General features: G+C 43.7%; 2 protein-coding genes across 4 annotated transcripts; both read right to left on the reverse strand.

The window, feature by feature from the left end:
- Positions 1 to 28,827: 28,827 nt before the first annotated feature.
- On the reverse strand, positions 28,828 to 39,716 carry LOC127306163 (chaperone protein dnaJ 39). Of its 2 annotated transcripts, none has more exons than XM_051336775.2 (10): positions 39,265 to 39,716; positions 38,734 to 38,915; positions 38,539 to 38,650; positions 38,354 to 38,458; positions 37,922 to 37,972; positions 33,442 to 33,519; positions 32,671 to 32,753; positions 32,154 to 32,276; positions 29,249 to 29,285; positions 28,828 to 29,165 (listed from the first exon to the last, which is right to left on the reverse strand). In XM_051336775.2, the coding sequence occupies exons 2-10, from the start codon at positions 38,751 to 38,753 to the stop codon at positions 29,016 to 29,018; spliced, it is 759 nt and encodes a 252-aa protein (XP_051192735.1). In that variant the 5' UTR covers positions 38,754 to 38,915; positions 39,265 to 39,716; the 3' UTR covers positions 28,828 to 29,015. The 2 variants fall into 2 exon arrangements, with proteins under 2 accessions (XP_051192735.1, XP_051192736.1); XM_051336776.2 differs by having other exon boundaries at positions 29,254 to 29,285; positions 39,265 to 39,714.
- A 688-nt stretch (positions 39,717 to 40,404) lies between these two features.
- Positions 40,405 to 52,442, reverse strand: LOC127306164 (uncharacterized). 2 transcript variants are annotated; one of them, XM_051336777.2, is made up of 31 exons: positions 52,123 to 52,442; positions 50,482 to 50,701; positions 50,014 to 50,107; positions 49,811 to 49,922; positions 49,674 to 49,716; positions 49,489 to 49,594; positions 49,325 to 49,402; positions 49,135 to 49,221; positions 48,908 to 49,039; positions 48,736 to 48,813; positions 48,263 to 48,351; positions 48,117 to 48,167; positions 47,863 to 48,045; positions 47,693 to 47,741; positions 46,945 to 47,040; positions 46,742 to 46,837; positions 45,803 to 45,888; positions 45,649 to 45,693; positions 45,395 to 45,577; positions 45,230 to 45,281; positions 45,050 to 45,145; positions 44,844 to 44,954; positions 44,635 to 44,772; positions 44,398 to 44,520; positions 44,213 to 44,314; positions 42,890 to 43,011; positions 42,665 to 42,814; positions 42,432 to 42,581; positions 41,438 to 42,318; positions 41,209 to 41,345; positions 40,405 to 41,118 (listed from the first exon to the last, which is right to left on the reverse strand). In XM_051336777.2, exons 1-29 carry the CDS (start codon positions 52,283 to 52,285, stop codon positions 41,697 to 41,699), a joined length of 3,657 nt encoding a protein of 1,218 aa, XP_051192737.1. In that variant the 5' UTR covers positions 52,286 to 52,442; the 3' UTR covers positions 40,405 to 41,118; positions 41,209 to 41,345; positions 41,438 to 41,696. The 2 variants fall into 2 exon arrangements, with proteins under 2 accessions (XP_051192737.1, XP_051192738.1); XM_051336778.2 differs by lacking the exon at positions 49,325 to 49,402.
- Positions 52,443 to 72,089: the final 19,647 nt, after the last annotated feature.

Here is a 72,089-nt window from a genome sequence, read left to right on the forward strand (position 1 = left end):
TACTATGTCAAGTTGATTATCAATCTATCATATATGTGTTGTTTATGATCTTGCATGCTCTCCGTTTCTAGTAGAGGCTCTAGCCAAGTTGATACTTGTGACTCCAAGAGGGAGTATTTATGCTCGATAGTGGGTTCATGCCTCCATTGAATGCAGGACAAAGTGAGAAAGTTCTAAGGTTGTGGATGTGCTGTTGCCACTAGGGATAAAACATCAATGCTTTGTCTAAGGATATTTGTGTTGATTACATTACACACCATACTTAATGCAATTGTCTGTTGTTTGTAACTTAATACTGGAAGGGGTGCGGATGCTAACCCGAAGGTGGACTTTTTAGGCATAGATGCATGCTGGATAGCGGTCTATGTTATTTGTCGTAATGCCCTAAGTAAATCTCATATTAGTCATCATGATATGTATGTGCATTGTTATGCCCTCTCTATTTGTCAATTGCCCAACTGTAATTTGTTCACCCAACATGCTATTTCTTATTGGAGAGACACCACTAGTGAACTGTGGACCCCGGTTCATTCTTTTACATCTGAATACAATCTACTGCAATCATTGTTCTCTGCTGTTCTTTGCAAACAAACATCATTTTCCACACCATATGTTTAACCCTTTGTTTACAGCAAGCCGGTGAGATTGACAACCTCACTGTTAAGTTGGGGCAAAGTATTTTGATTGTGTTGTGCAGGTTCCACGTTGGCACCGGAATCCCTGGTGTTGCGCCGCACTACACTCCTCCAGCAACAACCTTCACGTGGCCTTCATCTCCTACTGGTTCGATAACCTTGGTTTCTTTCTGAGGGAAAACTTACTGCTATGCGCATCACACCTTCCTCTTGGGGTTCCCAACGGACATGTGCTTCACGCGCCATCAATGATGAGGATGATTGCGTTGTCGTAGAGGTATTAACTCCTTTCCCCTCTTATTTTGCAAACTGTTTGGATCATGTGTTCAATAGATCCCAATGCTCAGGTGCTGGAGAATACTACTCCGCTTGCTGCTAGCCGCGGCAAAGTTAAGAAGACAACAACTCGGAAGCGCGATGGTACAGCCACTGGTTCCATAGCGGCTCCACCGGCTAAACGCCCAAAAGCCAGCGGCAGTAAGCCTCCTCGCCAAGACAAGAATATCTCCCCCAAGGAATCACCTATGTCCTCCGGGTAAGCTTACTTGTGACTTCATCACTTTTGTCTCTGTACTAAACGCTTTTGGTTGTACCGACACATTTTCCTATTTTCTTTTTCAGTTTGGCTTTAAACATCAGCCGTTCTGCCTCCGGGAGGACCCGAGAAAGTGCCCCTGAAACTCCCCCCGTGACAACCGTTATCCCGCCGCCACCTGTGCGGCCGACAGCAGACGTACCTCCTAGTTCCTCTAGACCTGCTTCACCTCCTCCGGATCAATTTCCACTTCCGAGTGTGGAATCCCGGTTCCGTCATTCCGACCTGTTATTCCGGGAGACTCTCCAGAAAGAACAAGTGATCCCTCTGCGGAGCCCAAGACCACTAAGGGTCCCGCCGCTGGACCTGATAAGCTAACCTCCTCGAAGCCAATGACTCCTCCAGCTGATACTGGCAAGGGCCCAACATCTTCCCCGACATCTTCAAAAGCAACTGCGACTGATGCGCCCAAGCCGAAGAGTAAGAAGTTTACCGCACGCCCCAAAGTCGATACTGAGCCAGGCTCGGGGAGCAGTGACCAGCAGCTGACATTGCACGCCAGTCGTGCCACCGTCATTACTGTTCGCCAGATGGCACCATGTTTCGGCAATGTGCTAGCTCAGACCCGCAGTGGATACAGCTTGGGCTCCTTGGAGCATTATGCACAAGATTGGAATAACGCTGACATGAGCGACGTGACCTCCGGCTTAAATGAAGCCCGGGAGCCAATCATAGCTCCCACTGGCCCAATTTCGTTCCCATTAGGGTAAGGTGTTGACCCGCAAAAAATGAAGTCCAACACAAACCTAACCTATTCGACCCTAGGTTCTAACCGCACCTCTCCTTTTCATGAATGCCGTTGTCGCGCCGCCGCAGTAGCTCGCAAGTCTTGGTTGTTGCCGCCATACCCCTGTGAGCTCTTCTACGCGCAGTGAACTACTACAGGCCGATATGCGTGTGCGCTCTGCAACTGGCCACGAGGACATACGCGATCTACGCCGCCGCAGCCGAAGCTCCGTCACCCGCTTTTCCCGTCTGCTACATCGCTCCTGAGAACCGAGCTACGCTCCCTGCCGCGCTGTGCTGGCAACCATCCCACGCGCCCACGGGTGGAGCCAGCGTGGGTCGAGCCAGGTCGGCCGACCCGGCTCAATAATTGGCAAAAAAAATTACCTACACCCAATCGCTCGCATCCGTGCCCAGTCTCTCGCGTCACGAGTCGCGCGTCTCCCTGAGTCCGCGCCTAGATGGCCAGACCAGAGCCCGCGTCGCCCAGGCCACTGCCCAAGCCGCCGCCCAGGCGCAACGAGGCCGAGCGGCAGCAGATCCCGGCGCGGCAATGACCCGCGCGCCACCTCCCCGTCTCGCCGGTCGCCCCGGCGTCTGCTCGACTCGCTGTGGCTCCATCCCCCCGCATGCCACGCTCTGCTCCGCCTCCATCTCCAATTCCCCATGGACGCCGAAGAGGAATCACGCAAAAGGGCACGCATAGAGGTTGATTTTCCCCTTTATAGTGAGTTTTGATGTCTATGTGTCTACTAATTAGCAGTATGCTCACATTTTATTTTCGTTTTCAATGTTGTAGGCAAATATTCCTGAAATATTTGATCTAGAAAATGTTGTTGGGGATCCTGGACTTCGTAGACCAATTGAGGAATTTGGTACCCCTGAAATCAGCGATAAAATGAGATGGGCATATTTATCGAGAGGCCGCAATCGTTTAATTGGTCATAATTTTCCCAAAGGTCCCTGGCGATGGTACTCCTCGGCAATGCCCTCCGATTGGGGCTTAGGGTTGATGGAATCCTGTAGGCTGACACGAGACATCGGTGAACAGACAAGTGGGGAGAGAAATTTACCCAGGTTCGGGGCCCTCGATGAGGTAAAACCCTTACGTCATACCTGTCTAATCTTGACTATGAGAATATTGGTTTACAATGGGGTGCCGAAGGTTATGGCTGTGATCTCGTTGAGAGGCTAAGTGCTACGGTGACCTAGCTCTAGACTTTTGGTGGCTAAAGTTGCTGTGATTGATTCTATCCCTCGGCAGCCCCTCTCCTGGCCTTTATATAGGAGGCCAGGTCTCAAGAGATCTGTCCGGGTACGACTAGGTTTACAAAAGACCTAGCTATAAACTTTCCTTGTCCAGCTTCCCTCTTGCCTTGTTCTTCAAGGGATCTTCTCCTGCACCGTCCTAGTGGCCCACCTTACCGCCGGGTATCTTCATGGGCCTCCAGTTGGGCCGCACGGGATAAGGCAATATCAGTTACCCGAAGGGTAATGCCCACGTCAGTAGTCCCCGAGTGTCTAGCCAAAGATATTTCGGGTAGAGACTAAAGCATGCCTCCACCTAATGATCTTCTCCTTGATTGTTCTTGTCCATCTTGTAACAGCATCATCTTCTTTTATCGGGTGCGCGTCCAGCGCTCCCGATGGGAGTAGCCCCCCGAGTCTAGGTACGGATACTTGCAATCCGTGCGTAGACTAAAGTTGTACCACTCGATGTCTTCTTCTGCCGAAGCTTTCTGCAAGTCTTCATGGGCCATCCGATACATTTGTGCCGGGGCTCCTATTCTTCAGTAAGGTTTCAACACGCAAGGGATAATGAGTAACGTGTCCAGCTTTGCTGGTTAACTACCGATGGCAAAACAACGTTACCCTACACAGAATCAAGTCCCCGGGCATGATCCTGGAGTCCAAAAAAAATTTATCGGGTGCGCGCTCAGCGCTCCCGATGGGAGTAGCCCCCGAGTCTGGGCACGGGTGCTTGCGGCCGGGTGCAGACTCGAGCTGAGCTTTCTATCCTTCTCTCCAAATATTTATTCACAGGGGTAACTTCGAGGTCACATTTTATCGGGTGCGCACTTAGTGCTCCCGATGCTTTTTGCATTTCTTCGGATGCTCCCGGAGAGCTTCATGGCGTCACTAATGACGTCACCACTGATGTGGTCTGACTGAAAAGACTTGACCTGATGGGCCCACCCTAGTTCCGCGCGGGCAGTTTTTAGGAAACGACCGGTGCGCGCGTGCTGACCGAGGCGTCTCCTCAATTTCCGCACGTCGTGGGAATAATGGGCCGCCGGTTATTTTCTCTTCTTGGCTGACACGTGTACGACCGATCTGATCCTTCTCCCACGATGTCTATGGTGTTATGGCCACGATTTCCCATAAATCCTATGGCATAAATAGGGAGCCTTCCCATTGTTTTTACTTTTACTATTCCACACTGCTCATCTTCTCGCTCAACCTTTTGTTTCACCCCTGTTCTTCTCTCAAGAGCTCCAGACGCCATGGGCAAGAAGAAGAGCGCCAGTGCCTCAGACGCGGCCAAAGTCAGCCGTGACTGGAGCGCCTCCGCCATTTCCAACCACGATGTGAACAAGCTGCGAGCTCTCGGCCTCATTTCCTCATCTGACGATGACATTCGTCTCCCAGGTCCAGTTTCTCGCCCAAAGCCCCCGAAGGGCTTTACTGTTATGTTTGTCGCCTTTCTGTTTCAAGGGCTCTCTCTTCCTACCCACGAGTTTCTTCGCTCCCTTCTTTTCTTCTATGGGATCCAGCTTTGGTAGCTGACCCCAAATTCCATTCTCCATCTTTCTATCTTTATCACCGTCTGTGAAGCCTTCCTCATCATTGATCTCCACTGGGGTCTTTGGAGGAAAATCTTCTATGTCAAGCGTCATAATGACAGCAATGCCCCCCCCCATCGTCGGTGGCGTTGGCTTTGTTGTCAGGAAAGAGGTTGATTACTTTGACTACCCGATGAAGGAGTCCGTCCAGGGCTGGCGCAACAAATGGTTCTATCTGCGAGATACCTCGGTGTCTGGGCGGCGCTCCAATCTCCCTCCGTTCGAGGATGTCCTGGTAGCTCAGCCGAAGAAGTCCTGGCGAAACGCCCTTTCTCCTGAAGAGAGGGTGAGAGCCGACAAGCTGTTTGACCAGGTCGTAGATTTGAAGAACATGGGAGGCCTAACGATGTGTGGCACCGAGGTAGTCTCAGTGTTCTTACAACGTCGGGTGCAACCGTTGATGTCTCGACCTCACCAGTTGTGGATGTATATTGGTAAAGATGACAAGTCGAGGGTCAGCTCTGCCGACCTATCGGCTGATGAACTTCGCGATGAGGTGCGTCGTTGATACGTCTCCAACGTATCGATAATTTCTTATGTTCCATGCTTGTTTTATGACAATACCTACATGTTTTGTTCACACTTTATGATGATTTTATGCATTTTCCAGAACTAACCTATTGACGAGATGCCGAAGTGCCAGTTCCTGTTTTCTGCTATTTTTGGTTTCAGAAATCCTAGTAAGGAAATATTCTCGGAATTGGATGAAATCAACGCCCAGAATCTTAAAATCCCACGAAGCTTCCAGAACACTCGAGAGCCACCAGAGGGGAGCCCTAGGGGCCCCACACGCCAGCCTGGCGCGGCTAGAGGGGGGGCGCGCCCCCCTATGGTGTCACCGCCTCGTCAGCCCTCCGACTCCGCCTCTTCGCCTATTTAAAGGTCCCTGACCTAAATCTTCGATACGAAAAAGCCACGGTACAAGAAAACTTCCAGAGCCGCCGCCATCGCGAAGCCAAGATCTGGGGGACAGAACTCTCTGTTCCGGCACGCCGCCGGGACGGGGAATTGCCCCCGGAAGGCATCTCCATCGACACCACCTCCATCTTCATCACCGTTGCTGCTCTCCATGATGAGGAGGGAGTAGTTCTCCCTCGAGGCTAAGGGCTGTACCGGTAGCTATATGGTTAATCTCTCTCCTATGTACTTCAATACAATGATCTCATGAGCTGCCTTACATGATTGAGATTCATATGAGTTTTGTATCACTATTCATCTATGTGCTACTCTAGTGATGTTATTAAAGTACTCTATTCCTCCTCCATGATGTAATGGTGACAGTGTGTGCATCATGTAGTACTTGGCGTAGTTTATGATTATGATCTCTTGTAGATTATGAAGTTAACTATTACTATGATGGTATTGATGTGATCTATTCCTCCTTTCATAGTATGAAGGTGACAGTGTGCATGCTATGTTAGTACTTGGTATAGTTGTGTTAATCTATCATGCACTCTAAGGTTATTTAAATATGAATATCGAATATTGTGGAGCTTGTTAACTCCGGCATTGAGGGTTCTTGTAGCCCTACACAATTAGTGGTGTTCATCATCCAACAAGAGAGTGTAGAGTATAGCATTTATCTATTTATTTTATTATGTGATCAATGTTGAGAGTGTCCACTAGTGAAAGTATAATCCCTAGGCCTTGTTCCCAAATACTGCAATCATCGCTTGTTTACTGTTCTACTGCATCTGTACTTCCTGCAATATTACCACCATCAACCACACGCCAGTTGTAGCAGCAAGCTATTTTCTGGTGCCGTTACTACTGCTCATATTCATTCATACCACCTGTATTTCACTATCTCTTCGCCGAACTAGTGCACCTATACATCTGACAAGTTTATTAGGTGTGTTGGGGACACAAGAGACTTCTTGCTTTGTGGTTGCAGGGTTGCATGAGAGGGATATCTTTGACCTCTTCCTCCCTGAGTTCGATAAACCTTGGGTGATCCACTTAAGGGAAAACTTGCTGCTGTTCTACAAACCTCTGCTCTTGGAGTCCCAACACTGTCTACAGGAAAAGAAGCGTGAGTAGACATCAAGCTATTTTCTGGCGCCGTTGCCGGGGAACGAAGGAAAGCTACACCATTTCCTCCCTCGTCAACCACGCGCCAGTCCTGGACAGCATCAAGTATTTTCTGGCGCCGTTGCCGGGGAGGAAAGGTAAAAGGTACTCACACTCCGGATCTCGGCTACTAAGCTATTTTCCGGCACCGTTGTAAGTGCTCAAAGCTATTTCCTTTAGATCCTGCAATTGCATCTTTTTGTTTCTTGTTTATCACTAGTTTGGCATAATGGAAAGTAACATGGAGCTTTTTAATCTATTTCCTGAGTTAAGACATAAATGGTGTGTTGCAAAAATTGAAAAACCTATGGAACCTTATTTGCATGCTAATGGCAATGTTATTAGTATGAATACTTTGAACACCCTTGTTGCTAATGATATGGAAAATTCTAAGCTTGGGGAAGCCGGTTTTGAGGAGCATGATATTTTTAGTCCCCCAATCATTGAGGAGAAAATTTACTTTCATGATACTTTACCTCCTATTTATGATGATTATAATGATAGTGGTCTTTTGGTGCCGCCTGTTATGGAGGATAAATTTGATTATGATTACAATATGCCTCCTATATTTGATGATGAGAATAATAATGATAGCTACTTTGTTGAATTCGCTCCCACTATTACTAATAAAATTGATTATGCTTATGTGGGTAGTAATTATTTTATGCATGAGACTCATGATAGGAATGTTTCATTTGATAGTTATATTGTTGAGTTTGCTCATGATGCTACTGAAAGTTATTATGAGAAAGGAAAATATGGTTGTAGAAATTTTCATGTTACTAAAACGCCTCTCTATATGCTTAAAATCCTGAAGTTGAGCCTGTCTAGTTTTCCTATGCTTGTTGCATTATGCTTCATGAACTTGTTTATTTACAAGATTCCTTTTCATAGGAAGCATGTTAGACTTAAATGTGTTTTGAATTTGCTTCTTGATGCTCTCTTTTGCTTCAACTCTTATTTCTTGGAAGTGCATCTGTTATCACCAGAATTTGACCGAGTTAGAGGATGGCCATGATCAAGGTGGGCTTAAAGATATGTACGTGGAAGAAATGCGTGAATCGGCCTTGTGTACCCAGTTTGGGCTAGTTTGCCCTTATATCTGTAATTTATTAGATCGTATTTTAAGTTAGAAGTTAGAGTTTTACCCGTGCACGGTTAGGTGCACGCCTGAATTAGAAAGTCCGCTGGACTATAAATATGTATCTAGGGTTTATGGAATAAACAACAACTCACATTCAACCCAAAACAAACCAATCTCGGCGCATCGCCAACTCCTTCGTCTCGAGGGTTTCTATCCGGTAAGCGACATGCTGCCTAGATCGCATCTTGCGATCTAGGCAGCACGAGCTCCACGTTGTTCATGCGTTGCTCGTACTGAAGCGCTTTTGATGGCGAGCAACGTAGTTATCATAGATGTGTTAGGGTTAGCATTGTTCTTCGTATAACATGCTTACGTAGTGCAACCCTTGCATGTCTAGCCGCCCTCACACCTGTCTCAGGTGTGGGGGCGGCACCCCGCTTGATCATTATTTAGTAGATCTGATCCATTACGATTGCTCCTTGTTCTACAAGGATTAGTTTAATATCTGCAATAGTTAGGCCTTACAAAGGGGGGGAGGATCCAGCGGCACGTAGGGTGGCGTTCGCAAGTCCTAAACAGGATGTTCCGAGGATCAACTTCATGTTGGTTTTTAGGCCTTGTTTAGGATCGGCTTATGGTCACCGTGCGTGGCCGCGAGGCCCAACCTGGAGTAGGATGATCCGATTATGCGGTGAAAACCCTAAATCATCGTAGATCTCATTAGCTATATCTTGATCAAGCAGGACCACCATATATTCGTGCACCCCGTACGAATCATGGGTGGATCGGCTCCTTGAGCCGATTCACAGGATAACCTGAGAGCCGATCGAGGCTCGTATTTAATGTTTACGTGTATGCCATGCAGGAAACTAAGCGAGGCATCTCCATCACCTTCCTGACCAGGTATAGGTCAGGTGGCACGCCCTTGCACTTCGCATCGGACGTGTGACCAGAAGAGCATTGCGGGCCGTCGCTCGGAGGGGTCTCAGCCAGCCGCAGCTCTAGGCTCTTCCCGGCTCTACCTGTGTTGACCGTCGCTGCCCGCCGCTGGGTTTTGGCAGTCAACACATTCTGGCACGCCCGGTGGGACATCGAGCAAAGGAAAGCCGATAACGAGACATCGGCCGGTACGAACACGATGCTCGTCCTCCCGACGGAGCCTAGTGCTCCAGGATTACACGAGGGATATTACGAAACCTTCATGGAGCGCTTCGATCCAGCGAGTCGGCCAAGATTATCCTCACTACACGGTCTGCTTGGTTTCAACGGTGATCTAACGAACGGCAGCCACGTCGGCTACACGAATCCCAACGGAGCCGAGGTACGAGTATAGCGCATTGGCATAATACAAAGCCGATATCTGCAGTCACCTGTCAGATTCGGCTCGGGGGAGGCATATGGTTAGCAGACAGACACATGGGTAAGAAAATGTCAGGAGCCGATGGAAAATCGGCCAGTAAAAAAAAAAAAAATTTGTAGCAAGTACAGAAAGATCCAGTCCAGTGAAACATCATCTGTCTCTGAAGGCCCTACTGAAGAAACACCCCGAGGGCGAGAACGGCGTCGGTACGGACGCGATCCGCCTCAGCGATCTCAGCCTTGTCATCCTCGTCCTTACCCGTCACTAGCTGATTGCTCAGGGTACGGATTTCAGCCAGATCGGTCTTCAGATCGGCTGTGAGGCCTTTTGCTTCGTCTTGAGAACGGGCAACAAGGGCTTCCTTGTCCTGGATGAGCTGTTTGGTCACCCTTACCCTCTCTTCAAGATCCTCCAGCTCCTTGCGCAGGGTCTCGAGTTCGGCGCGAGTGGCAGAAGTATCCGTCTTGGCGTCCAGAGCAGCCTTCTTCTCATTGAGCCGTCGACACTTTTCGGCAATATCGGCTCTCAGCGGAAGTTGGGAGTGGCGAAGAGTAATCCTTTGGCGAGCCGATTGCACCCTTGACTTAAAGACCGGCAGGGTAACAGCGGGCCAGAGCTTCACCTGCAGGGTCATAGGAAGATGAAGCTGGATATCCTCGAGAATGCCTTTGGCTTCCTCGGAAGCTTCAATCAGAGTCTCAGTTGGGGCAGAAAGCAAGTCTTTGAGACGCTGGAGTGGACCACGGACCATACTAGGGATCGGCTCCCCACTTGCCTTGGAAGAAGTTGGTTCGATGGATTCTGGGTCGAACGTAAGCAAGCTCGAGAGATCACAACCCTGGTAGGGCAAACAAAGTGAGTTTAGCAGGCAATGGTGGAATTGATGGAGCCAAGGAGGAGAGACATACCTCTCCCAAGGAAGGGGGAACAGCCGATGCAGTGACGATCGGCTTTTCTGTGGACTGAGATGGGTCAACCATTTGGGCAGCCGCCACCGCCGAGGTGGCCAGGTCCAGAGTGGCGGGCGGCATCTGTATCTCCTCAACGTCTCCGCTAGAAGTTTCTTCGGCCTGCAAGAGGAAGTGATTAGCCGATCCATACGTAACGACAGGAAAGCATGAAGTATGATCAAGAAGATGATTACATTTGAAACCTCCTGGCTTGATGAAGAGGCTCGTGGGTTCTTGCGAGCCCTTTTGACGCAGCGGCGCTTTGTGCGTGACCCCGATCTGCTCGGAGCTTGGGGGGCAGGAGGTTCAGTGATCGACCTTTTCTTGAAAGCCGGCGCTGGTGAAGCCGTCTGGCTTTGGGTGGTGGACCTCTCGGAATTACCCGAGCTTGAGTCCCCTTGACTGGTTTCCTCGGCCCCGCTGGAGGTTCCTTCAGTGGAGGGCTGTAGGAAAGAACACGAGCGTATTTTAAACAAATGGTTGAAAGCGGACAAGTGTCTGCAGGGTCTGAACCAACTTACATGCGAGCTTTCTTGAGCCGGAGCTTTACGCTTCAGGGTTTTTCTGGCAGCCACCTTCCTCACCGCCGTCCTCCCCTGAGTCGAGGCTCGGGGGGCAACCGGCCCCGAAGATGCTTTACTCTTGGGAGCCGATTTCGGTGAAATCGGCTGACCCTGCATTATGACTTTCTTCAGGGGTGGCGAGCTCTGGCAGAAGAGAACCACTGGTGCAGGAGGGAGGAATACGAAAGGGGAACCGTCAGCTTGTGTGGGAGCCGGACCATCTTGTTGCTGCCAGGAGAAAGAGTTAGGTCACAGACAATCACCATAAGGCGGATACAGGAAATGCTTAAGTAATGATACCTGGTCTGCAGGGATGTCATACTCGGCGTCAAGCTCTCTCAGCAGCGGTCCTAGAGCCCTCCTGAAGACGTGGGTCTTCCACATAGACCACCAAGTTTCAAAACCATCGGTAGTGAAGGAGAAGCAGAGGTCGCGAGGAATTGGGATGGCCAAAGCATCAAAGAAGGTATAACACCTTTGGGCAGTAAGGATGTCAGGCAGGTCAGCTCTACTCACTGTCAGATGGTGTAAGAAGAAGTGTGGAGGCACCTGTCCGAGACCAAGCTGTCGGGCTGCCACTACCGGTTGGTAGCACTCATAACCGGGCTTTGTGATCCGGTTCGAGGTACTCATGCCAACAGGGAGGAAGCAAGGACGAATCATGATGGAGTACAAATGCTGTGTGCTGGCGTCATCGGCAAGGTCATCCAATCGGAAAGAGACTGGGTTTTCAAAGTTTGCCGATTCAGTATAAGGATTGAACAGGGGGTTGTCCAAACCTTGGAAGAAAATTTTAAACCACCCTGCTGCTTCCTTGGGGATCAGCCTGCTGCCCGGGAGACCATATAGGGCTTGGCCGTAGCTGGTGCATCGAATTTCCTTTCCATTCACATCCGGAAAGGTGCAGGTGGTCAGTGATGGGAAGTCTGGAATTTGGTTTTGGAAGTATAGTTGGGCCCACAACTGAATGAACCACTAGGGGCCGCCAGTTTTGACTGTCTTTCGAGAGAACAGTTTGACAGACATCAGTTGAAGGGATCGATAAATCTCTCCAAGAAATAGTTTGCCTAGGCCGAGTTGGGTGCCTTTAGCAAGTTCATAGGCCAGGGAAAGGTAATTCTTGGTGGGAGCGAGTGATGGGCCGCAGAATATGAAGTGCTCCAGCCAGAAATTCAGAAAGGCTGTGTGCTCCCTCTCTGTCACGGGGCCTTTGTTTTTCATGTAACGATTGAGGTAGGCACCCCAGCTGGTACACTCTTTTTTAGAGGAGAGAGTGAAAGGGACTTTTGGCAGTTTGAATGCAGAAGGGCTGGGGGATGCAATGTCTAGCCCTGTGATCATGGCCACATCTAGCAGGGTTGGTGTCATAGGGCCATGACCAAACATAAAGCAGTTCAGTGCATCGCACTGAAGTAGCCGATGGTTTTCAGGATGTTCTCATTCTTCTCAAGAGGAGATAATGATAATGACAGGGCATCGGCTATCCCTATGGTTTCCCAAGTGGCATAGTGGGATTGTGATACTCTATTGTACCATGCCACCCAACCTTCAGGAGGATTAGGCCAGGCTCGTAGGCAGTCGGCCCAGGAAGTTAGATCTAGGTTTTGGCTCACAAAGGGGATTCTGTTAGCTTCGCACGAAATTAACAGGGCAGGACTCTCAGAAGAACGAGGACCGAGGCACATCGAATTTGCGAGAGAAGGGTGTGGCAGAAGGATATCTGAAGCCTAAATTAGTAGCGGAGCGAAACATTAATTCAGGTGTTTGCCATTAATCTCATGTCGAGTCGAACGACGAGAGGAGGTTGAGGATTACCTTCAGTCCGGAAGCCGTGGTATCGGTGTTGGATGTTTCCGCCATGGGATGCATTGAAGGAGCTGGGGGCGGCGTGGTCGAGATCTGTGTAGGTGGTTGTGGGTTGGAATTGCTCAGGCGGCGATTTGGGGATCTGAGTTTGCCTTTTCAGATGAAGGTCGCAGGTTACCGTTTGGAAGGGCGGCTAGGTCGACGTTCCTCGTGTTTTTATAATGGAGACCGATGCGGTGCCATCGGCTCTTTTGGGAGACTGTGTGACTTTGACCATCGGCAAAACAATTGATTGGAGAATACTTCTTCGTTAACAGAGGAGGGTTTGTTACAATGAAGAGCCGATTGCTCAAAGGGGAACAGAAGAAGAGCCGATTGCTCGCATCTTACTGATGCTATGTCACTAGTCCTCGCTGCCCTCGTCGTCAGCATCGTAGCTGTCACCGGCGCTGCTTCCGGAGAATTCCTCGTCACCGCTGCTCTAGCCCTCGACTGGAGCTTCTTCCTCTGCGTCGTCATCATCATCCTCACTATCTGCCCAGAGTCGGAGGCGCTTCGCCGGCGGGTGTCCAGTGGAGGAGGAGGAGTCATCCTCCTCCTTTTCTTCCTCCGTATCTTCATCTTCCTCTTCCTTATCATAGGAAGTATGATTCCTCCAGGAGGAGAGGTCATCCTCGTTTTTGCTCTCCAGTTCCCCTTCAACGAGGAGGTGGAGATCGCCCTCCTCATCGGTTAGGGGCATGTCGCCGTCCGACATAAGATCGAAGTCCCACTCGAGCTCCGACATTGGCTCGCTTGGGGAAGAAGATTGGAGAGAAAGGTCGATGGTCAGATCAGAGGATGAAGAGGGCTAATCGATCGGCACGATTGAATAATTGGAAGCTTGGCAGAAATTTAACGCCATTACAGTTTCCAAGGAAGTGATGCAGAGCTATCGGGTTTTCCAGAGGAGCTGAGAAGACAGGGCATAATGATGACGGATGCTGCAACAACTCTGCTCTGCCATGACATGACCCGACAAAGGAAAGCATAATGATTTTGGAAATTTTATTTCCAAAACCAGGGGGGCATGTGTTATCACCAGAATTTGACCGAGTTAGAGGATGGCCATGATCAAGGTGGGCTTAAAGATATGTACGTGGAAGAAATGCGTGAATCGGCCTTGTGTACCCAGTTTGGGCTAGTTTGCCCTTATATCTGTAATTTATTAGATCGTATTTTAAGTTAGAAGTTAGAGTTTTACCCGTGCACGGTTAGGTGCACGCCTGAATTAGAAAGTCCGCTGGACTATAAATATGTATCTAGGGTTTATGGAATAAACAACAACTCACGTTCAACCCAAAACAAACCAATCTCGGCGCATCGCCAACTCCTTCGTCTCGAGGGTTTCTATCCGGTAAGCGACATGCTGCCTAGATCGCATCTTGCGATCTAGGCAGCACGAGCTCCACGTTGTTCATGCGTTGCTCGTACTGAAGCGCTTTTGATGGCGAGCAACGTAGTTATCATAGATGTGTTAGGGTTAGCATTGTTCTTCGTATAACATGCTTACGTAGTGCAACCCTTGCATGTCTAGCCGCCCTCACACCTGTCTCAGGTGTGGGGGCGGCACCCCGCTTGATCATTATTTAGTAGATCTGATCCGTTACGATTGCTCCTTGTTCTACAAGGATTAGTTTAATATCTGCAATAGTTAGGCCTTACAAAGGGGGGGAGGATCCAGCGGCACGTAGGGTGGCGTTCGCAAGTCCTAAACAGGATGTTCCGAGGATCAACTTCATGTTGGTTTTTAGGCCTTGTTTAGGATCGGCTTATGGTCACCGTGCGTGGCCGCGAGGCCCAACCTGGAGTAGGATGATCCGATTATGCGGTGAAAACCCTAAATCGTCGTAGATCTCATTAGCTATATCTTGATCAAGCAGGACCACCATATATTCGTGCACCCCATACGAATCATGGGTGGATCGGCTCCTTGAGCCGATTCACAGGATAACCTGAGAGCCGATCGAGGCTCGTATTTAATGTTTACGTGTATGCCATGCAGGAAACTAAGCGAGGCATCTCCATCACCTTCCTGACCAGGTATAGGTCAGGTGGCACGCCCTTGCACTTCGCATCGGACGTGTGACCAGAAGAGCATTGCGGGCCGTCGCTCGGAGGGGTCTCAGCCAGCCGCAGCTCTAGGCTCTTCCCGGCTCTACCTGTGTTGACCGTCGCTGCCCGCCGCTGGGTTTTGGCAGTCAACAGCATCATTGAAATTACTGAGCCCATCTTAATGGCTATAAAGAAAGCACTTCTTGGGAGATAACCCATGTGTTTATTTTACTACAGCAATTTTGTTTTATATTTGTGTCTTGGAAGTTGTTACTACTGTAGCAACCTCTCCTTATCTTAGTTTTGTTGCATTGTTGTGCCAAGTAAAGTCTTTGATAGTAAGGTTCATACTAGATTTGGATTACTGCGCAGAAACAGATTTCTTGCTGTCACGAATCTGGGCCTAATTCTCTGTAGGTAACTCAGAAAATTATTCCAATTTACGTGAGTGATCCTCAGATATGTATGCAACTTTCATTCAATTTTAGCATTTTCATTTGAGCAAGTCTGGTGCCTCTTAGAAATTCGTCTTTACGGACTGTTCTGTTTTGACAGATTCTGCCTTTTATTTCGCATTGCCTCTTTTGCTATGTTGAATGGATTTCTTTGTTCCATTGACTTCCAGTAGCTTTGAGCAATGTCCAGAAGTGTTAAGAATGATTGTGTCACCTCTGAACATGTGAATTTTTATTATGCACTAACCCTCTAATGAGTTTGTTTTGAGTTTGGTGTGGAGGAAGTTTTCAAAGATCAAGAGAGGAGGATGATACAATATGATCAAGGAGAGTGAAAGCTCTAAGCTTGGGGATGCCCCGGTGGTTCACCCCTGCATATTTCAAGAAGACTCAAGCATCTAAGCTTGGGGATGCCTCGGGCATCCCCTTCTTCATCGACAACATTATCAGGTTCCTCTAGTGAAACTATATTTTTATTCCATCACATCTTATGTGCTTTACTTGGAGCGTCTGTTTGTTTTTGTTTTTGCTTTGTTTGAATAAAGTTGGATCCTAGCATCCTTGTGTGGGAGAGAGAGACGCTCCGCTGGTTCATATGAACACATGTGTTCTTAGCTTTTAATGTTCATGGCGAAGGTTGAAACTGCTTCGTTCACTGTTATATGGTTGGAAACAGAAAATGCTACATGTGGTAATTGGTATGATGTCTTGAATAATTTGATACTTGGCAATTGTTATGCTCATATAGATCATGTTTAAGCTCTTGCATCATATACTTTGCACCTATTAGTGAAGAAATACATAGAGCTTGCTAAAATTTGGTTTGCATGATTGGTCTCTCTAAGGTCTAGATATTTTCTAGTAAGGGTCGAACAACAAGGAAGACGGTGTAGAGTCTTATAATGCTTGCAATGTGTCTTTTATGTGAGTTTTGCTGTACCAGTTCATACTTGTGTTTGTTTCAAATAGCCTTGCTAGCCTAAGCCTTGTATTGAGAGGGAATACTTCTCGTGCATCCAAATCCTTGAGCCAAACACTATGCCATTTGTGTCCACCATACCTACCTACTACATGGTATTTCTTCGCCATTCCAAAGTAAATTGCTTGAGTGCTACCTTTAAAATTTCCATTCTTTACCTTTACAATATATAGCTCATGGGACAAATAGCCTAAAAACTATTGTGGTATTGAATATGTACTTATGTATTTTATCTCCTGTAAGTTGCTTGTTGAGCGATAACCATGTTCCTGGGGACGCCATCAACACTTTGTTGAATATCATGTGAGTTGCTATGCATGTTCGTCTTGCCTGAAGTAAGGGCGATTTACCATGAGTTGAATGGTTTGATCATGCATATTGTTAGAGAAGAACATTGGGCCGCTAACTAAAGCCATGATCCATGGTGGAAGTTTCAGTTTTGGACAACAATCCTCAATCTCTTATGAGAAAATTATTTGTTGTTGAATGCTTATGCATTAAAGAGGAGTCCATTATCTGTTGTCTATGTTGTCCCGGTATGGATGTCTAAGTTGAGAATAATCAAAAGCGAGAAATCCAATGCGAGCTTTCTCCTTAGACCTTTGTACAGGTGGCATAGAGGTACCCCTTTGTGATACTTGGTTAAAACATATGTATTGCGGTGATAATCCAGGTAATCCGAGCTAATTAGGACAAGGTGCGGGCACTATTGGTAATCTATGCATGAGGCTTGCAACTTGTAGGATATAATTTACATAATGCATATGCTTTATTACTACCGTTGACAAAATTGTTGTTTTCAAAATAAAAGCTCTAGCACAAATATGGCAATCGATGCTTCCCTCTGTGAAGGGCCATTCTTTTACTTTTATGTTGAGTCAGTTTACCTACTTCCTTCCATCTTAGAAGCAAACACTTGTGTCAACTGTGCATTGATTCTTACATACTTGCTTATTGCACTTATTATTTTACTTTATGTTGACAATTATCCATGAGATATGCATGTTGAAAGTTGAAAGCAACTGCTGAAACTTAATCTTCCTTTGTGTTGCTTCAATGCCTTTACTATGAATCTATTGCTTTATGAGTTAACTCTTATGCAAGACTTATTGATGCTTGTCTTGAAAGTACTATTCATGAAAAGTCTTTGCTATATGATTCAATTGTTTACTCATTGTCTTTACCATTGCTTTGAATCACTTCATTCATCTCATATGCTTTAAAATAGTATGATTAAGATCATGTTGGTAGCATGTCACTTCAGAAATTATCTTTGTTATCGTTTACCTACTCGGGACGAGTAGGAACTAAGCTTGGGGATGCTGATACGTCTCCAACGTATCGATAATTTCTTATGTTCCATGCTTGTTTTATGACAATACCTACATGTTTTGTTCACACTTTATGATGATTTTATGCGTTTTCCGGAACTAACCTATTGACGAGATGCCGAAGTGTCAGTTCCTGTTTTCTGCTGTTTTTGGTTTCAGAAATCCTAGTAAGGAAATATTCTCGGAATTGGACGAAATCAACACCCAGAATATTAAAATCCCACGAAGCTTCCAGAACACTCGAGAGCCACCAGAGGGGAGCCCTGGAGGGCCCCACACGCCAGCCTGGCGCGGCTAGAGGGGGGCCGCGCCCCCCTATGGTGTCACCGCCTCGTCAGCCCTCCGACTCCGCCTCTTCGCCTATTTAAAGGTCCCTGACCTAAATCTTCGATACGAAAAATCCACGGTACGAGAAAACTTCCAGAGCCGCCGCCATCGCGAAGCCAAGATCTGGGGGACAGAACTCTCTGTTCCGGCACGCCGCCGGGACGGGGAATTGCCCCCGGAAGGCATCTCCATCGACACCACCGCCATCTTCATCACCGCTGCTGCTCTCCATGATGAGGAGGGAGTAGTTCTCCCTCGAGGCTAAGGGCTGTACCGGTAGCTATGTGGTTAATCTCTCTCATATGTACTTCAATACAATGATCTCATGAGCTGCCTTACATGATTGAGATTCATATGAGTTTTGTATCACTATTCATCTATGTGCTACTCTAGTGATGTTATTAAAGTACACTATTCCTCCTCCATGATGTAATGGTGACAGTGTGTGCATCATGTAGTACTTGGCGTAGTTTATGATTATGATCTCTTGTAGATTATGAAGTTAACTATTACTATGATGGTATTGATGTGATCTATTCCTCCTTTCATAGTATGAAGGTGACAGTGTGCATGCTATGTTAGTACTTGGTATAGTTGTGTTAATCTATCATGCACTCTAAGGTTATTTAAATATGAATATCGAATATTGTGGAGCTTGTTAACTCCGGCATTGAGGGTTCTTGTAGCCCTACACAATTAGTGGTGTTCATCATCCAACAAGAGAGTGTAGAGTATAGCATTTATCTATTTATTCTGTTATGTGATCAATGTTGAGAGTGTCCACTAGTGAAAGTATAATCCCTAGGCCTTGTTCCCAAATACTGCAATCATCGCTTGTTTACTGTTCTACTGCATCTGTACTTCCTGCAATATTACCACCATCAACCACACGCCAGTTGTAGCAGCAAGCTATTTTCTGGTGCCGTTACTACTGCTCATATTCATTCATACCACCTGTATTTCACTATCTCTTCGCCGAACTAGTGCACCTATACATCTGACAAGTTTATTAGGTGTGTTGGGGACACAAGAGACTTCTTGCTTTGTGGTTGCAGGGTTGCATGAGAGGGAAATAGCTTAGTAGCCGAGATCCGGAGTGTGAGTACCTTTTACCTTTCCTCCCCGGCAACGGCGCCAGAAAATACTTTATGCTGTCCAGGACTGGCGCGTGGTTGACGAGGGAGGAAATGGTGTAGCTTTCCTTCGTTCCCCGGCAACGGCGCCAGAAAATAGCTTGATGTCTACTCACGCTTTTTTTCCTGTAGACAGTGTTGGGCCTCCAAGAGCAGAGGTTTGTAGAACAGCAGCAAGTTTTCCCTTAAATGGATCACCCAAGGTTTATCGAACTCAGGGAGGAAGAGGTCAAAGATATCCCTCTCATGCAACCATGCAACCACAAAGCAAGAAGTCTCTTGTGTCCCCAACACACCTAATACACTTGTCAGATGTATAGGTGCACTAGTTCGGCGAAGAGATAGTGAAATACATGTGGTATGAATGAATATGAGCAGTAGTAACGGCACCAGAAAATAGCTTGCTGCTACAACTGGCGTGTGGTTGATGGTGGTAATATTGCAGGAAGTACAGATGCAGTAGAACAGTAAACAAGTGATCATTGCAGTATTTGGGAACAAGGCCTAGGGATTATACTTTCACTAGTGGACACTCTCAATATTGATCACATAACAGAATAAATAAATAAATGCTATACTCTACACTCTCTTGTTGGATGATGAACACCACTAATTGTGTAGGGCTACAAGAACCCTCAATGCCGGAGTTAACAAGCTCCACAATATTCGATATTCATATTTAAATAACCTTAGAGTGCATGATAGATTAACACAACTATACCAAGTACTAACATAGCATGCACACTGTCACCTTCATACTATGAAAGGAGGAATAGATCACATCAATACCATCATAGTAATAGTTAACTTCATAATCTACAAGAGATCATAATCATAAACTACGCCAAGTACTACATGATGCACACACTGTCACCATTACATCATGGAGGAGGAATAGTGTACTTTAATAACATCACTAGAGTAGCACATAGATGAATAGTGATACAAAACTCATATGAATCTCAATCATGTAAGGCAGCTCATGAGATCATTGTATTGAAGTACATAGGAGAGAGATTAACCACATAGCTACCAGTACAGCCCTTAGCCTCGAGGGAGAACTACTCCCTCCTCATCATGGAGAGCAGCAGCGGTGATGAAGATGGCGGTGGTGTCGATGGAGATGCCTTCCGGGGGCAATTCCCCGTCCCGGCGGCGTGCCGGAACAGAGAGTTCTGTCCCCCAGATCTTGGCTTAGCGATGGCGGCGGCTCTGGAAGTTTTCTCGTACCGTGGCTTTTTCGTATCGAAGATTTAGGTCAGGGACCTTTAAATAGGCGAAGAGGCGGAGTCGGAGGGCTGACGAGGCGGTGACACCATAGGGGGGCGCGGCCCCCCTCTAGCCGCGCCAGGCTGGCATGTGGGGCCCCCAGGGCTCCCCTCTGGTGGCTCTCGAGTGTTCTGGAAGCTTCGTGGGAATTTAAGATTCTGGGCGTTGATTTCGTCCAATTCCGAGAATATTTCCTTACTAGGATTTCTGAAACCAAAAACAGCAGAAAACAGGAACTGGCACTTCGGCATCTCGTCAATAGGTTAGTTCTGGAAAACGCATAAAATCATCATAAAGTGTGAACAAAACATGTAGGTATTGTCATAAAACAAGCATGGAACATAAGAAATTATCGATACGTTGGAGACGTATCAGTCGTCTGACGTGCCTCAGCATGAAGGACAATATCGTTCTGACCTCAGCTCGTCCCCCATACGATTTCCATCACCTTCCGGCTGAGGTAATTCTTGCTATTTCTTGCTCTTACTATTATCATTGTGTTGTTCTTTGACCTCGTACTGATTTTACTCCTGTCGACAGGCTTCCACCGTGGCTCAATGTTATCCTCCTACACCCGAGAGTGGTGTGGAGCCAGAGGATGATGATGACTCCGAGGAAACCGAGGACGCCCAGCATATCCTTGAGGATAGTGACGTCCAGGAGGATGACACTCCCGAAGACGATGCCCTCACCAGGAGCAGGCGATGCAAGAGGATAAATGAGGACCTTATTACAACGGCTGAATCAAGTCCCAGCAGACAAGATAATGATGTCGACGAACCCGCATCGCCCCCCTGCTGGGAGAAGCTCGACAGGCTTTTTTGCTGTCGAAGACGACCTAGACCTGTGAGTATCTACTTTTTCCTTCGTAGCTTACCCTTCTCCATTCGTCATGTTAATCATCCTTTCTTTTTAAGCAGCTCTGATGATGATGACGATGTTCCTCTTGCGAAGAGGGCTAAGTTATTTTCTGGGAAGTCTGAGTCAGCCAAAGAATCGAACCCTTCGCCTGCCAAACCAACGCCACCCTCAAGGACGACCGTGGAAAAGGTTCCGGTGTCCAAGGTTATCCCTTCTGGCAACGCTCCCGCCTCGTCGGCTGCTCGTGACCATGTAAGTGATTTACCTGGCTTGATTTCTTTCTTTCTTTGCTGAATTTCCATATTCGACTGAGTTCTCTTGGCTTTCTCCCTTGTAGCCAATTTATGCTACAGTTGACGCTATGGTAGATTTTGCCGAGCAGTTCACTCGTCTAGAGTCTGAGAACGCTCATTTTTGGAAGATCATCAAAACTTCGGCTGACCAGGTGCTGGAGGCCAACAGGCTTGATGCCGATGCTAAAAATGAAAATACCTTGCTGAAGGATGAACTGGAAAAGCTGAAGCAACAGATGAAGGATGAGCAAGATGCCAGACGCGAGGCTGCAGTCGCAGCCGATGAAAAGGAAGGCGTCCTCCGTGAATCCATCGCGAATTTATTGGGTAAGTTTCTTGGCGCATAGCTCTTCTTTAGTATTTTCCTCCAGGTTGCTTCGGGAGGACTCTACGTCTGATGCCCTGTCACTCGCCGCTGAGTCCAACGTCCAAGTTCTTGGACTTTTGCAAAGGACTAAAGGAGCATTATCAAGGCTATACTCGATGATTTTCCCAAAGATGAAGCAGGACAAGACTCTTGGCGAGATGGCAGACGCTTTCCTCGTCGACCCTTCTGAGCCTGTAGAGGTATTAAAGCATCGTTCCCGTTTGTTTGGAGCGGTACTTACTTTCCAGCTGCTGATGGGTCATGGGATGGGTTCTGAACTAGAGAAGTTGTCTAAGGCATTGCCTGTAGACGACAATAATCGCCTAATCGACCTTGAGCCCTTCAAACGATCGGCAGTAACATGTGCTAATCAGCTCCTTAAGCTGGTTGATGAGGCAAAGACCAAATCTGCGCCTGAAGATGCCCCTGGTTCATCGTCAGCTCTTCCTTGAATGCTTGCTCTATCAGTTGTAATTAAGGCCTGATGCAATTTGACTCGACCCTATTTTATTTTGGCTCTGTTGCTAGTACCAACAATCTTTTGAATGTAATATATACACTCCAGCGCTCCCGATGGGAGATTATATTGATGCTGTTCTGAACTAAGAATTGTGCTGCAGATTCCTTCATCTTCTTCTTGTGCCGATCCGTTTTTAAATCCTTCGGCTAGCGATGAATCCGATATTGTTCGTCGTTTGCGTGATCAAATATCCCGTTTGAATAAAGATATTACTACCCTTCACGCAATGGCGGCGTTGGTGAAAAGAAAGAGTGAGATAGCGACTGTCGTTGAACAACATGCTCTCGATTGTCTCCATGTTGCTACCGAAAGCTTGGGCTGTAAGTGCTAGCCCATCTGCTGATTTCTAACGAAGCTTGAATATTCTTTAACTTACATTGTTTCTTGACAATCGTAGCTTCTGATGAATCAGAGGAGAACAAGAGGATCCATGAAAAGATCGAAGCGATGACTGATGTCGCTCACCCGAAGCATGAGTTGTGGTCATATCGACCGAAGGCTATTGTCGTGGCAAAATTTGAGCATCGAGCAGAGAAGGTGCACTACTATTTTGACAAGTTCCACGCTCATCTCACGATGGTCTAGAAGACATTGTTTCCTCTGGATCAAGCGCCCGAAACTCTATCTGCTCTGTTTACCCGATTCAAGACCCCTGAGAGGATTCGACTGTTGGTGCGAAAGGAGCTCCTGGCCGGTGTTGAACTTGCTTTTGCCTCAGTGTTAGCATGTCATCCGACCTTAGATTTGGAGGCCATAGCAAACACCAAAAGGAGTTTGGACCCATATTACGATATTGCTAGAGGTCCTGCGTATACCATCATCTCACGGATGGAGACAGGTATTGAGAGGGATCAGAAGGCCCGAGAGAGCCAGGGGACCTTGTCATGAATGTAATGTCCTTGTACCTGTAGGGGATAATCTTATGTAAATTCGACGTGCGTTTTGCACATCATGTAGTTATGGCAAATTTGTTAATGCGATTAATGATTTATTGTCGGGGGTGGCCGAGTGATCAATTCGGCCTGCTCACCCGACGACTCCGTTGTAATTGCAAGTTTATTGCGGAGCTGATATGTAAGTTTTTGTAGGAGCGACACCCATCGAATAATCGAGGGATTTAGACGCTTGGCTTCGTCACATGGTGCACCGGTTTGAGCCTTATTTTGTAATAGTACGTCCATCGACTGCAGCACTCGCGTATTTTCTCGAGGCTTGGATGGGTTGTTTTGTGTGTCATTAACCTTAGCTCCCGATAGGAGTATTTAATTAATGACACCGTGCGAGCGTGTTTTTGGCCAGCGCTCCCGATGGGAGTAAGAGCCAGTGACAGGGGCCCCGAATAATTTGTTCGGATGATGAGGCCTGGATCAATAAAAAGGTAGAGAACCTGATCAGAATTTTATTCATAATGTAAAAGCAAACTTAAGATCTGCCGAATAACAGAAAATAATTGTATCCTATGCGTAGAACCGTCGCAAATGTGCGATGTTCCAAGGATTTTCAACGTCTTTTCCCGAAGTTGGGTTTTTGAGCCGATAAGCTCCTCCTGGTATCACTTTAGTGATGATGAATGGCCCTTCCCATGGAGACTCGAGCTTCGAGGGCCACTCTTGCTTCAGCCGCAGTACCATTTCTCCAACACTGAAGCTTCGATTGCGTATTCGTCGGCTGTGATAGTTTCTTAACGCCTGCTGGTACACCTTTGTTCTTGCTAAAGAAATATCCCGAGCTTCGTCAAGGAGATCCACGATATCCTGCAGCGCGCTGTTGGAGGTGGATTCTGTGTACGCTGTCACCCGAGGAGCTTCGAATCGAATGTCGGCTGGCAAAACTTCTTCGGCTCCGTGTACCAGGAAGAACGAGGTGTACTGGGTCGACCTATTGGGTGTAGTACGCAAACTCCAAAGCATAGACGGTAATTCTTTGACCCAGGCTCCAGCCGCACCCGTAAGGTGTTTCCTGAGGCCGTCCCCTATTAGACCATTGATCCTTTCCACCTAGCCGTTGGTCTGTGGGTGGGCCACCGATGCAAATTTTAGCTTAATTCCGCTGTCGTCACAAAACTTTCAAAACTTTTTGGAGTCAAAGTTAGTTCCGTTGTCTGTGATGATGCTGTGAGGCATACCAAATCGACAAGTTATTCCCCTGAAGAACTGAACGGCGGTTTTGGCTTTCTGATTTCGGACAGGTACTACCTCGATCCACTTGGTGAACTTGTCGACTGCAACCAGTAGATACGTGTGTCCTCCAGGCGACGATCTCGGCAGTGGTCCAACTTGGTCAAGTCCCCATTGAGCGAAGGGCCACGCTAGAGGTATTGTCATCAGATCTGTCGCATGAGCGTGTGGTTTTGGTGAAAAACGCTGGCAGGGGTCGCACTTCATAACCAGATATCGAGCATCCGATGCCGCCGTTGGCCAGTAAAATCCTGCCTTGAAGGCTTTTGCCACAAGGGCCCTGCTGCCTGCGTGGTGTCCGCAAGTTCCCTCGTATATCTTGCGCAACAGTGCCTTTCCATCGTCAATGGCAATACACCTTTGAAAGATACCGGAAATGTTGTGCTTGTAGAGTTCTCCATTTACCACAGTAAAGGCCTTTGACCGTCTGACGATTCGTCTTGCTTCTACCAGATCCTCTGGTAACTCCTGCTTCGTCAGGTATGCTAGGAATGGTTTGGTCCACAGTGGTTCGAGGAGGAGGACCTGTTCTTCAGATCGAGGTGGAGATTTTTCGGCAGCCTGCTGCGGGTTTGCCTCCGATTCGTCAGCCGATGATTTCGGAGGTGCCGATGTTTTCTCCTTTATCGATCGTTGAGTGATAACTTCATAAAACACTCCGTCCGGAATGGGGGAGCACATGGATCCGATATTCGCCAGAGTATCGGCTTCCTCATTGCTGGCTCTGCCGATATGCTTAAGTTCGCACCCTTCAAATTTAGCTTCCATGTTTTGGTACAACTATCGGTAGACGATCATGTTGTCACTGACCGCGTCGCATAAATTCATCGACTGTTGTACCACCAGATTGGAGTCTCCATAAATTTTCAGGCGAGTTGCTCCACATGCCTTTGCCATCTTCATTCCATGCAATAGTGCTTCGTATTCTGCTTCATTATTTGTCGGCAGGGAGAAATTCATACGTAGTATGTACTTCATCTTGTCTCCTTGTGGCGATATTAGTATCACCCTGCCCCTGCACATGTGCTCCGCTTGCATGAAACCACGCCTCAGCAGGTGCTCCTCCAGTTGTCCGGAATCAGGGTTGATCCAGCGCTCGAGTTTGCATGATCGATACGGACATCTTATCTGGCGCCTATTGTTCCGAATCATGTCCTCCTTCGCGTCTATCTTGTATCTAGAGATTCGAGCGGAACTCATCGAGATGACCATGCTTGCCTGCAAATGGTATACATAGAACATGAAATTAGAACCGCAACACATGCACACACATGCATGGGCCGTACCTCTCCTCAAGGTATTACATGGAGCGGAAAAATTCGGCATGACCTCTCCTCAAGGTAGGACATATGGGTAGTGCAAAAATTTGCCGAAACGGAAATGAATCAACATTTCGGCAAACATCCGTGCACCACACCGGCACACACACACAAGCGCTTCACCTGCAACAAGCATACATACACACGACGGCCACACAAGATCTACAAGCATATGCATGTCTCCTCCAAGCATATGTATGTCTCCTCCAACTACTCACCTTGTAGATTTGATACCGAGACGAGACCGCGATCGATGAGTTCGAGAGGAGGAGAGAGTATGGAGAGCCTTCTCCTCAACTCCAATTATGTATCAACCAAAGTAAGTGCAATAAATACCCAAGCAAGTGAAAAGTATAGCCAAAATGGTATGAGAGAGAAGAGGGGACGAGTTAGATGGAGGAAGAAGAATGGCTTGGGTAGTGTGGTAGGTGGGAGGTTGCCTCTACTTTTGTATATCTGGTTCGCTAATTTTGTGGCGCACCAAGCACAGTGCGCCACAGAATACCTTATTTCTGTGGCGCACCAGGCACAGTGCGCCACAGAATACCTTATTTTTGTGGCGCACCGCGGAGCTGCGCCACAGAATAACTTATTTCTGTGGCGCACTTGGGTCAGTGCGCCATAGAAAAAGTAAAACCAATGATTGGGGGTGACAGGGTGTGGGCCCCACCAAGTTTTTGTGGCGCATGGTTACCTGGTGCGCCACAAAATTAAGCTATTTTTGTGGCGCACCTTGCCTGGTGCGCCACAAAATAACTTTCTGTGGCGCATTTTTAGTGGTGTGCCACAGAACTAAGCTCCACCTATAAGCGTTTCCCTACTAGTGTGCCCCACCTGCTCCCGGGAGGGATCACCCGCCTCCAATATGCGGATGACACCTTGATTCTGATCGAGCCATCCGATATGGGGTTGGCCAACCTTAAGCTCATGCTTCTCTGCTTCGAGAACATGTCAGGGCTTAAGATTAACTTCACTAAGAGCGAAGTGGTTGTGACAGGGGTCCCCGACCTGGAACGTCAGAGGGTGGCTGACGCCCTTAACTGCAAGCTGGGGAGCTTGCCGTTACACTACCTCGGCTTACCTGTCAGTGACCGCACCCTCTCCGTTGCGGACTGGAACTTCCTCACTGAGAAGGTGGGCCATAGGGTGGAGCCTTGGCAGGGTATGTTCCTTGCATCAGCCGGCAGACTGGAGCTCACCAACTCCTGCCTCTCCAGCCTTCCGCTGTTCGCTATGGGTCTCTATCTGCTGCATGACACGACGCATGTGGTGATGGACAAACACCGGTCCCGCTTCTTTTGGGAGGGAGTGGGACCCAAACGGAAGTACCATATGGTGGACTGGGCCACGGTGTGCAAACCGCGAGAGTTTGGAGGGTTGGGAATCCTCAACACCAAGTTCATGAACATCGCCTTAATGTTAAAATGGATCTGGAAGATCTATCAGAATGAGGAAGGCCTATGGGCAGACCTTCTTAGGGCCAAGTACCTGGGGGACCACGACTTATTCTCCCCGGCGGTACCCACCAAAGGATCACAATTCTGGAACGCCATCCAGAAGATCAAATGGTACTTCAAATTGGGCGCGAAGCACCAGGTTAACTGTGGGCGGAGGACCTACTTCTGGTTAGACTGGTGGACGGGCACGGGGCCCCTTTGCTTTACTTTTCCTAGGTTGTTCGCCTGCTGCGACAACCACTTTGCGACCGTTCAGGGGGTTAGGTCCAGCGGGAGCTGGAGGATTCGCTTCCGGCGCACCTTCGGCATCGCAGAAAGGGTGGAATGGGACAACCTCTGCATAATCTTTGACCTCTCGCCGGCCTCTGAGGGCGATGACGTGGTTCGTTGGGCGCTTGAGCAATCTGGGGAGTACTCCACCCGCTCGATGTACTCCAAGTTGTCCCGGGGCGGGACGATCACCCACTTCAAGAAAAATTTGGCGCACAAGGGTTCCGCCAAAAACCCGGGTCTTCCTCTAGCAACTCATCCGAGGGAGGCTCCCGTCAGGGGACCAATTAGTCAAGCGGCATGGGCCATCGAATGGCCGGTGTACCCTTTGTGGCGAATGGGAAACTTGCGACCATATTTTCTTCACTTGCCACATCGCTAAATCCATGTGGGCAGGAATCAGGGACCTCCTCTCCTGCTCATGGAACCCAGCAGGGGCTGCGGACTTCGTCGCCATTGCCAACGGCTTGTCGGGTAGACTCCGTAGGATAGCTTGGTTTACTTTCGCAGCGCAATGCTGGACGCTGTGGAACATCCGCAACAAGCTAGCTATTGAGGGCTCACTCATCTCTAGCCCGGCTGATGCTATCTTCAAAATGTCTATCTACATGTACATGCAGAGCTGGAGGGTTCTGGTCAGACTGAGGGACCGGCCACTGCTGGACGTGGCGCTGGACGAGGTTAGGAGGCTACATGCGCGGACCCGGGCCGGAGGACACTGACGCCATCGACGACTGCACGCTGCCGCTCCCGCCTGCTCCGTGCGCTTTAGTTTCCCTGTTACATCTATGAGTTCTTCTTGGTACCAGACTTTGCGTATTTGTATTATGGTATCACCACTATGGATGCATCGGTTTGTGTTGGGTGTGTGTTGTATCGCTACTCTATGGTTGCCATGATGGCTTTATATATAAAGCGAGGCCAAGGGCCTTATGTTTAAAAATGGCTAATGCGATGGTCAGGTCAGTCCAGGCAAGTGCTAGGTAGGCGATAGCTTTCTGGCCAAGTCGTGGCCAACATGGGATGCCCTGCCTTCCGGTGTCTTCTCTCTCGGGACATCACACTCACGGAATATATCTCGTTTTGTCTCGTGCACGAGTGGAACAAACTGTCGATATGTACGTATTCATGCGCGCTACAACTTCGCGATGATTCCAGATTCGTGGTCCGGGCAGGACGGGAGTGTTCGATACCTTCTTCAGGTACTCTTGGAATCGTGGCAAGGCAATTAATTCTCAGATAGGAGCACTGATCACAACTGTAGACCAAGACGTCAACAGATCAGAGGGCACAACAGGAGTTAACACGGTCGACACGGTCGGCACAAGTCAAACCTTGGAATATAAAAAAAAATGCAGACCTCCTTCATAGAATGTCCCACTCAACATCTGAAGACAAAAAAAGAATATCCCTCAAACAACGTTTTCTGAACCCAGACTTGTAGGTTAACTACAACATGAAAAACTAGTTTAACTATTCACATATCCTACATTTGATGCTGCATCCCTAACGTATAAAAGAGATAGGCTCTTCAAGCTAATTTCAGAGGACTCGATTTGAATGTCGGTTTTGTTCTATCCGGCAATGACTTCCTTCGCTGTTCGGCGCATACAACATACTCGTCAACTGGAGAAAGAGGGGGATCCCCCTTCTCGTCTTTCGGAATTCGTCCCCTGATAAACTACACAAAGCAAAGCACATTGACAAAGTGAAAAGCTGATCATACCTCAAAAGAGGAGAGGGGGAAATAACCTGTGGGCTTACCATACCTTCGATGCCCAATGTCTTTCTGCCTGCCATCCTGCACCCAATATTCAGAGCTAGTCAGATAATGGACTGCGGAGATACACAGCAGTTTTGCCTTCAACGATATTTTAGCAGCATGCATAGTTGTCTGAACGAAGAACATGACATATTGCTGCATGATCAAATTTTCTACATACTACTGGCTGAGTCAAGAGTCACAAATAGTGCAGCAAGATAAGTGATGCAGCTTTCCCGAATCTACAGTAAGGCATTTAAGGATCTAAATTCAATACACCAGCAGTTAAAACGAACGGTATGCCAAACATTTGCTGCTGCAAACATGAGAGAGTTGTGGCTGAATCAAGGGACCTATGAGATTTTTGTCTTGCAAAATGTACTACTCTCTAAAGTATATAATAACAGCTCTAGCAAGACTGCTCGCTAGGCGATGCCTCGGAGAGAAAACTGGTTCTGGGAGCTTCTCATGGTAGATTTCGCCAACGAGGACTCGGATGATCCTCGCGGGTATCATTGTCAGCTGCCGGCGGGGATCTCTCCACCGGGGCTAGGTGGGAGATAGCCCGTCGTAGCGCAGGAGGCGATACCTCGCTTCTCCACCAGGGCAGGGAAATAGCCCGTCGTCGCGCAGGAGGCGATACCTCGGTTGTCGTCTCTCAGACAATACTGACACCTCTAATTTGCAAGGGATTTTGACTCCTCTTAGCTCTGATCCGAACACTGCTTGTGCCCTGATTTCTCCTTGTGTGATTTGATTTCTTGAGGGTACGGTCCCCATAGTCCTTTTAGGGAGGGTGTGCGGGAGGATGTTTTGGATGGGGTAGATGTAATGAATCAGATGGGGTTAAACAAATTCCCGGGGATTTCTCCATGTTGCTTCGAGGATGATCTCAAATTTGATATTACCGCAATTGATGACCTTCGGGTTGGAGTGATTGATGGGAAACAAAATGGATCAGGCGTATTTGGGCCGCAATTGAGACCCAATACTGTTCAGGTACCCGAACTGGGCTGTACGATCCCACAATTTCGGGAGGGGGATTTTGAAGATGCATCTTTCCTGTTTGAGCATTTAGATTCGGTTTTCGGTCTCAATGAGTGATCCGGTTCAGTTGTTGGTGGGTATTCTAGGTAACATTTTGGCGGTGCTGGGTGATAAACAGCAATTCCCCAATAATTAGTTGTGGGAGCAGTCAGGACTAGATGCAGGAAATCAAAATTACACATAAAATGTTAGGCTTCATTTGGAATATAAGAGGGGTTTGGGGAAGATTACAAGAAAAGAATTGCGAGAGAGAATATTATTGATAAACACATTGATTTATTGGGATTGCAAGAAACAATGAAATGTAACTATTAAATATGGAACTGAATTTCTGTAGTACATGGACTTTCGGCCTAAAATTCATTGGACTCTATTGGACTGGACTTCATTGGACATTGACAGCAATTAGATGTAAGATCCAACGATGCAGACACACTCTGGACCTCCGTATTGATCTATTGGATAGCCCAATATCCGGTGGATCGCATGCGCTCTCTCTCTCGCGTAACTTGGACACCAGCACTCCTTGACCGCTGGCTCCGTATTGCTGCCGCATGCATCTGCCAGCCGTTCGCCATGTCACGTGTTTTCCATTGGTTATGTGTCTTGCACCACTGCCACATGCATGCACCCTTGCTAGCTTGTCCCTGCTCCATTCAGACACACTGATGGTTTGGACGCAGCTGGCAGCAGTTTATGCACTACGCTAAGCCTTACGCCTAACTGATCCTGGTGGGTATTAACCAAGACTACTAGGATTTTGTAGAATCTGATATTGGAGAATATTATGTGAGAGTGTTGGTTATAGATAAGAAAAGTGGTTTTAACTGGAATTTTATTTGTGTGTATGGAGACGCGAAGCGAGCTGGAAAGCTGCCTTTCTAGCAGAATTATCAAGAGTTTGTCAAGATAATGATTCACCTTGCTTAATTGGAGGAGATTTAAACATTATCAGGAAATCTAGTGAAAAGAGTAAACCCAATAACACAACCCTTGGAGTTTTGTGTTTAATGCCATTATCGACATGCTGGTTTTGAGGGAATTGCCATTAAATGGGAGAAAATTTACTTGGGCTAATAATGCTCTTAAGTCTTAACCCCACTTTTGAGAAGCTAGATAGGTAATTGATTTCAGCTCATTGGGAGGATAATTATCCTCTCATAGTAGTGTCTGCTTTAGAAAGGGGATTTTCTGATCAAGCCCCTCTCATAATAGATTCGGGTGAACCCAATAAAATGCCGCCTATTTTCAGATTTGAAAATGCATTGTTACAGAGGGATGGTTTTGATAATATTATTGAGAAAATATGGAATGATGCATCCTCTTTTTTTTGGATCTAACATAGACAGATAGCAGAAGAAATTAAGAAGGATTTCACAAAATGTATAAGTATGGGCTAAAAACGTTGATGCTTGGTATAAAAATTTAAAAGTAGAAATTCTACATAAACTAGAGATGATAGACAAACATTGTGAAATTGTTGGTTTGACCGCAGAGATGAGACCAGAGCAAAAAGAGTTGAGGGAGCAATTTAATAGATTATTGCTTCAGGAAGAATTAAAATGGAAGCAAAGATGTAAAGATACTGAAATCAGACAGCGTGACATGAATACTAGGTATTTTAATGCCAAAGCCAATGGCAGGCATAGAAAAAAACAAAATCATTTCTTTGGAGCAGGAAGAAGGTGTGACTGAGGGAGATGATATAGAGCTATTTGTGCCATATAAATACCTCACACAACATGGAGCAGCGAACAAATGACAGTGTTGAATAATAAAAGTGTGCAGAAGTTATTTACTGTGAATTTTACGCAATGTAGGGGCATGTTATAGTGTGAAGATTCTGACTGAAGTACTTACTCTTCAGTGACAAGGGAAAACTGAACTAACTCAGATTTCGTCAGGTGATTTGCATATTGGGCTGCTATTTCCGCACGGCTTTGCTGGTCCGGTAAGCCAAAACAAATTATTGAATCAAAACGGCTGCAAATTGACAAGGCAAAAGGAAAAGTTAAGGATACAGTTTACTTACATGATCCAAATAAGGTCAAATTGATCATGATATCTAAATGTTACAAGGTCAGGCAGTTTAATTCAATGGTGTATCACTGTATCACTGTTTTATCTGTAGCTTCTATGCTGTTATATATTGCTCTTGGGAAAATGCAAAAAGCCAAAAATCTAACTCACGCATAAGAACTTCAGTACCCACTTTTATTTTGAAATGGGCCATCCCAGCCTCTGCATCAATCGATGCATACGGCTTTTTATTGCAGAAATAGTACGAAATTATTACATCATTCAGTACCCACTAGACCATGTCAAAATTAACTGGGACTGTTTACAGAACAGAGAAGGTGTGGCAACAGAATTACACCTGATGAGGGTGGGATCAAGGTCTTCCTTTCTATTTGTTGCAGCAATAACAACCACACGTCTATCCTGCTCGAATCCATCGATCTTCACAAAAAAAAGATAGTGTCAACAAAATATATGCAGGGTGTGGAGATTGTAATAAGTATGATAGCAGTACCTAAGAGACCACATGCAGATCTTTCTCAGGTAACTGAGATTATCAAGCTATCAATATCGGATACCAAGAATCAGGGAGGATAGCGATAGAGGCTTTATTATATTCTAGTGCTTACGGAAAACTTAAGTAAATAACCACAGAAAAAACCAGGGATGAAATAAAATGTCATGCCAGTTATAAGTACTTCCTTTCAATACATATTGCAATGCATAGTTTTTGCAACACAACAAGGTATGCCTAAGTGCAGACTTTGGGCTGAATAAAGCAGATGGCTCTGATGCAGGTCATCTGGTGCTGTGTGGTGACTTTGGAGATTTCCTAGTGGGCTCTGCACATTTTGTGGAGTGGGTGGCCTACCCTGAACTGGATGAACTATTGAAAGTGTGAAAGGCTGTGGTACTCGAAAGGTTGTACTTGAGGTGGAATGTCGAAGCTGGCAACTGTGGTGTTGTAGCACTCAGGTGCATTATTTTTGCTTGGTTTTGGACTTCGTCAGAAAAGGGTAACAGGCACCACAGCGAATGTGTGATTGAAAGAGGTACATACAAACTCAGCAGTTACTTCAGTATTAGTTTTCTACTTGTAGTAATAAAGAAAAATTAACGAAGAGTCCACCTGTCGCAGAATTACTGACAATATCCTTCGATTAGCTTCATGCATTTCACTATCCCGAGCAATAGCAAAAGAGTCAACCTATACAAGGACATACAATTAGAACAACAACAACAACATAAAAGCCTTTTTCCCAAGCAAATTGGGGTAGGCTAGATATGAAAGCCTACCCCAAGTATTGGGGTAGGCTAGAAGGATGTAAAAAATCGCATCTTAGTATAAACAGGAAAATTGGAATGTCAGAGGGCTTAATGATCCTGATAAATGGACATTGATTTTCAATAAAGTTCGTGAGAGTGGATGCCAAGTCATCTGTTTCCAAGAGTCTAAGAAGGAGCAAGTAGACCTTGCCTTCCTCAAAAAATTTTGCCCTCGCAATTTTGATTCTTTTGCTTTTGTCCCATCCATTGGAAGGTCAGGAGGGATTATCACTATTTGGGACAGTGCTGTTTTCTCTGGAGTTGAAGTTTTTCAGAATAGGCATGCTTTATCTGTGGAGCTCCATGCCACAAAGTCAGATGTGTACTGGACCCTAACAAACATCTATGCACCATGTGTTGATAATGAGCAATTACAGTTCCTTGATTGGCTCCATAATCTGCATGTTCCAACTGATGAGAATTACATGATGGTGGGAGATTTTAACCTCATTAGATCCCCACAAGATAGGAATAAACCTGGTGGTAATATAAATGAGATGCTCCTTTTTAATGAAGCCATTAGCCAAGTTGGTCTGCTAGATATCCCCTTGAAAGGCAGAAAATATACCTGGAGTAACATGCAGTCTGCTCCTCTTCTCCAAAGGCTAGACTGGTTCTTCTGTTCCCTAGCTTGGGGTGAGAACTTCCCCAACACTATGGCTTATCCTTTAGCCATGACCACATCAGATCATATTCCATGTGTCATATCTATTGAAACAACTATGCCTAAATCCAACATCTTCAGATTTGAGAACAATTGGCTTGATATGGAAGGATTCTTGCCTCTAGTTGAGTTAACTTGGACTCACTCCATCCATTATGCAGATGCTGCAAAAAGAATCACAGCAAAATTCAAGCTCTTGAGAAGGGAACTGAAAAAATGGTCCAAAAGCTTGTCATCCATCAAAGAAGATATTGCTGACCTCAACTCTCTAATTTCCCTAATTGATGCCATTGAAAATTTCAGGGATTTATCTGCAATGGAAATCAAATTCAGGAAAAGGATGAAGAGTCATCTGTCTGTTTTGCTTCAGAAGCAGCTTACCTATTGGAAACAGAGAGGGAAAATAAAGTGGGTCACTTTAGGAGATGAAAACTCAAGGTTCTTTCATTCCATGGCCTCAAGTTAGAAAAGGAGGAATCACATTGCTACACTCACTGATTCTACAGGTACCAATATCAGTGATCACTCTGCCAAAGCTAATCTTTTGCTCCAAGCTTATAAGGACAGACTGGGACAGAGAGTGACACATTCTTCTTTTCTGCCTATGGCTCACTTAGTACAAAACAGCATTGATCTATCTTTTCTAGAAGCTCCTTTCTCACCTGAAGAAATTGATGCAGTGGTCAAGGAATTCCCAAACAACAAGTCACCTGGTCCTGATGGCTTTAATGCTGAATTCATAAAGAGATGTTGGCCCATTATTAAAAAGGATTTCTATGATCTCTGCAATCAATTTCATGCTGGAAATTTGTGTCTGCAAAGTATAAACAGTTGTTTCATCACCCTAGTGCCAAAAAAGGAAAATTCAGAGACAGTTCATGACTTCAGGCCCATTTCCTTGCTCAATTGCACTTTGAAGCTACTGACAAAATTACTTGCCAACAGGCTTCAAACTATCATACAGAGGCTTATTCATGAGAATCAATATGGATTCATTAAGTCAAGGACAATACAAGATTGCCTAGCCTGGGCTTATGAATACTTGCATCACTGTCATAAGACTAGGAAAGAAGTTGTGGCCTTGAAGCTGGATTTTGAAAAGGCTTTTGATAAAGTTGACCACTCCTTCATTCTATCTGTTTTACAAGCTAAGGGTTTTGGCCCTCTTTGGTGCAAATGGATTAAGCAGATCCTGGAGTCTGGTTCTTCTTCAGTCTTACTGAATGGAATACCAGGTGTTTCCTTCTCATGTAGGAGGGGAGTCAGACAGGGGGACCCACTTTCACCCTTGCTCTTTGTCCTTGCTGCTGATGTACTGCAGTCTCTGGTCAATGATGCCATGAATCATGGTTTGCTATCAAGGCCAATTCCTCTGCAATCCTCACCTTGGTTCCCTATCCTACAATATGCTGATGATACTTTGATCATTCTCCAGGCAGATGAGCAGCAATTGTCCCATCTTCAGACAATTCTCCAGGATTTTGGCAATGTCTCTGGTTTGAGGGTTAATTATTCTAAGTCCAACCTCATTCCAATAAATATTACCCCTGACAGAGTAGCTGCTTTTACCTCTGCATTACAGTGTCAAGAAGGGTCCTTACCCTTTACATACCTTGGACTGCCACTAAGTACTACTAAGCCAAGAAAAGAATTTTTTCTTCCATTGATACAAACTGTCCAAAGGAGATTGCCATCCTGCACCATGTACCTTAATTATGGTAGTAAGTTACGAATGGTGAACTCAGTCCTCTCATCACTGCCAATGTTTTTTCTCTGTTCTCTGAAAGTGTATCAATGGGTAATCCATGAAGTGGATAAATTTAGGAGACACTGTTTATGGAGAGACAAAGACTTGCAAAAAAAGAATCCCCCATTAGCAGCTTGGGACCTGGTATGTCGACCTAAAGATCAGGGAGGTTTAGGTGTGCTGAATCTTACAGTACAGAACAATTGTCTCCTCATGAAGCATTTACATAAATTCTATAATAAAGCTGATATTCCTTGGGTTACAATGGCTTGGGAAATGTATTATACTACTGTGCTGCCACCTGCCAGAATAAGAGAGGTATCTTTTTGGTGGAGAGATTGTTTGAGTAACCTTGCATCATATAAGCAGTTGGCCTCTTGTACTTTTCATCAAGGCAACTCTATTCTTCTTTGGCAAGATGCCTGGTTGCAGCAGCCATTAAAGGATACTTGGCCACACCTGTATTCTTACTGTATCAGTGAAACAATCTCCCTTAAGCAAGCCCTCCTCTCACCAGATGCGGCAGATCTGTTTCATTTACCCCTGTCAGAAGAAGCTGTGGTTCAGTTTCACTTGTTCCAAGCCTTACTAGCAAGTCTGGTGACAACTCAGGATAATACTGTTGATTCTTGGACTATTTCTGGAAGAACTGATACTCTCAAGGTCTCCTCTGTATATAAGTCACAAATGCATTCAGGAGGTGCACTGCCAGCTTTCCAATGGATGTGGCAAAGTTGCTGCCAGCAGAAACATAAAGTGTTTTTTTGGCTTCTCTTGCACAATAGACTAAACACCAAGGCAATGTTACATAGAAAGAATTTCTTCATGGATGACTATTCTTGCGTCTTGTGTGCTGCTGGGGAACTGGAATCAAGGAATCATCTCTTTTTTCTCTGCCCCTTTGCACAAATATGTTGGCAATACCTTTGTCCTAATTGGGTTTCCCCTCCACACCATGATATTCAGAGCTTCATTCATAGTCTGAAAATGGAGATTAAGGAGCCTTTCTTCATGGAGATTATCATGCTCACTGCTTGGTCGATTTGGACTACACGCAATGATTATATTTTCAAGAATATCCCTCCAAGCCTATATAGATGCCGGAAGAAGCTAAAGGATGAGTTGGCTCTCCTTCTTCATAAAGCCACCAGGAAATCCTATGGTGGATTCAGAAATTGGGTTGAGAGATTTCGGTAACATCTTACCTTTTTCTTTTTTCTTTTATGTTTAGGCTTGGAGCCTGTAGACAAAGGTTGTTTGCTAATCTCTAGCAACTCCTTTTCTCTTTTTTGTACATATTTATTATTGAAAATTAAATAAATATAACTCAGTGGGGAAACCCACTGATTCAGCCTCAAAAAAAATAAACAGGAAAATCAAATCACTATGGCATGAAGCGACATATCTGGCATTCACATGAATTTACAAAATGTAGTTTTAAGTTACCTACGTGAGGGAAGAGGGAAGTTCCAACTGTATAAACAAAGCAGAGCTTCTAGGCTTCACGTGCTACAACTATTACGATGCAATCTCAAGGTTTTTTAAGGAGTAATCTTAAGGTTAAAAGAAAAAAGGAACCGTTGAGTCACTGAACAATTAACACAACGATGATTCTAATGACACAGGTTTGTACGCAATAAATACATATTACAGAGAAACATGGAATAATGCACCATATGATCTAGAATGTCCTGTGGACTATGTGACACACACTTCTCAGAATGATATTAGGAAAGATCAACAGCTGATGGCAATAAACAAATCATGGATTGAGAATTCATGTTTGGCAGGTGACAAACTAGTTGCAAATAGAAGAGTTGTTGGAATTTATTTCTGTTCAGACTATAAAAATGATAAGCCGGCTAAACATACCTGTAAAGCAAGGCTTAACCCACCGTTTTCTTCCGGTTCAAAATAGAGCAACTGAAAGGAAAAGGATATGTGTTAGAAATAAGAACCTATGCATGTGAAACCCGAAATTTTGCTAAACTTAAATTGCAACCCACAAAATACGGTGTCGTTGATTTTTCCCAATTTCAAATATCCAATGCCATGATAATCTCGAGGGAAACAACTAGTTATCGGTTTGGTTAAAACTTGAAATGGTGCACGTATCATCACAAATTTCTTGATATTCAGAATGTGAAAAGATAACTAGAAATGAACATATACGTAGTTCATTTATCCAAGTGCAACATCACAATGAAGAAAAGATGTAGTTTCTCAGCCAAAGAAATGTAATGGAGTAGTTAAGTTGTGACAAGAATAAGACAGGTAGGTGCAGATGACAAATTTGCAATTGACCTTGAATTTACTTTTAGAAGTCGAGCGAACTCTACACACCAACCCCAATTTGGCTTCTTCCTCTGTTATGTCGACTGAATAAAAATGAGCTGTCTGTTTCTCCACCTGCCAACACGTAAATCTAAAATATTACTTGCTCGACCAAAGAAATGCAACGAGAAGAGACAATGGGAGCAGTTGCCAACCTTCTTGCACACAGATTTGCCCAGATGAAGCTGAGAAATCTCCACCGACCCATTCAATGCCTCCTCTAAAACTGTTGCTGAAACTGTGGTCTTAATTGGTACCCCTAGCTTGCTACACAAACGTGACTATCATTACATGGCGCCATAAACAGAGTAAATACTGTAGAATACAACAGAATATCCTCAAGAAGTTACCTAAAAAGAGCTGCAAACATCGTATTTACAGTGTTGAGACTCGACAGGTCCAGCTCCAATTCATGACTATCTGCTTCGATGGCCTCCTTTTATCTGGATCTGACAGGATGTTGTAGGAGAATGTGGCTTCCTGGAACTTGTCTGAGGCCACAGGGTCGTCTGCGTTCTTGTCTGGATGGTACCTGCAGGATGAATGTTATCAGCAAATTACTCAAACTGCTGGGTTCGGCCCTTCATCAAACTATTACTAAACAAGCTAGTCAAGGTAGTACTGAATCGCATAGTCATCCTGGTCTGGTGTTTGAGTCTAACACGCAATTCAAAAAGGTCCCGCAAAATGGGGTGCCGGCCGTTGCTAGAAGCGACAATTTCATTCAAAATTAGCTAACAGACTCTCGTACTAGGAGCTAAACTGATGCGAAATGAGCTAATATCCGCAGAAAGTAGAGCAATTCCTCCAGACCGGCTGACTCCTGAGCAAGCAGAGCAAGAGCGCGAGAGAACTGCCCAAAATCCGGGAGCTCGACTTACTTGAGGGCCATGCGGCGGAAGGCGCTCTTAATCTCCTGCTCGGTGGCATTGCGGCCCACCCCGAGCACCTCGTACGGGTCCCTCCTCTGCGCCGCCGCGCCGGCCGCCGCGGCGGGGTCCCCCTTGCTCTCCGACTTGAACGACCCGAACTTGGGGCCCGCCATGGACGCCGACTCAGCACCCGCCGAACCGGAGCCCTAACCCCCAGACCTGTACAGCAACAGCAGCAGCAGGAGCTAGCTCAGATCTTATGGCGGCGGTGGTGGCGAGGAGCGCGCCGTGGACGCCGACTACCCGCCGCGGCCGTCGGCGGCGGCGGGACACGGCTCCGGAGTGGCAGCTGCGAGGATTTCTCCGGCTCGGCGGAGGCAGGCGAGCTCCGGGCGCAGCTGATTTTGGGGAATGGCGACGAAACGAGGGCGAGGTGGGAGAGGCGATAGGGAGGGAGAGACAAAGGACGAATTATTTAGGCGCCGACAGGTGGGGCCGGCCGGCGGTGGGCCAGCTCGTGCCTTTTATTTTTTGATTTGAATGAAGCCTTGCCCCGTTGGACGGGGAGGAGGTGGAGAACAGTGTGTCGCTGTCTCGGCCGCCCGCCCTCGAGGTTCAACTGCACTGCCCAAGGGCCACGGCCCACCAGTGCCTATTTGGCAAATGGATTCGAATGACATGGCGGCCCACTCTGATGGGGCCCAACTGTAATGATGCTGGGAAGGTAGACCATCTAGAAGATTTTGCTGTGGAATTCGATGGTCACCGGCCGGGATTGCAACATTTTGGAAACATCGAATCGCTTGCCTTGTTCTTCTCATAAAGAAAATCGTTTGGCTTTGACTGAACCTTAATTCCAAGTACTGTAAATATCATAATGTCACACTCCAAATCAGCTTGAATTTCGAGTCGCAAACTAACGAGTTGGAAAAAGAAGAAACCGCACACTGAAGCTCACTCGTTCTTGCTTGATACCATGCTCAACACTTCACGCAACGGGCATATTCGGCCATGTCCTCTAAAGGGCGATTACCCCCAGAAGAAGGACAGCAAAAGCTGAGCTTTCCTCTCGCAGATGTTCCAACACCAAATACAACACACAAACAAGGTTGGCAAACAGCATGTAGATGCAACGCAGCGACACAGCGATCAAGAGGCCAACTGTAGCAGGCCCATGATTTTACTCTTATTAACTACAGAGGTCTTGCTTTTTACAAGGCAGATCCAACAGGTCCATGATTTTGCTCTCGTTAATTACAGAGGTCCGAGCATTGATTGGGGATTGGCACTACTGGAAAAACAAATAACTGAGAAAAGAAAGGCCAGATAAAATATACAGAATTGCTAAGTTTCAGGTAGCTGAGGGTTAAGTCTGAGTCAGAGACACCCTAAAATATAAGTACTACTACCGCTGTGTTTGTCAAAATTTGAATGGTGTGCACTAATCAGCATAAAACGAGCTGTAAGGTGAAACCGTGTGCCACAAGCCCACAATAGTAGCAGAAACCGAGAGCTGTATCTCACCAGAGTGTAGCCAGTGGTCGACCATGTATTGGCACCATACAGCAAATAGCACAAACACAACACGGAAATGTTAACTTCTACACTACCATAAACACAGAGAAGAATTGCTGTCGTCAACACAGTTTCAAAATCTTCGACGCCGAACTATTAGCTTCTGCAGACAAGAATTACTTGCCATCACCAGTTTCAGATGAAGGACACAGTAAGGAGTCTCATTGGCAGACAGCATGAGGTCAGTTCTTTCTGGACTTCAATGCACGCAACTCACGCAATCCCAGAGGCTCCGAGTACGGAATGTTTGTTATTAAGGAAGCAAAGATATTCCAAGAATCTTCAAGCCTTCAAAAAGACATTTCACAAAGCAGAAATTCAGCTATAAGCATTCTTATTAGTGCATTAAAAACAGGTTTAAGAGTACAAAAAACTCACATTTCTAATGCTTCATCAGAAAGCATGTTAATGTTGAGAACAAGGTCAGCAGTAAGATGAGACATCTCTTCACCTAAGACATGAGACAGTAGTAGCTCAAGCTCAATCAATTTCCTTATCCATGTTGATTTGCCAGCCTGAAATACTCAGATTTATCACCATAAAGGTTTATCAAAGCGATAACTCAATTTAAATACTAAAATATATATGCTCATCAGTTAGGACTTACATTATCCAGATCGCCAATATGAGTCACTCCATGGCGAACATAAAAGACCAGGCTCAACAAAGTGGCATTGTAAAATTCATCTCCAGGTTGACTTACACTTTTTCTTTCATCATAAAACACAACAACTTCAGATGGTTTTTCATCATCTATTGCAGCATCAGGTTGTGCAGCATCAGGTTGTGAGTCGCTCTCCAGTAAAACTTTAGAATCAATCATCACAAGCCTTCTCAGCCGATCCACAACGGCATCCAGTTCTTCATCACTTCCTGCAGGCAAACTCTTCTCTAAACGCTCCAAGTTCTCCAGAATTACAGCTTTGTCTTTCCCGTGATTGTAGAGTTTCAACAGAACAGGATTGTCTTTTGCTTTCCTTAGCCAAGCCACTAACTGGCGGCTTAACGCCAGCGCAACTGAACCCGATTAGAGCCCTAAGAACAGAACTCTTCCCAGCAAAGTGAGTCATCATACGAAACCGGAATTCTCTTGCAGCTGCATCATTATATTCCTCTACCCGTATGAATGTCTTCATATCGTTGATAAGAACTTTAATAAAGGCTGAATTGCCGTAAAGCTTCAGAAAGTCCATGGCAAATTTTTCATAATCTCTTGAAGTAGACAAGTGGGTACAAAAGCCACAAGATCTTCTGCAGATTTTGAACACCTTTTTGTTAAAAACCTTGAAGTCCTCAAGTGAAAGTTGTCCATCCCAACTATCACCATCTGCATGCTTCTGGCATATTTCCTGGATGTACGAGCATAAAGCAAGCCTGCCAATATCTGTCTTCTTTTGAATCACAACTGAATTTGGCCCTTGAAAAATTGTTTGATCCATGACTACCTCATTGCCAGGTAATTTTATGAACTCTGAGAAAGATTCAATACTGCATTTAAAATAATACATTAAACAGTATTAACAAAGACAAAATGATTTGAGAGGAAATACCAGTTACAAAATCTACTATGTACAAAGACGAAATGACAGTGATAAACAAACCTTTCGGGCATATGAACAACAAATACTGCTACTTCACCACACAACGATTGAGAGGATAAGTGTGGCATGCTACCACTAAACGCATCATCCAGTTTTCTCTTCATATCAGAAACATATTTCGATACAACTACTTTCATTTTATGCTGAAATCTGAAAGGGACAAGATTGGCATTCAAATGAACAGTTACAAGGCTATCAAAATTGTGATTAGAGACCTAGAAAGAAAACTATACCTGCTAAAAGCAACAAGCATATCACTGGCAAGTGAAACGTCATGAGATATAATATGTTCAAAATCAACTATAAACTTAATTTGACCAGTCATGTACATTGCACAGACAACTCCCTCGTAATGGGGAGAGTGGCAACCATCTTGTTTATACCTACAACATAAAATAAGAAAATTATGAGAAATATATGGTACCACAATAATAACAGAAAGAAAATTGAAGTCTTACTTCTTCAGAAAGTTTTCAAAACGTTCTCCATAATTTTTTTCAAGAGTAGCAGCTAACAGTTCAGGGCAGGATGAACTTAATGGGTATTCATACGAAGTAGAGGCAGGTACTGATTCACTTATCTGAAAAAACAAAAAAAATGAATCAACATTTTGCTTATGCAGCAACACAGTTCATGTGTCATGATTGAACATTTCGAAAATTTCATCTAGATGTATGTGTTTCAAGATGTGAAGTAAACAAATTGTAAAGGCAACAACCAAATTAATAACAGTCAAAAAAGAGAGCTGCCTAAAAATATAGTATTTTCTTTCTGAGCCTAAGTTTTGCGAATCAAGTGAACAAAGTTAATATAACAACCATTGTTCAGCCACTAACCCTTCCACAAGGCACTTTGCAACCTCACCCTTTGAGAAATCCCCCTTCCCACATCATCAAACACCACCAGAACAAATCATACTCACAGTAGCATTGACAAAATTACCATGGAATGGACAAAAGCCAAGTAATATATTCTAGAGACCCAAAATTATCAATGATATAAGCATGTTTATAGTTCCCTAGTTAATGATATAAGAAGTAAACCTACACCTTTGATGCTACGGGACAAACAGAAGTAACACAGCATTCAGACTGAAAGCTTAAAGACATCTTTTAATAATCAATTTCACATTCTCACAGGGTGAGCAGTAATTAACAAAACTCAACCTACAGAGTCCCATAAGTTCTTGAGCAGAGTAACTCTCCACCAAATTAATCTGCATTAACAGCACAACTGATAAAGGCACTAGGCGAAAGTTACCAGAGTAACATAAGATCTTGAGCACAGTAACTCTCCACAAACTTAATCTGCATTAGCAGCACAACTGATAAAGGCACTAGGCGAAAGCTACCCAATAGCATTGGCAGGAAGCATTTTTCTAGCGCCCTCAGGCAACATTTATGCTAGTAATTACTATATTTAAACAACTGCTAATTTAATCGGTTACTTTCAACAATCATCAACTAAGATGGATAACTGGCAAAACTAATACTATACATACAAATAAACCCTTAAACTAATTCTCAGTTCTTTAATATTCACAAACTAACTCTAAGAAGATACAGAACACTCAGGCTTAAATCACAGCATTATTTACTAGCCTTGCACAATCTATGATGAGATCACCTCGGCTATACGAACATCAATTAATTGGACAATATGAAATGCAAACAAATTCTGTTTGGTTGTATCTCTGAAGTAGATAGTTCCCACATGGCACTAAATTGCAGAACTGATATCTACAGTTAAAGCTCGCGTAGAGAAGGGGCTAGCTATTTTACTTGATGTGGCCGCTTCAACTGACTTAAAAGATTATTAGCCTTTTCCCGAAAGCCAGAGAAATCGCCTCTTGCCTCAAAAAGTCCATCCACGAACTTTGTTGCCTGTGGAAAACATGAACCAGTTGTCAAAGAAAACGTGAAACTCCACTCTGTATTAATTGACTTGCGAGTGCACTAGATCATACCTCTGAATATGGAGTATGCAATCTTGATTGGATGATATTAGCAGCTTGCTCTCTAGCGAACATCCCATTATAATGGGTGGGAAAATAATTTGAATCCCACAAAGGTTCTGAGACATTGTCAACCTAACGATACAAAATAAAACCAAAAGTATAAGTACAATAGGTGCTTTAATAGATCAAACCAAATAGTTTCGATATCAGTCCCACGAGAACCAAGAAAACCAAAAGTATACATACCACTGTAAATAGGTGCGCTAATATATCAAAACAAATAGTTTTGATATCAGACCCAGGAGAACGACAGAGTAGGATCACTGCATCGTCAACAAATCCTAACATATGTTCTTTATAGAAAGCACTCTGATCACCTCGTTCCTATGAGGGTAGGCAAAACAATGAGATTTGGTCCACAAAATCTGCATTGAAAGGCAATGAAAAGAATTTACCTCAAAAGCTTTTAGCATCTCTAGTAAACAACTTGCCGAAGTTTTAGTAATGTTTAATTCTGTCTGCTTCATCATTGCCCATCGAGTGAACTGTATTATACAGTTCAATTCCTGAAAGAAATCAGGCAAAAGAGGAAAAAAATCAAGTTTTGCATCTAAATATAACTCTGCAGAAATATGTATGATAAACTATTATTAACACATACCGGATCAGTAAACTTGGTGAAAACTTTGGAACGATGAAGACAAGCTTCCTCAAGTAACGCAAGACAATAATCAGAATGCTCTACATAGAAGATTTCCTATGCCAAAGAACATAAAATAAAATAATAAATATATGAAAAAATAACTATAAGGAAACAGAATTGAGCTAACTGCCTATTTACCTCATCGGAAGAATTAAAAAGGGTGGAGACTATTTTATTAGCTTCGTTGCACCTACATATATACAGAAAATGATGCCAGAGTAAACATCAATGCAGACTAATCTAAGTGCTGACACTTGTTAGACCGTAAATCAAGATTTAAGAAATGTAACATTACAATCTTACTTGTTTATAACCATCTTTGATAAAGACAGAAATTCAGAAGGGATAATTTCAGATGCAGTTTTCATAAATCCATCAAGTGCATCCTCCACTAAAGGGATGACAAATTTGGTTTCTAGATCATCAAATCCTTCAGCCTTCTCCAAGAATGCCTCAACTAACTTATATATTGCGCAACCGATGGATCTAATTCATTTAAAAGCTATTAGCAAGATCGGAACATTACATGTAAAGGGAGGCAATGTACCATTGTATACCTTAAAATCTCTTGAGAAGTAATCGAATGATCTTTTCTTGCGGTACTGCATATAATCATAATAATGGCAGTCCGTAAGCAAATCTGATCTAGAATACTGATGAAAAAAAATTAAAATTTCATCCTAGAATTTTGGGAAGTTACTAATAATGTACCTGTACATCGATACAATGGTATTGAAAATTATAGACATATTTTTGTTCAACAGAGGCCCAGCCAAACTGCCAGCCTTAATGTTATTCTGCAAGCACCAACAAAATAAAATAAATTAGAACTAACAAAACAACAACATACTTTGCAGAAAAAGAAACTGAAAGATAGCATAATATATTGACCTTGGTGGGTATTCAAAATGCCGCATTGCATAAAAAAGAAACTGAAAGACAATATACTTTGCAGAAAAGGAAACTGAGAGACAACCTAATATGTTGACCTTGGTGGGAAAAATGAAATTAAATATGAAAATTTACGAAATTAAATATTTTCTTTGCATGTCCATAGTAAAGTTAGAAAAGTTAACTTTGCATTTTCAAAAAGTACATTTACTTATGAGGGTCCATTGAGTGTTTCTTACTGTGCATGTACAGTTGCACGCTTACTCGCTTACCCAATAAAAATAGTCTGAACTTGTACTACTTAAATAGACTGGCTGAGCTAACTGCATTTTCAAAAAAAATACATTTACTTATGAGGGTGCATTGAGTGTTTCTTACTGTGCATGTACAGTTGCACGCTTACTCGCTTACCCAATAAAAATAGTCTGAACTTGTACTACTTAAATAGACTGGCTGAGCTAACTGCATTTTCAAAAAATACATTTACTTATGAGGGTCCATTGAGTGTTTCTTACTGTGCATGTACAGTTGCACGCTTACTCGCTTACCCAATAAAAATAGTCTGAACTTGTACTACTTAAATAGACTGGCTGAGATAACTGCGCTCAAGAAGAATAAAATAATTTTACTACATTTAACAGTTCCAGTCCGTATAAATAAAGTGAGGTACAGAAAGCGAAATCAATGAACAAGGAGTACAAATCTAATTAAGAAGGAAACATAGGGCAATTGCCTGGTACTAAGAATGGGCGACTATACCTCAAAAATAAGAATGAATTCCAATATTGCATTGTGACTATCATCATCGAGACCATTGTCCTCATTTATTACCACACAAAAGTTCGTCGCAACAGACTTGTATAGCAAAGAAGAAGCAATAAGCCAGAAGAAAAGGCATAAATAAATTGCAGTATTGCAATTTACAATACATACATTTAGAACATAATTTATACAACACATACCTCAAGTGGAAGCTTGATTAAAAGTCCAAAATGGGAACTTAAAATGGTCGTTAACAACGAAAATAGGTAAACATGCTTGGCTTTTTCCATTTTATCCTGAAAACAGAATATTAAATAAAATAACATTTATCTTCATATATACATAGCCACAACCTACGAAGCACCGATACGGCGAGACAGATACGGCGATACAGATACGGGGATACGGGATACGGCAATTTTTAGAAACAACAATGCGGCGATACGGTGAATATACATATAAAATTAATGAAATGCTATGCAATGACTTGTGAAGTCAAAGAATAATTGAGGTGGTGTAGGAGAGAATGATTCTAGGTTGCGGGGAGGCGATTCTAGACGGCGGCGAGTGACTCCGGACGGTGACGGTGGCGGTGTGCTCACTCCTGAGGCCTCAATCCAAACCACTTCCATGGTTAATCAAGCAAATAGATAGATAGCGCACTGGCTATTAGGGTCACTAGTGGGCTTTGATTGGGCTTCCCAACGTTCCTGTGTCCTAGCCGTGTCTGATGATGTCCCTAGCGGTGTATCGGCGGTGTATCGGTATTTTTTTCTTTCTTTTTAAAATCGGAAAAGCCGATACTCCTGGGATACGTGTATCGCCCGTGTATCAGGGTATCGCAGTATCGGCGGAGTATTATACGCGGACACGGCATACTTTGAAGTATCGGTGCTTTGGAGGCCACAACAGTAGCAACAAAAGGGTTCGAAATAATTGTTGGTATACCTCAAGATGATAGAAGGCAGGCCTGAAAATTTGTTCGATGCACTTACACCTACATATGGTAGGCAACAAAACAATAATAATACAGTCAAATGAATTATTGGGCGCTGCGTACATATCTAATCATTCAAACAGTTAAAAACACAAATAGAAGGATCTAACAGAGTACTTACTTGCGAGCAATAGATGCCAAAACCATCTGAAACGCATATGGCATGTCACCATGTGCAGTTTGAAAGTACTCTGACATTATAACATCCACGAGAGGAAGAACAATATCTAACTCAAGCTGTTCACATATTTCTGCCTTTTGCATGAAAGCAGCCACCAAAAGCAAGATCGAATCTTTCACCTGCCTGTCATTTAAAAAACTATTTAGAAATAGCTATAAAAATACCACAATAGCACAGAAAAAGGCAATTCATACCTTAAAGCGTCGACACTGGTCTTCAACTCTTCTTTCCTTTGAACACAAATCCTAATATGTGTTACATATAAACAGCATCAGAAATCTAGTCAAGAATTGTCTAATGCAAATATATAACTATGGGAAACTTTAAGTAGAATATATACCTATAAACCTCTAAATGATCAAAGGCAATAGTTTGCATCCGAGACGAAATTTTATGCCAATCCAACTCACTAACTAATCGCTTGTTCTTCTGTGAAGACAAAATAATACACCAAATTAGAATTAAAGCAGCAAATCACACTTGGAATAAATGGAACTAGAAAGCCTGCTAACAAAATGAAACTAGAAAGCATGTAACAACAATCATTTTCCCTGTCTTCAAAACTGTAATAGTAAACATCAACAACTATATGATTTTCCGTGTTCTCCAGACTTAACACCAAAAGTGGCAAAGCATTTAATGACTTTGCTCAATGCCTATCATTTAAATTAGGATATATATATTACTCCCTCCGGTCCATAATAAGTGTCAGGGCTTTAGTCCGAATTTGGACTACATTAGGCTAAATCTCCAAAACTTATTATGGATCAGAGGGAGAAGAAGAATTATTGTACTATGGTCTCAAATTATTACCTCTACGGAATCAGCAATTGCGGTTAAATCTTGACTCAAAAAATTCCGACCATACTGAATAAGGACTTCAACCAATCCCTGAAGCATACAAATGAAAAAACGAGGTGTTCAAATAATGTACATAGACGCATAACAGATGATAGCAATTATATCCAATTAAAAGAAAGCTTACTGCTTCTTGAACATTCAGTTCACTGCTGTTTCTGGATTTGCCAATATCATTACGGTGAAAGGTTACTGCATGTTGAGCATTCAGTTCAGGGCTGTTGCTAGATTCACCATCATTATCACCATGGAAGAGTGGCTGAGAAAACAGTAAGAAATAAATGAGGATAACTTGCTTGAGTCTGAAGTAGAAGTCCGTCCAACTAAAATTACAGTCAATTGCACCATATGTACCTTGAGAGTATCAACTGTATTTTCGTCACAAGGTCTGAAATGGCTATCAAAAAATGAATCCTTGTCTTTGCATGATAAGTCGGTTATCTAATAATTGTGAAAATAAACAAAAACAAACAAATCAAAGACAATACGCAAAGTGATTTAAACAAATACCACTGGTGGAGCAAGGGAGCAAGATATCACGTACTGCAGTCAACTTCTGCCAAATGAACTCCTCGACTAAGGAGCTTGCAACAGGATTAAGCACATATAGCATTCCTGAATGCTGGAAATAAATAATGAAAAACTACTATAAAACCTAATAGCATAACAAAGCAAAAAAAAAAATCAGTACTTAATAACTTTTCTTACAAGTTTAATTGTGCTGAAGTGTTTCTTCCAGTAAAATATGGAAACTGCCTCATTTCTGCATTTTTTCTCACACTCAAGCTCCATTGCCCCAACCAGAGTCTTTACACTGCCGATAAAAAAGTAACTGCTAATTGAACTAGATTGTCATGGTGCCTAACCATTTACAGTTATCTAACAATACAAACCTATAATCCGTGTGTTCATTCAGTAGCTGCTCAATAATGAGATCTGCAAATTCCAGCAGAATAGTACAAAAAACATATTTTAAGTCTGAAGAACAATCATTGTGTCGAAATAATAACAATACATTAAAAATACTCACAGTTATTTGGAAGACCTGTCTGACTTTTTGTCGCTGACTTTTTTCTCTTCAATAGGGCTTTAGAAAGTTGAGCCAACCCTTTAGAACCAATGGTAAGCTCCGCAGATTTATTCTATCAACAAATAATAGATACAAATCATTAGCAATAATGATACAAAAAAGAGCAGCAAAAAATAAAATTTATATAGTATCAAATAATATACACTGGGACTCAGAGCGTGTCCATGGTACACTTCAACACCAACAGCACGGGATACAACGAGAAACCCATGTTCATCATCCTTAAATGAATAAGGCCTGCATAACATAGTTGAATTCATATTTAATTATTTATGCTAGTTAACTAATGTTCAAAATATTTATTTATTCTATAAAGATGTTGAATGCATCATATAGCCTCTTAGTTTGCATGTTGCATATATACGATTTAGCTTGCTTGAGTTTACTGCATTTTTTTGGGTACTAAACTGCAAGTGGCAATCAGATTTGTGGAAGGAAAGAACTACTAAACAGGTTTTCAAATGTGCCATTTTTGCACGACCCTACTTATATAGACTCAGTTTGTAAGTGTAGTTAAGTGTTTATAGTATTGAAATGTGTGGGAGCACATAGTTTACCATGGTTTAGAATAGACATTGTACAATTGATAAGAGAACAACAATAAAACTAACCATTTGAATGTAGGATCCAGCTCTTTAGCACAATGGACCCAATCATTCAGTACAGAGTTTATAATCGTAGTAACATGTTCACTATCTCCAAAATTTTGGCCTTTATAGGCATCACGCACTAAGGGGGACAGCTTTCTAATCAAAACAGCTTCCGAAACATAGCCTCCATTCAAGTCGTCATCTTCTATTTTGATAGCGCTCAGGACAAGTAGTGTGTTACCTAGAAAAGAAGTTAGTACATATAAGAATAGATATAAGGGAAATTTGGCTAGGATTATGTGCCCAAAGTTACTTCAATCAACATTGGATAGATAACTAGCAAAAAATGCCCACGCGTTGAGGCGGAACAGCAAAAAATAATATTTACTTAAGAAAAGAGATAATAACATATTAGCAATATTGTTCGCATGGTTACCTAGAGGCTTAAGACGTAACATAGGCAATGAAGGTCATACCTAACCCGTTTAAAACTCCTTAATATATTCAGTTCTTCAATTCAATCTAAACCATAGCTTTTCATTCAGCATATTAAATGTGAGATTTTTCTCTGTGTTTACTCAATTATTATTTGAAAGCTGGGAAATAGATCTGCATCAAATGGAGGGTTTCTTGGATTTATATGGCTGACAGACAAATAAGAACAACAAATCAAAACAAGGAGAAGCTAGCAGTGCTTTATGGCAATGTAGATCAAATTTAGCAAAATCATAATAAATACAAAGAGGAAGAGAAGATATACATAGTTGCAACAGTGCACTACAATACTGGAGAGATTTAACAATACTGGAGAGATCAAATTCGACACGTATACTAACCATTGAACTGAAGAGATTTAACAATACTGGAGATTTGTTACTCCATGTTCTTTATAACACAACACATAAATCATTAAATCATTCAGTAGTGAACACTGGCCACCATGTACTACCCTAGGCAGACCAGATACCCAACGACAGCTAAATCTTTGGTAGTTATAAATCCAAATTCAGATATTTTGCAAAGCCTAACTCATAATTTTGATTGACATGTATGACTGCTTGGTGAGATAAATTGGTGCTAACTACTGAATGCTAGCAAACTGTATATGTTCAGATTCTATTCTTGACCTTTTCCTCACCTGCAATAACAAACAAAACCAAACCAACTGGTCTCGCACTATGGTACGGTGTCGAGCACGAGCGCGGCGCGGCAGGAGGGGATTTCTCCGGAGCCGGATATGGGAGGAAAGTATAGCCGGAGGTGGGGTGGGGAGGAAGCACGCAGGCGACCAACGGAGGCAGGCGTGGGGGTGGAGCTCGAGCGGTGATGGAGTTCTGCTTTTCTCTCTATTTGGCGTGGCCCATGTTGGCGCAGCCCATGTGGCAGGAGGGGATTTCTCCAGATCGGGTTTTAACGGGACTCTCTGCCTGGCCTTCACGGTTTCACCGTAGCAATTGCAGGCCATGGTTTCGATCCGGTATTTCTACGTACAATCAGCGAGACTAAACCAATCAAGAATTTATTCTGGGTGGAGGACGTATGACGTACCGGTCCGATTGCAATTTAATAGTAAAGAAGAAGAAGAAAAGAAGATTAAGGTCAATGAACATAAAGCGCTGAAACTTGTGAATGAAGAATTCATTTACAGAGAGAACTGCTTACACAGATAGGCCAAGAAACGAGTTCCGGCTGCTGGCTCACGAATTATATACTTGAGCTTGTCACGATCGCGTACCAACTGCACCGGGTACATCTCTTCAGCTGGATCATCTTGACCTGGATCCCGATCCGGATCCGGATCCGGGGGCTTGGAGGAGGACGCCATGCCCAACGCAGTCGAGGTGGCGGCCGGCGACCGGTAGAGGGCGGCGCGGCGTGGTGGCCGCCAACCGGTAGAGCGCGGCGCGGCGCGGCGGTGGACGGCTGGTAGAGCGCGGCTACGGTTGTGTGGGGCGGCTGGGTCGACGGGGAGGGGAAATAACGAGGGTTTGGGTTTAGATTCGCCGACTTTGTTCCAACGCGACCTCAAAGATTTGATCCAACGGCTGAGGCCGGACCGCCCATTTAAAATGGGCCTATTCCAGCTGTGGGCTAAATGCGTGTTTGTTTGGGCTGGTGCTTCAGCTTATACTGCTTGGTCTTCGAAAGCAGCAGCCCAGCCAAACACCTTCTGCAGATGGGCTTCCACAGGCGCTTATGTGTTTAGCCCTCAAAAAAAAAACCCAAATGCTAAAAAGTGCTTGGAGGCCACGGTTGCTCGTCGCAGCCTCCACTTCCTGGCCGTCCGATCAGAAACGTCCAGCGATTAAATCCCGCGCGTCCCGACCGTCTGGCACCTGTGACCGACAGCGCACGTGGGCCCCATCCCTTCGCTTTGGCCGTTCTCTCCCCTCACGCCTTCAATTCATTTCTCGCAGACGCAGGCACGCAGCACAGCTTCTCCGCTCTTCTCCCCCCAAATCCCGCTAGGGTTTCTCCGGCGGAGTGCTCGCCGGCGGCGTTGCAGCTCGTGCGCGGCCTGATCGAGCGCCTTCCCGCCTTCTACTCCGCCGGCGGCCGGTCGACCTCGCGCTCCCTCGATTTTAGGGGCGGTGGTGCGGCGATTTCCGGGTGAAGGGCGGGCGAATCGATAGCGGCGACGGAAAGCGAGACGTGCGACGGCGGCGTCGCAGCGCGTGTGCGACCTGATCTAGCGTCCTGCACTCCTTCTACTCCACCGGCGGCCGCTCGTGCTCGCGCTCCTCGTTTTTGGGCGCGGTGGTGCGGCGATTTGCGGGTGAAGGGCGGGCGATTCGGGAGCGGCGACGGAGATCGAGTCGGCGGCGTTGCTCTGCGGTGAGTAGCAAAGAGGCGGCGTTGCTTTGCGGTGATTACAGGGGTGCGAAGGCGTGCTTCTAGAGGCGAGGTCAGGCAATTTCGCGGCAGATTTTTGGCTAGAAGGTAATCTATCACCGCATCTACCAATTTGTGCATGATTCTTCTTCAGTAGCGCACGATTTTGTAATGTACCGTTGCAATTTCATGGGTTTTTGTCTGGGATTCGTGTTGTGTGAGATATATCTCTCGGTGACAGGCTGCTCTCCATGTATGAACATCTGGAGCACATGGATTTGATCTATGTTGTGATTGATCTCGTCTAGGAACAGTCATTGTGATTTGATCCATGCTCTTTCTTATCCGGTGCATGCGTGTCGAGGTAGTGCTGCTTCTCCTTTAGGATAGCATTAGCGATCAAGCTCGGATCAGAAGCGATTCACAGTCGATCTCAATGACCCACCACTTTTTTGGACAGTCATTTGTGTTGCTTAACCGCTGGGAGTCATTTTTTGTCACAAATTGCTTGTCCATATATTGGAATTCAATAACTCACATGTCGTTTTTAGTTACTGAATCTGAAATTTTAGTTTTAGAACTACAGCCATCTTGTTAAGTTTGTCTACTGAATCTTATACTAAGTTGCTATGTGTCAGCATAGTCATCTCAATCAAAACCCATGAATTAGTTTTGCTCAAGTTGTATACTGCAATTGAATTAGCTTTGTTGTTACACATTGCTTAAGTTTAGATAGATGTTTTCTGCTCGTCCTTTTTTGTGTGTATAAGTAGTTCTAATAACATGCTTAATTTGATATCTTACAAGTTGGTCACTGGTTTTAATCAAGTTGCCTTTGTCAGTAGGCCTAAGTTGGGTACTGAAATGAATTAAGCTTGTTCCTCCAGGATGCTTAAGTTGTGTTTCATACCTTAGTTGGATTTTTTCATTTTCTTTTTGAGCAAGATGTGCAAGTAGGCTGCATTGGATTACTTAAGTCGTTTTATCAATACACCTAAGTTGGTTACTGGGATTACTTAAGTTTGGTTCTACTAGCAGCTTTTTTTTAAGTTGAGATGTACTGTCATGTTTTTTGTGTATAAGTAGGTTTAATAACATGCTTAACTTGTTTTTTTCTTTACAAAGCTTGTTACTATCTACATACATAAGTTGCCTAGTGGTTATTATAAACTTGTTTTCATAAATACTAGATCATGAAGGCGCGCGTTGCCGCGCCCGTCCTTCAGAATCAAATGATAAGAATTCTGACAAATATGGGAAACATAGTAGAAGTTAAATTTACATGGGACGTGAAAAAGAATGAGTTTCTCAATTGAATTATCAGATGATTTCAAATAAATACCAACTACCAATTAGGAGTAATAGAGTATGTCAAAATGGGGATAATATTCTTCTAGAAAACATAGTGTCCTCCTTAAGGTCCAAATGGTCAAACTGAATAACGTAAGGTCCAAATGGTCAAGCTGAATAACGGGGTTTAGAATGTAAGATACAAATATTCTGTTCATACTCACACATGCAAGGAAACAAATCATCCTGCATAATGCAAAATTGTATGTCCGATGAACAACAATATCTGAAATTGGCGTACAAAGTATGCAATCCAGCGCGGATTAATCTTTTGAGAGGCCATAAAGTAATATGGAAGGATTCCAAACGACATATGTTGACCAAACACATGAGCTCACCTGAACCAAAATAAAAATTACATCACTTTCTATTAGGTAAAAGCATCACAAACCCTCGTTTGCACAACTTACAGGATTTCATCAATCAAGCGATGCTCCATGTGGAAGTAATTGTTTGAATATTGTACCACTGTACTGCCATTTCTGGTTGTGAACCTGCTAATTTGATTATTGAAAAATGGAACGAGAAATTGTGAAAAGAAACCAACAAATATAAGTATGGAATCATTGGAATGGATCTCAACCAAATATCATCTCGATAAATTCACTTAACAAATCACTTTATCATGATAGTCTAAAGTTTCGTTTTGACGGTATGCGAGCTAACTTGTGTAACATCGTGATTCCAAATTTTTTTAACGTACTGGTATATAGGGAACTTCCCCTTAAAGTCGACAATATACAGAATAATAGACCAGTAAATAAAAGGTAATTCACTTATCAAAAGATTCATGCACTCCGTTAACCACCACATTTGATTACTGGTGAGACTATGCAATTATTCAGAAATCAAGTGCTTGCCTCAAATAAAAATTTCTCACGCCCTAGATCATGCAATCATAGCTTTCTCTCTATCATGAGCCTCTTTTCCATCATGACCTAATATGGAGGGAAGCTTTGCTATATGAAATTTGCTACTGTAAAAATAGTAACAAAGGATCATTCAGATAACGATAAATAATCAACATGGTGCAGCATGTGTCAATTTTGAATTCAGGCTAATAATAGCAGGCCGCAAGTAGCAGAAAAAAATGCAAATCGTGTAGAAGAAGGAATTGGGGCCTTGTTTGCTAATACATATGATCTATATTCACTGGAATTTATCACTTATCAACCAATGTGAAGTATGTCATGCCTGTATAGCTATTCCATCATGGTCCATTAGAGGAACGCACAAAGCATTATAGCCTGCATAGCACTCATTCCAAGGAGACAAGGTAACATTAACATCAAGAATCTTGATGCTACTGCTTATTTTTAAATTTTCAGGGAAGAGAAAATTGTAACCATGCTAAAGACCCCGTCATTGTAATTCACCCCAATCAGATTTGGTGATTGAGTTGATATGGAAACTGAATCCTCAGGTGGTTGTTACTGTCATGGCTCTGTTTGAGGCTACCACGAGTGCTGCTTTTTTTACATGCTAAGTGCGACTAAAGATGTTAGTTGATATCTCAGAGCATCCAGAGTAATATAGCCCGCCAAACTCTGAAGTGTGCTGAAATATTTTGCTGGGAACGCCATACCTTCGCATGCGACTATACTGCTTGGTGTAGCAAAGAATCAAGTGAACTTTACCGCATCAGTGTGGACAGATTGTCCATATATATCTCCTGTTAACTACGACTATGGTATGATGAGTTAGCAGCCTTATGTTTCTCACTCTGACGCCAAGACCCACTGAGGGATGTGGTCGACGGTTGGTTCTGTACATTAAGATGATCATAAACAAATTGATCATACACTGTATTTGAACTTCTCTACATTCATACACATACTTTAGAAATTTCTGAAATATTTTAATTTGCATGTGCTCTACCTTAATCTGGATTAAGATGTGCAGGTTTGTTCTTATCTGGAACTGGCTATAAAGTGTAGACACAAACTTGAGGCAGTACTGGAAGGACATATCAGCCAGAGTATTATGGCTGTCTTTTCCACGAGCTACTGGCTTAACAACGGGCATTGAACATAAGTCAGCTAGTTTCTAAATCTTTGATTGGTACCCTTCCCTCTTTAATTTTATATTGCTACTGACAATGAACAACCAAATACTTAATTACTTGGTACATACAAACAAAAAGGCATCAGTATAAATAATCACCGCCCCAGTAACCATCTAATCACTGTTGCCACGTGCAAATAAGTATTTAGTTCCTTTCATCCATATGCATTACCAAGTTAATAAGGAGAGTCTAATCAATACACGGTTTTACATTTGGTACATAATATTTACTGTAGGAAATCAAATTATGAACAATTCACATAGTTATCAAGAGAAAATGCTTATTCTGGATATAATCTTGTACACTTGGGATTAATAAGGAACTTACTATTACAGTTTACAAACGATGGCTTTGAATTTGTCGTATCTGCTACAAAATTCTTTGATGATTCCCACCAAATATACCATCTAGTGAAAATAAGAGAAAAAATAAATAGATGTGAGAAATTTCTAATTCCAAAATTTGTACGGCATGATTAAGTGAAATGAAAAAGGCAGCATACATTTTTCCGACAGCTGACATTCTATGCAGTTTGAAAAGCAAGCAAATTATTCTACTTCGCCTCAAGCTTTTACCTGTCATCAAACTTGACACGTTGTTAAAATTGCTCACGAATAAATTCGAATAATTCTTAAACTCCATTGCTAAAATCACATAAGATGGTGTGATCGATGGAAAGATATACTTGTACAGGAAAGCCAAAGAAAGAAAAAGAGGTGAATGAGATCGTACTGAACCTGCTATGTTCAGGTGGTCATGGTTGATAACTGATATGACGGTGCAGCCAATGCTTCTCCTCGTCAACATCAGTGCGTGGTGACATGGTAGGTCCTCCTTTGTACTCCTGCTATCACCTGGAGGGGAAGCCACCACTACGACCATCTTGGACGGCAGTGCGGCTGGGAACGCTGGCTCCACCGATGCCGCGGCCGGGCGAGCTGATGACTCACCATGAGCGCCGCTGTTGAGGTTGAGGTCGGAGGAAGGGGCGCCACCACTTGAGTTCTACCAAGCTCGTCGCCGCGGCATGGACCATCCCCATCATCTTCTGCTTATCGCCTTCCGGTTACCACCCGCCGCCGTCGCTTCCTATTTCAGGGTTAGGTTATTTCCAAGGCCGACATAGGGAACAGCGGGGCGCAAGATCGCCGTCGCAAGGAAGATGAAGCATTGTCGATTCACTTCGCCCCTTCCGCTCTGTATCACCACGATCCCCCGACATGACCTGCAGACGAATCGTGTTGTAACTTGACGGGCCGCTTAGCAAAGAAGTTATAAACGGGCCGTCTAAACGACATACCATCGAATAAGGCCCGGTGAACCACAGGCAAGCTAGACTGATTTTCTGAGTAGCAGCCCGTTTATGTTGGGCCAACCGGGACTCGCGGGATGACGGAGTAAATCTGTGTAAGCGACGCTCGGTAAGACCAGGAGAAGATCTGAGACGTCCAACAACATGATCTAAGGGTTGAGAGTGTCAAATCGCTGTGGTGGCTCCTAGGTAGGCAAGTTATACTGTTTACTAATAGCTACATTTTTTCAGATATAATGAAGGATTTGACCAAGCGTTCTCGTTTGCGTTTACCACAATCTTCCACTACTGCCTGTCCACAAACTGCAGTTGGTAACAATGGACAGAAAGAGTCTCGGCAAACTGAACCTGAAGTCGATACGGTTGTTGCACCAAACCGTGCACCTAAACAGCGTCAGGCGGTATGTTTTTTATACTCTTACTATCTATTATAGCAAAACCTCCAACAAAAATAATTATTAACTGGTTTTTTGTCCTCTATTTTTTGGTTTATGTTTTTCCAGTTGGGTAGGAATCGCGCATCTCCTACCAGGTTGTTCAAATTGAACGCTCTGCTTAATGATGCCCAGAGAAATCTTATTGAGGAATGGGGTTGGGGAGGCATGCTTAAGGTGATGGCTAAAGAAATGATTGTGTCTCTAAGCATGTGGGTTCTTGGATGTTTCGATCCTATCAGAAGTGAGCTCGCTATTCCAGGGAGAGGTAGCATACCAGTGAATGCTGATAGTTACACCAGGGTTTTTGGTTTGCGGAATGAGGGGAGATCAGTGTGTTATGAGATGATTACTGAAGCTATTGCATTTTCAATATCGAATATGGTATAGAGAGTGGATCAGCACCAGAGTTTACTGATTGGTGCAGAATGATAAAGGAGATGAATGGAGCTTCAGATATGAAGTTTCTCCGTGCTTACTTTGCTGGTGTAATCAGTTGCTTCATAAGTCCTTCAACCTCTGCCTCCATCAGTCCCGGTGTTACCAGTGCCTACTCGATCTTGATGAGTTCAAGAGGACAAATTTTGCCCAATTTGCAATAGATCAAATAATCACATAAGTCAAGAAGATGGGAGTCAAGAAGAAGTCTGTTTGCTGTTGTTTGCATCATCTTGTGGTAATTTACTTCTTCATGTTTTTTCTTCCATCGTTCTGCTACAAACATACTTTTTTTTCCTGTTCATCATCAGTGATTAACTTCTTTATTTTTTGCAGATATTATACCTGGATTCACTTGAGGTTGATGAGGATGTGCCATCTGAAGATGATTGCCCCATCCGTGCAGCAGCTTGGACTGACAAATTTATACAAGTTGTTATGCGCAAGGATACCAAAGTCAGCGGGGAGTTCGGCAAGCTTAAAGTAAGTGTCTGATTTATTTATTACACTTTTTTCCTGGCATTTTTCATGATGCACCTATATTTTTTCAGCCATTACCCACATATACTGGCTAACACCCTGTGGTTTCTCTTTTTTGTTTCTGTATAATATAGCTCAAACAAGGTGTTGGTGCTTGATACGCATACAACACGCGTCCGTTGGGAACCCCAAGAGGAAGGTGTGATGCGTACAGCGGCAAGTTTTCCCTCAGTATGAAACCAAGATTTATCGAACCAGTAGGAGCCAAGAAGCACGTTGAAGGTTGATGGCGGCGGGATGTAGTGCGGCGCAACACCAGGGAGTCCGGCGCCAACGTGGAACCTGCACAACACAACCAAAGTACTTTGCCCCAACGAAACAGTGAGGTTGTCAATCTCACCGGCTTGCTGTAACAAAGGATTAGATGTATAGTGTGGATGATGATTGTTTGCAGAAAACAGTAGAACAGTATTGCAGTAGATTGTATTTCAGTATAGAGAATTGGACCGGGGTCCACAGTTCACTAGAGGTGTCTCTCCCATAAGATAAACAGCATGTTGGGTGAACAAATTACAGTTGGGCAATTGACAAATAAAGAGGGCATGACCATGCACATACATATTATGATGAGTATTGTGAGATTTAATTGGGCATTACGACAAAGTACATAGACCGCTATCCAGCATGCATCTATGCCTAAAAAGTCCACCTTCAGGTTATCATCCGAACCCCCTCCAGTATTAAGTTGCTAACAACAGACAATTGCATTAAGTATTGCGCGTAATGTAATCAGTGACTATATCCTCGAACATAGCACTAATGTTTTATCCCTAGTGGCAACAGCACATCCATAATCTTAGAGATTTCTGTCACTTCCCCAGATTCACGGAGACATGAACCCACTATCGAGCATAAATACTCCCTCTTGGAGTTACAAGCATCTACTTAGCCAGAGCATCTACTAGTAACGGAGAGCATGCAAGATCATAAACAACACATGGGATGAAGCTCGCTACCCGCATGGGTAGCTACACACCCATGCAGTATACCAATATGCAAGCCATATTAACTTGTTTTAGCTCGATTTCCTAGTAGAACGTGGAATTCTAGTGTATAAAAGTGGTTTCCGAATTTTGATTTGAACTTTTTTTTGTCAAAGTCAACTCAATATTCAAAAAGTCAATGCAAAATACGTTGGTGAGTTGACTTTGATCAAAAAATATTCATATCAAAATTCGGAAACCACTTTTGTACACTAGAATTCCACGTTCTACTAGAAAACCGAGCTAAAACAAGTTAATATGGCTTGCATATTGGTATACTGCATGGGTGTGTAGCTACCCATGCGGGTAGCGAATGCACTCTCAACAACACATAGACATAACTTTGATAATCAACATAACAAGTATTCTCTATTCATCGGATCCCAACAAACGCAACATATAGAATTACAGATAGATGATCTTGATCATGTTAGGCAGCTCACAAGATCCGACAATGAAGCACAATGGGGAGAAGACAACCATCTAGCTACTGCTATGGACCCATAGTCCAGGGGTAGACTACTCACACATCACTCCGGAGGCGACCATGGCGGCGTAGAATCCTCCGGGAGATGATTCCCCTCTCCGGCAGGGTGTCGGAGGCGATCTCCTGAATCCCCCGAGATGGGATTGGCGGCGGCGGCGTCTCTGGAAGGTTTTCCGTATCGTGGCTCTCGGTACTGGGGGTTTCGCGACGGAGGCTTTAAGTAGGCGGAAGGGCAGGTCAGGAGGGGGCACGAGGGCCCCTCACTACAGGTCGGCGCGGCCAAGGGGCAGGCCGCGCCGCCCTAGGGTGTGGGCGCCTCGTGGCCCCACTTCGTCTCCTCTTCGGTCTTCTGGAAGCTTCGTGGCAAAATAGGACCCTGGGCGTTGATTTCGTCCAATTCCGAGAATATTTCGTTACTAGGATTTCTGTAACCAAAAACAATGAAACAAAGAATCGGCACTTCGGCATCTTGTTAATAGGTTAGTTCCAGAAAATGCACGAATATGACATAAAGTGTGCATAAAACATGTAGATATCATCAATAATGTGGCATGGAACACAAAAAATTATCGATACGTCGGAGACGTATCAGTGCTACCATCAGAGACAACCTCTTTGTTGGGATCACGGGTACTGAAGATTTTGTTTCCTCGAAGCTGCCACGGAGCTTCCCAATTCATGTATGAACTTTTTTTATACCTCAACAATTGTACTGTTAAAAATAGCTAAGTTGGCTGCTTATTTTTAATTAAGATGGTTCAGTAAAATGATTTAAGTTGGAACTGCTATTTTTCTAAATTTGTTAAACATTTGTTAACTTTGTGTAATAATTCCAACTAAGTTTACACTAAGGCTTACACTAAGTTTGGTTACTGTTTTTTACACCTTATTTGGTTTCCCATACCCCCAAATTCAAGATGTGCACTCATTACAACTAAGTTGACACTAAGGCTTACATTAAGTTGTCTGCTGTTCATACCTAATTTGGTTCCCACATGCATATTTTTCCATGATCTTATCCCTTCCTCAGTACTGATCTTTTTTTTGTACTTTTTCAACTCACATACTGATGCATATCTATCTATGTAAATGTGCAGAAAAAAAGGAAGATTGATGTCATGATTGGGGAGCTATGCACTGATATTTCAAACAGGATAGGTTCATTTGTTGAACAGTGGGGGCAAATAGAGATTGATGAATCCAGTTCTTGGCATGGCCAGAACAGATTACGCAAAAGGCAGAGGAGAATTGGAGGTGATGAGGGTAGATGCGACGACGAGGATGATGAAGATGACGATGATTATAAAGGTGAATCTGAAGATGAGGATGACAGTGATGATGACAACATTGACGATGATGACGATGAAGATGAAGACAACCATGGGAATGGAAACAATGATGGTGACAGAGCTTCAGAACCTGGGTCTGGCCTTGGTGGTGGGGATGAGGCAGCTAACAACAATGACAGCCATCAGCACACAACGCCAAGAAGATCTGCTAGGTTGACACCCACCAAGAGAAATGAAGGGCCTGCAGGCAACTTAAGGAAGAGGTGTGACGAGGGAATACCTCGGCAATGCCTACGTATTATAGACTTGGGTTTCGGAAGAGAGCGACGATGGAGATTCCGGGAGCGAGATTAGGCACACGACGTACCCAGCTTCGGGTCCCCTCGGCGGAGGATCCCTACGTGCTGCTAGCAATCTAGTATATGATCATATATGTGTTTACAGGGTGCCGCCGTAGGCGGGGCTATGTTGTCTATTTGCTATCTATCTGTTGGCCTCTCTATTTCGGGTGCCCTGGCTAGCTTTATATATGCAACCAGCCTAGGGTTTTACAAGAGTCCTAGTCGACTACTTCTTCGAGTTGCCTTGTTGGGCCTTCTCCATATTTGGTCTTCTCCATATTGGGCCGAGCCAGGTATACTAATAATGGGTACCCGAAGGGTATGCCCATGTCAGTAGCCCCCGAGTTTATAGGGAAGTCGAAGACTTGCGTAGAAACTCCAAGCATAACCATCTCCGGAGTCGAAGAAAATACAAGGCGAGGTCCATGTCGTAGATCATGTGTAGCGTAGATGATGTCGACAATTATTGAAATTATCGGGTGCGCGGCAGCGCTCCCGATGGGAGTAGCCCCCGAGTCTATGGGCAAGTGCTTGCACTTGGGCATAGACTCAAGTTGTACTACTCGATAAAGAACTTAACTATATTTCTGGAGGATTTGATGAAATCCATGTGCTCCCGATGGGAGTAGGCTCCACTCGAGCCGTAGAATCGAGTTGAGTCTACAAACCTTGATTGCCATAAATGCTGTCGAAGTTATTTTTCTATCGGGTGCGCGACCAGCGCTCCCGATGGGAGTAGCCCCCGAGGCTACAGCCAAGTGTTTGCACTTGGGTGTAGGCTCAACTTGCTTGTAATTCACTCCACAATTTTTCCTCTTTCTTATCGGGAGGGTGAACAATACTCTCGATAAGAGTAGCCCCCGAGCCTATGAGCAGGTGCTTGCACCTAGGCATAGGCTCAAGTTGTACTACTCGATAAACAACTTGGCGCAGCCCCTCTTTTTGTCGACTCCAGGCCGTTGCTATTTTTATTTGACATCCATATCTATATTGTACAGGGATAATGGTAGTTGGGGCTAGTTCATCTGACGGATCAGGTACTAGTTAACTGCTCTAGTGGCAATCCGCAAAAACCTACTTCAAGATCACGTCCCTGGACATGATCTCGGGATACTGGTGTTAACTCGACAGGTGCCGCTTAAGGTTTTACCATTCTGTCGAGTCCCAGTCATATTTATCGGGTACCTAACGCGTCCGTTAGGATTTTTCTTCGTATCTATTGATACGGAAAAAAGTAGCAAACCGACGTCAGAGACGGCGCCACGCCACACAGAACGGATCTAGGGTCTTACCTTCGCAATGTTTTGCGGCATTCAGAAATTGTTCGCAACTTTGGCGTTCTGAGAATATATTGTCGAGTGACTTGTTCGGCTGATGCAATGACCCATTTTGCGGGTTCTTCTATATTTTCCTCGGGCATGAATGAGACAGCCGAATATATTGGGTTCTTCTATATTATCGGGTACATCACCGATGCTCTTGCTCGGAATAATATCACGAGTCAATGGACCCGAAGATTTGTCCACTTTTTTTTTGGTTCCTCCTTGATGAAAATTTCGTCGAGTTCCTCCTTCAGGAAAATTTCTTCGGGTCCTCTTTGAGGACAATTCTTCGGGTCCTCCCTGAGGACAATTCTTCGGGACCTCCTTGAAGATAATTTTTTGGGACCTCCTTGAAGATAATTCTTCGGGACCTTCTTGAGGATAATTTTTCGGGACCTCCTTGAAGATAATTCTTCGGGACCTCCTTGAAGATAATTCTTCGGGGACCTCCTTGAGGATAATTCTTCGGGTCCTGTTCTTTCTTGAAGACAATTTCGTCGAGTTCTCCCTGTAGACAATTTCGTCGGGTTCTCTCTTATATACTTTGAATTTTGCTTTCTCCTGCACAAATAAATAAAAAAACTTTTTCTATCTTTCCCTTGACTCTCTTTTTCGCATGCGGTGTCAGATGCTCAGATTCAATGATATGTAAAGCGAATATATGCCGCGCAACCCCCAAGTGTCGGGTGCGACGAAACTAAACGATAATCAACTTTGTGCAAAATAAAAGAACACTTAGCTTTTTTTGGACACGACGAAGTCGATGCATGATGAAGTCTTCGAGTGTAGATAAGAAATCTAGCCAAAGTAGAAACCACCAAATAGCAAAAGTGGAGGCCGCGAAATTATTGATGAAGAAATAGCCGAGCCCCCGAGCGTTGTGATGACCCACAAGTATAGGGGGTGTATCGTAGTATCTTCGATAAGTAAGAATGTCGATCCCAACGAGGAGCAGAAGGTGTTGACAAGCAGTTTCGATGAAGGATTCACTGTAAATGCTCACAGACAAGTATTCAGGGGGTTTTGATGTAACAGTTGAATAAAGTACGAGTATGTAAAGTGCGAGAGTAATAATTGCAGCGAGTGGCCCAATCCTTTTTAGCACAAAGGACAAGCCGGTTTGTTTACTTATAATGACCAAACGTTCTCGAGGACACACGGGATTTTAGTCTAGTGCTTTCGCTACATACGGCTAAATAATCTTCATTGTTGTGATAAGTGTTGTGTGGGTGAACCTATGCTAATGTACCGCCCTTCCTAGGACTAATACATACTTGTGATTATACCCCTTGCAAGCATCCGCAACTACAAGAAAGTAATTAAGAATTAAATCTAACCACAGCCTTAAACTCTGAGATCCTGCGATCCCTCCTGCATCGATATACCAACGGGGGTTTAGGTTTCTGTCACTCCGGCAACCCCGCAATTGGCAAACGAGTACAAGATGCATTCTCCTAGGCCCATAAATGGTGAAGTGTCATGTAGTCGACGTTCACATGACACCACTAGAAGAATAACACCACAACTTAAATATCACACCATTGAATATTACTCAACCATAATTCACTACTAACATTTAGACTTCACCCATGTCCTCAAGAACTAAACGAACTACTCACGAGACATCATACGGAACATGATCAGAGGTGATATGATGATGAATAACAATCTGAACATAAACTTGGTTCAATGGTTTCACTCAATAGCATCAACAACAAGTAGAAATCGATACCGGGAGAGTTTCCCCTATCAAACAATCAAGATCAAACCCAAATTGCTACGGCGGTGATGGTGTCCAGCGGTGATGACGGCGGTGATGATGGTGGAGATGATGATGATGGCGATGGCGATGATGTCCAGCTCGATGACGGTGACGATGGCGTCGATTTCCCCCTCCCGGAGGGAATTTCCCCGGCGGATTCCTGCCCGCCGGAGAGCTCTTTTCTCTCTGGTGTTCTCCGCCCCGCAGAGGCGGCTGTAACTCTTCGCGAGGTACCCTCTATGGCTTAGGTTTTCGGGACGAAGGATTTCGCGAAGAAAAGGAGGCGAAAGGGGTCGTGGGCCCTCCACACCACATGGCGGCGCGGCCAGGGCCTGGGCCGCGCCGCCCTAGGGTGTGGGCCCACCCTGGGTCCTCCTGGCCCCTCCTTCTGGCTTCCTTCGTCATCTTGAAAAATAGGATTTTTGGTATAATTTCCTCCCACAGTTGATCTTCCAAAATATTGCGTTCTGACGGTGCTTTTTCCAACAGAATCCTGGCTCCGGTGCTTGATCCTCCAATAATGATGAAACATGCAAAATAGATGAAATAACATAAGTATTGTGTCCCAATATGAAATATATCAATGAATAACAGCAAATTATGATATAAAATAGTGATGCAAATTAGACGTATCAACTCCCCCCAAGCTTAGACTTCGCTTGTCCCCAAGCGAAACTGAGCTCGATAGACATGACCACATGTTTATGGAGTGAAGAGTCGATGAATAAAATACGGACAAGAAGCATCATATTCATTCACACAGGACATTATAGTAAACAATCTCTTATAACTCATATTGAAACAAGTATAAGGTAATCACAAGTAAAGGTGCATAAGAAATCATAATTGGTGATGGCAAACTTCGTTCTTGGTCAGAGAATAATTAACATATTATATCTCATTGAGCAGCGCTCCCATGTTAAAGTTTATAAGGCACAACTTGCATACTCAATCATAATGGTTTTCTCATTATCATTGATAACTTGCAAAGCTATATTCATTCAGATAAAACTTGTACTAAACAAAGAAGAATAAAAGACATGATGTAGCAAATCACAATATAATGGTTTGATCACAACTACTCAAATGCTTGCTTGAGATGGAGGGAAATAGGTTTACTGACTCAACATAAAGTAAAAGACAGGCCCTTCGCAGAGGGAAGCAGGGATTAAATCATGTGCTAGAGCTTTTTCAATTTTTGCAATCATATAAAGAGAATAAAAGTAACATTTTGAGAAGTGTTTGTTGTTGTCAACGACTGGTAGCGGGTACTCTAACCCCCTTGCCAGACAACCTCCTAAGAGCGGCTCCCATATTATTTCCATTTTGTGTGGCACTCCTTCCAACCTTTCTTTCACAAACCATGGCTAACCGAATCCTCGGGTGCCTGCCAACAATCTCATACCATGAAGGAGTGCCCTTTTTATTTTAGCTTTATTATGATGATGACACTCCCCCCAACCTTTGCTTACACAAGCCATGGCTAACCGAATCCTTCGGGTGCCGTCCATCAATCACATACCATGGAGGAGTGTCTATTTAGTTTAATCAATTTGGGACTGGGAATCCCATTGCCAGCTCTTTTTGCAAAATTATTGGATAAGCGGGTGAAGCCACTAGTCCATTGGTGGAAGTTGCCCAACAAGATTGAAAGATAAAACACCACATACTTCCTCATGAGCTATGAAACATTAACACAAATAAGAGATACTAAGTTTTGAATTGTTTAAAGGTAGCACATGAAGTATTTACTTGGAATGGCAGAAAATACCATGTAGTAGGTAGGTATGGTGGACACAAATGGCATAGGTTTGGGTTAAGGTTTGGATGCACGAGAAGTATTCCCTCTCAGTACAGGTCTTTGGCTAGCAAGGTTAATTAGCAAGCATAAGAGTCGAGGGAAACAAACAAATATACATGTGATAGAAACAATCATGCATCTTCCTTGTAAGTACAAAACAATTTTAACTTCAGAATAATAAGCTATGAGCTAACAAGAAAGACAATGAAACATCTACATGTATTTCTCTTTTCTATTTAAACCTCAAAGTGTTGTTGCTATTGACCAATGCTAAGTTTGCCAAAACCAAATAGATTTATTCAATGCTCCCAAAGTGATACCAATACTAACAACAAGGTGAATCATATAGTAGAGATTGCAAACTAGAATAAGATGTGCAATATGTAAATGATAAGACTTCTCATTAATATTCCATAATGATAACTCACACCAAGGGATACATAGATAACCAAATAAAGGAGAGATACTTCCAAACGCAACCCATCTTATATGATAACTTCCCTACTCATGATATGATACTACTTGACAATAAAAGTAAAAGGTAGTGATAATGTGATACCGCGGCACTCCCCCAAGCTTGGAACAAACCAAGGGGATGCCAATACCGATGATAAATTACTCCTGCGGCGATGGTGGTGATGAATTCCCGTCATCAAACTTCCAAGGAAGAGGCTCTCCATCAAGAAACGACATCTTGGTCTCGGGGATCCTGAAACTAGCAGCACGGCTTATGTATTTAAACCTGTTTTCATACTCACAGTTCTGATTCTGAAAATCATATAGTTGTGCTTGGAGCTTGTTGGTGGTGTCGTGAAGTGAGAGGATGTCGCTCCAAAGCTTTGCAGTTTCCTTCTCATGTTCAGCAATGAGTTCAGACACAATCCTGTGGAAGATATCCACCTCACGCTCAGCCATCTTCTTGTATTTGAAAACCTCTTGTTCTAGCTTCTCCATCCTGTCTTCCAGGCTTCCTTCTCCTTTAGAACCCTGGACATCCTTGCCCTGCAGTTCTCCTTCAACGAGCAGCAACTCCTTGGGGTGCATCCTCAGCTCCTCCATGTACAAGTTACCAACATCCTTGCTGGAGCTGTCCTTCGGAGTTTCCGACGAAGACATGATGGCTCTAGATCCGAAGCAAATCCTGGCAGAAACAGCTCGAAACAAAACACGTCGAGAACACGATATACGAACCTCCAGGGGTCCGGGGGATTATATAGCAAAAATTTTCACGACAAACGGAAAGTACCAGATCGAACCAGAGTCGGAAAGGGGCAACGAGGCGGCCAAACCATAGGGCGGCGCGGGCCCAGGCTTGGCCGCGCCGGCCTATGGTGGCGCCCCCTCGTGCGTCCTTTCCACTCCGTTTCGAACTCGTAATTTCTCATATTTTCCAAAAACAGCGAAAATATTGTTCGGAAAGTAAATTGCGTACTTTTCATTACCGATCGTACCTATTCAAAGTCGAGTTCTGGCGGACTGTCAATTTGCCCTTTGATGAAAGCTTCCGGTGTTTCCATTTGAATAATATCAACATCAACATTATAAGAATCACCCGAGATATAATGCTTGAGTCTTTGTCCATTCACAACTTGCGTAGCATTGCCTTGGAGAGAGCTAATTTTGATTGCTCCTGAACGATACACCTCCTCGACAACATATGGTCCTTCCCATTTCGAGAGTAATTTCCCTGCAAAGAATCTGAGACGAGACCGATACAATAGGACTTTATCCCCAATATTAAATTCTCTTTTGATAATCCTCCTATCATGCCATTTTTTAACTTTCTCTTTAAAGAGTTTAGCATTTTCATATGCTTCACTTCTCCATTCATCTAGAGAACTCAATTGCAACAACCTCTTATCACCTTAAGTTTAGGATCTTTATTTAATTCTCTAACTTGCCCAATAAGCTTTGTGCTCTAGTTCTAGAGGTAAATGACAAGCTTTCCCATAAACCATTTTATAAGGTGACATTCCCATGGGATTTTTATAAGCAGTTCTATAAGCCCAAAGTGCATCCTTCAATTTACTAGCCCAATTCTTTCTAGTTTTATTAACGGTCTTTCCCAAAATAGATTTAATCTCTCTATTTGATAATTCTACTTGACCACTAGTTTGAGGATGATAAGCAGAAGCAATTCTATGATTAATACCATACTTAGCAAGAGTTTTTCTAAAACCTCCATGAATAAAATGAGAACCTCCATCAGTCATAATATATCTAGGTACTCCAAATCTAGGAAAAATAATATCTAAGAGCATTCTTAAAGAGGTCTCACCATCAGCACTTTTTGTAGGTATAGCTTCCACCCATTTAGTAACATAATCAACAAAGCAACAAGTATATGAGTGTTACCTTCCGAAGACGGAAAAGGTCCCATGAAGTCAAATCCCCAACAATCAAACGGTTCAATAACAAGAGTATAATTCATAGGCATTTCATTGCGTCTGGAGATATTACCAACCCTTTGGCATTCATCACAAGATAAAATAAACTTTCTCGCATCTTTGAAGAGAGTTGGCCAATAAAAACCTGATTGTAAAACCTTTTGCGCGGTTCTTTCTCCAGCGTGATGTCCTCCATAAGCACTACCATGACATTTACTCAATATTTCTTGTTGTTCATACTCAGGAACACATCTTCGCATAATACCATCCACTCCTTCTTTATATAAGTGTGGGTCATCCAGAAATAATGCCTCAAGTCATAAAAGAATTTCCTCCTTTCTTTGAGCTGAAAAGGTTGGAGGCAAGTACTTGGAAACAATAAAGTTAGCATAATCAGATACCAAGGACCTGTCTCGCGAGCTCACCTTTATTACAGCCAATTGTTCATTTGGAAAACTATCATTAACAGGAACAGGATCATAAGCAATATTTTCCAATCTAGACAAATTATCAGCAACAGGATTATCAAGACCTTTCCTATCTACAATATGTAAATCAAATTCTTGCAAAAGAAGTACCCATCTAATAAGCCTCGGCTTAGCATCTTTCTTTGTCATTAGGTATCTAATTGCAGCATGATCAGTATGAATAGTAACTTTTGAATCAACAATATAAGATCTAAATTTATCACAAGCAAAGACTACAGCTAATAATTCCTTTTCAGTTGTAGCATAATTTCTTTGAGCAGCATCAAGAGTTTTACTAGCATAATGAATAACATTCAGTTTTTTATCTACTCGTTGTCCAAGAACAGCGCCTACAAAGAAAATCACTAGCATCACACATAATTTCAAAGGGTAAGTTCCAATCGGGGGTTCAACTATAGGAGCGATTGTTAAGGCTTTCTTAAGAGTTTCAAAAGCTTCCTTACAATCATCATCAAAAACAAATGGTACATCTTTTTGAAGAAGATTAGTAAGAGGCTTTGAAATCTTGGAGAAATCTTTAATAAATCTCCTATAAAACCCAGCATGACCAAGAACACTACGAATACCTTTAACATCCCTCGGATAGGGCATCTTCTCAATTGCTTCAACTTTAGCTCTATCAACTTCAATACCTCTCTCGAAATTTTATGTCCCAATACAATTCCTTCATTAACCATAAAGTGGCATTTCTCCCAATTAAGAACAAGGTTAGTTTCTTCACATCTCTCGCAAAACTTTATCAAGGTTTCGCAAGCAACTATCAAAAGAATTCCCATAGACGGAAAAATCATCCATGAATACCTCTACAATACTTTCACAAAAACCATGAAAAATAGCAGACATGCATCTTTGAAAAGTAGCAGGAGCATTACATAAACCAAAAGGCATACGTCTATAAGCATAAGTTCCATAGGGACAAGTAAAAGTGGTTTTCTCTTGATCTTTAGCTTTAACGGCAATTTGTGAAAACCTGAATAACCATCAAGAAAGCAAAAATGAGTATTTTTAGACAATCTTTCTAGCATTTGATCAATAAATGGTAAAGGGTAATGATCTTTCTTAGTAACTTTATTAACTTTTCGAAAATCAATGCACATTCTATACCCTACAACTACTCTTTGAGGAATGAGCTCATCATTATCATTAGGCACAAATCATACCTCCTTTCTTGGGAACGCAATGCACGGGACTAACCCATCTACTATCGGCAATAGGATATATAATACCAGCTTCAAGAAGTCGTAATACCTCATTCCTTACCACTTCCTTCATCTTCGGAATTAGACGACGCCGAGGTTCAACAACAGGCTTTGCATCATCTTCCATATTAATAGCATGTTGGCATATAGACGGAGAAATCCCCTTCAAATCATCAAGAGTGTAGCCAATAGCGCCTCGATGCTTCTTCAATATTTCCAATAACCTTTCTTCCTCAATCTCTGAAAGCTTAGAACTAATAATAACAGGATATATTTTCTTATCATCAATATGAGCATATTTAAGATTATCAGGTAAAGGCTTTAAATCAAAAACAGGATCTTCCTTTGGTGGCGGTGTTGTACCCAAATCTTCCACCGGTAAATCATGCTTGAGAATAGGTTGGCGAAGAAAAATTTCCTCAAGCTCATCTCTTTCTTTCCTAAAAATTTCGCTCTCGCTATCCTCCAAATGTTGCTGCAAAGGATTATTAGGAACAAGAACAATAGATGCACATTGCTCCATTTTAAAATCATTACTAGGCAAATCAGCTTTATAAGGAGTTTTAGTAAATTTAGAGAAGTTAAACTCATAAGATTCA

This window comes from Lolium perenne, chromosome 6, assembly GCF_019359855.2.
Source record: "Lolium perenne isolate Kyuss_39 chromosome 6, Kyuss_2.0, whole genome shotgun sequence".
Lineage (NCBI taxonomy): Eukaryota > Viridiplantae > Streptophyta > Magnoliopsida > Poales > Poaceae > Lolium > Lolium perenne.

Coding starts and splice junctions, on each gene's coding strand:
- LOC127306164 (XM_051336777.2), bottom strand. CDS start 52,285: ATGGCGTCCTCCTCCAAGCCCCCGGATCCGGATCCGGATCGGGATCCA. Junction 47,742..47,862: donor TTGGCATCTATTGCTCGCAA/GTAAGTACTCTG, acceptor TACCATATGTAG/GTGTAAGTGCATCGAACAAA. Junction 44,315..44,397: donor TGCATACTCCATATTCAGAG/GTATGATCTAGT, acceptor TGTTTTCCACAG/GCAACAAAGTTCGTGGATGG.
- LOC127306163 (XM_051336775.2), bottom strand. CDS start 38,753: ATGTTTGCAGCTCTTTTTAG. Junction 38,459..38,538: donor GCAAATCTGTGTGCAAGAAG/GTTGGCAACTGC, acceptor ACGTGTTGGCAG/GTGGAGAAACAGACAGCTCA. Junction 32,754..33,441: donor TGTCAGTAATTCTGCGACAG/GTGGACTCTTCG, acceptor TTTTTTGTGAAG/ATCGATGGATTCGAGCAGGA.